This window comes from Tachypleus tridentatus, chromosome 12 (genome assembly GCF_004210375.1).
Source record: "Tachypleus tridentatus isolate NWPU-2018 chromosome 12, ASM421037v1, whole genome shotgun sequence".
NCBI lineage: Eukaryota > Metazoa > Arthropoda > Merostomata > Xiphosura > Limulidae > Tachypleus > Tachypleus tridentatus.
In genome coordinates, this window is record NC_134836.1 from 21,686,658 (window position 1) to 21,758,746 (window position 72,089).

The 72,089-nt window shown below is 32.5% G+C and overlaps 1 protein-coding gene across 8 annotated transcripts; it reads left to right on the forward strand.

Annotated features, from left to right (window-relative positions):
* The first annotated feature begins 8,955 nt into the window (after positions 1-8,955).
* LOC143235136 (macoilin-1-like) lies at positions 8,956-41,649 on the forward strand. Of its 8 annotated transcripts, none has more exons than XM_076472987.1 (6): positions 8,977-9,099; positions 11,761-11,881; positions 20,555-20,741; positions 33,423-34,467; positions 37,727-37,901; positions 38,727-41,649. In XM_076472987.1, exons 5-6 carry the CDS (start codon positions 37,772-37,774, stop codon positions 38,957-38,959), a joined length of 363 nt encoding a protein of 120 aa, XP_076329102.1. In that variant the 5' UTR covers positions 8,977-9,099; positions 11,761-11,881; positions 20,555-20,741; positions 33,423-34,467; positions 37,727-37,771; the 3' UTR covers positions 38,960-41,649. The 8 variants fall into 8 exon arrangements, with proteins under 8 accessions (XP_076329100.1, XP_076329099.1, XP_076329106.1 ...); XM_076472989.1 differs by having other exon boundaries at positions 34,344-34,467; XM_076472990.1 differs by having other exon boundaries at positions 34,381-34,467.
* Positions 41,650-72,089: the final 30,440 nt, after the last annotated feature.

Sequence of the window (72,089 nt, forward strand, 5' to 3'; positions counted from 1 at the left end):
AATTCTTCTGGTTATTTTAGCTTGTCATTTGACTCGACGCTAGATCTATCACATATAGATCAGTTAAGTGTTGTACTTCGATACTTAAAAAATGGGCAGCTTATTGAACGCTTTTTAACCTTTCTGGAACTGAAAAGCCATACCAGTGAGGAATTGACAAAACAGGTATTGCAGTACTTACATGAAGTTTACAAACTTAATTTTTCAAAATGTAGGGATCAGTCTTATGACAATGCTGTTAACATATCTGGGCATTATAAGGGGATGCAGCAAAAGATTTTAGAAGAAAATAAGTTTACCATATATGTGCTCTGTGTAGCCCATTCACTAAATCTGGTAGGCCGAAGTGCTGTTGACTGCTGTCAAGTGGCAGTTAGTTTGTTCTCTGCAATACATTTCTTTCAGCCTCACCCAGCCGGTGGAAAATTCTTAAAGCTTGTCTTGGAATGTGTGTTAAAATCCCTATCTGATACCAGATGGGAGGCACATTTATGGGAATAACAGCAATTTTGAAGCCTTTCTTTAAGATTTTGGAAGCTTTAGAATGTCTAGTTGAAGACCAGTCACAAAAGGGAGACACTAGAAGAGAAGCACACAATATTACAAATAAAATGCAAGAGCTATAATTTGTTTTTGTGTTGATCATGTGGGATGAGATTTTGTAAAAGTTTCATAAAGCAAGTCAAGCTCTGCAAAATGAGGATTTGAACTTAAAAATACGTGCAGATCTGTACGGATCATTAGCTGACCAGCTACGCACTTTAAGGAATGACTTTGAAAGATTTGAAGCAGTTGTAAAGGAAATATTACCATATGTTGATTACAATGCAGCTCAAACTCACAAACACGTCAGAAAGAAGGTACTCAATGACGGAGATGCACAAGAAAGAGATCTGAATGGCAGAGATAAATTTCGTATCACCCCCTTCTACACAATTGTTGACAAACTAGAAACCCAGATGAGAAGGAGAGGAGAGGTGTACAAAGAAATAGCAAACAGATTTTCTTTCCTAAGTGGTGTGCCAAATGATGTCACTTCATCTGCTGACACTGAAAGGTACTCTCAGTATTCCCAAAATCTAATTGATCCTTACCCAGAGGACTTGGACACTAATCTCTTTGCCGAGCTTCAGCAGTTTCACTCATATGTGTGCCATAAGTTCAGTGCAACAAAAACTGTAAATACAAGATTCAGTCATGCTGAACTTTATAAAATAATTTCAGAAGACAAAATTGAGTGTTCGTTTTCAAACGTATACATTGCATTACGTATGTTTTAACATTAATGGTCACAAATTGCACAGCTAAGCATTCATTTTCTCAAGTCAAGCATATTAAAAATCCCAACAGAATAACTATGCGACAAGACAGGCTAAATGCCTCCCTTGTCTCTGCTAAGTATAGAAGCAGATTTGTTAGGCCAAATTAGTTTTAAGAACTTGATCAAAGACTTTGGGATTAAAAAATATAGAAGAAAACTTTTTAAAATTTTAATAAATATTAAGGTATAAGTAGATAATTTGCTTACAAGGTTTTAAGTTCAAAGTGAGAAACTGTTAACTCAGAGTGAAACAAATATACAGTAAAAATAGTGTTTAAAAGCAACATTAATCAGAGAAGTGATTTCCATCATCATTTCTAAATAAAAGGTCTCAGCTATTGCTTGATTTTGACCTAAGTCCAATCTGTTAAATAAATAAACAAGTTTTTATTTAATATAGTCGTGGGTTCTGACTTGGAAGAAAACTGAAGAACGGTTATAAATTTTCAAACTTTTATTTCACTTTCACTACTTATTGAGTCTTAATGTCTTGTCAGTTAAGCAGTGGAGGATCCGAGGGAGCACCATTGTTGGGCTGTGCTTAGGGCATCAGTTGCTCTTAATCCAGCCCTGGTTATGAATGGTGACTTTTGATCTTTAACATAAAGACTTATTGATGCTTGTGTTTCCACTTTTTAGTTTTCGAATTTTCAAAATCACTTAAATAAGATTGAATCCGCCAATTAGAAGAAAGTTACGATAGTTATCAGGTTGCACAGGAAGTTTTGTAAACAACATTAAAAAATGTAGCTGTTGGTTATTAAAATAATATCAAATGTTAGCGCACATAAAAAGGTTACTAAATCACTTTCAAAACAAGTAATTACAAAGGGTATCTATCTATTAATAGCGGGATACTGTCTTATAGAAATTTATCTTTTCACGTTATTTCTGTGACAAGCAACATTTTGTACAACTGTGACACGTACGTGTGTATACATTATCAAATTATGATTGAGTGACTATTTAATGTTTCACATCAGTAATAGTTTGATTGTAACATCGTGCTTATAATTTGATAGTTCTATCAAGATTTGTTTTCGCATGAGGAAAGCCTGACACAGTCAGCTAAAGGACAAATAACGAATGCAGTTGTCTATGGTTATAATTAAGTTTTTGACTGCTGTATTGTTAAGTGTCATAGTTTTGTATAATGTAATACATGTTTTTATGTGTATTTGTGTATCAGTACATATGTTGTTGAAGCCTTTACAAGTCTGTCAAATTTCAAACTTCTCCTCTCATGTATGAACTTTCACAAGACTTCAGGAGAAACAAGTAGAAATGTTAGAAAGGATTTGTGTTTGTGCCTGAAGAGCAGTCTTATCTATTCAACGAGCATTTCTAAAATACTGTATGAATTATTGGTGTCAAGAGCTCGCTGATTCCATGACAAGCGAAAAGCAACTTTATCGATGCCTCACTGAAAGATCTAGCCAGCTATCGTCTATCAACTACAACTCAGCAAAGCCAAGTCTTCGTTATAACCCATCTCCAGCACTGAACGATAATACAGAAGTATACTAAAGTACCAAACAATCCATTAAGAAAGGTGTGGAAGCTTCTCCAATACGGAGGAGAAAAACAGTGTTGGTCTTTACTTTAACTGAGTGTTTGAGCGGAGTAAGTCTTCATTTCACCGTCTGTATCAACACTATTGGTCTTTGGTTTCACTGACTGTTTGAACAGTGTTGTTGTTCAATGTCAATCTATTTCAAGAGTGTAGGTCTTCAATTTCACTCTCCGTTTCACCAGTATGGATCTTAGCATTCAATGACTGTTTCTACAGTGCTTAAATTCATTTTATCTGACTGTTTAAACACTATTAGTCTTCAGTTTCACTGACTGTATCAACACTGTTGACCTTCACTTTCATTGACTGTTTCTACACTGTTGGTCTTCACTTTAACTTCTGGGTAAACACTATCAGACTTCAGTTTGTTTGTTTTCACACTATTGGTCATACCTTTTACTGTCTGTTTCAACACTACTGGTCTTCAGTTCAACTGTCTGATTAAACACTGTTGTTATTCAATTTCGCTGCTTTTTAACACTAATGGACTTAAATTTCACTCTATGTTTCAACAATGTTGGTCCTCACTTTCACTGTTTTAACACTACTGGTCTTCAATTTCACTGACTATTTTAACAGTATTCGTGTTCAGATTTACTGTCTGTTTCAACACTATTGGTCGACAGTTTCACTGTCTGCTTTCACAATATTGGTTTTCACTTTAACTTCCATTTTAACACTATTGGTGTTAACTTCCACTGACTGTTTCAGTAATGTTGGTCTTCCCTTTTACGGTGTGTTTCAACAATATTGTTTTTTAGTTTGTGTGTTTACACATTGTTGGCCTTCAATTCCACTAACTGATCTCAAACTGTTCGTCTTTACTTTCACTGACTGTTCCAACACTGTTGGTCTTCAATCTTCAATTTCCCTGTCAGATTCAACACTATTGGTTTTCATTTTAACTGACTGTTTCAACACTGTTCGTCTTCAACTTAACTGTCTGTTTTAACACTATTGGACTTCAACTTCAGTTTGTTTAAACACCATTGGTGTGCAGTTTCACTGGCTGTTTTGACACTCTTCATCTTCACTTCACTTCTGTTTAAGCACTCTAAGTCTACCGTAACATACAAACTTAAAATAGGTTTTATTTTCCTATTTTTGATGTTCGGTTTTTGTATAGTAAGTGTTCTGCTGGGATGGTTTAGTGTTAACTGTAGGTGTATAATGAACTGACGTGTTCTGAGATGTGGGTGTTAAAAGGTCTTCTGGTTTCTCCTGTAAGTTTCTGTGTAAGTTCCATTGTTAAAAGTTAAAGAAAACTTTTTTCATTTCTCAACCACTTCACACTGATAAAGATTTGAAGTTTTTTTCACATGGTAGAGTGGAAATTTAATTTTTTCATAAATTTCGACTCTTTTGCGTTTTTTCTAAAAAAATTTATCATTATCTCTCCATTCAATTTCTTCTGTCATACAACACATTCTTATTTGTGAAAGATGTAGACCTATGTGTATGAGAGGTAAGCCTTGAATAACAGTGTTTGTTTGTAATTAAACATAAAGCTGTAGATAATTTGTGCTGTTCCTACCACGTGTATCGAAACCAGGTTTCTAGAGATGTAAGTCTGTACAAATGACATTTTCTACCATTCTTTATTTTTCTTTAAGGTTTCTTTCAGTATAACTAAGATGACTTCAAGAATAAAGTAGTAAAGTTAAATTTAGTTGCTATGATCACAGAACTGTTTTAGAAAGATATCTTATTAATGATATGTTTATTTACTTTTTGTGTTAATTGTGTTCTTATGTATCATAAGATATTTGTATTTGAGTAAAGAACTACAAATATGTTTTATAGTTGAATGGTTTAAAAAGGGAGGTGTTGACATTAAGACAAGACTGGAATATGAAAAAGTGATAAGATGAAGTGTCCTCTTAGGTCTTTCACTACTGTTGTGAACAGTCATTACTATATTGGATCCACGGATTGTGTTGTTTTTTGTTTGTTTAGAAATGTATTCTAGCTTGATTAGATACATTATCTGTCAACGTCAGTTATGTAGAATTATAGTGATATGGAAAATCTAACACTAACACTAACAAAAGTAACAATTATCAAATGTTAACTCAATAAAAAGGAAATTTTTTCTGATATTAGTGTACATAGGCTCCGCCTTTAAAGTGGTTCATCCGAATGATTGCATTATAACATATTCATACTTTAATGACATCTATTGGTGTGAATTAGTAATAGCTGTCTCTGAAGGAAACTTTAAGGGAAAACATGAATATTAGTTTGTTTTATGGTTTTAAAGATTCAGTTAAGCTGTACCTGTGGATAATTTCTTTAAAGTTTTTCTTAATTTCTTCTTTTTATATTATTATTGTTAGTATATTATTATTTGTTATGTTCGTCCAAGTTGCAAACTTGATTACATTGGTCCCACCGCCAAACGGCTTCAGCAAAGTTACTGAGAACATAGAAATACAGTACAAATCTAGAATCAATAAACACACAGTTGAGTGCAGTTATACTTACACCCTTGTGCAAATTAATTGAAAGAAATGGTCATTTTACAATATTTTCAGCATGGCTACTGGTGTAGGCTCGCTGGACACGCTGATTTCCTTTAAATAGTCATTTTTTTCACACAGACAGCGTCATTAGCTGTGTTTTGCAGTACGACCGATCTATTTTTGGTATATATGACGAAATTTTGAGGAGCATTACGTCATTCGAAACTGCATTAGAAGGGCAAGGATACCAGTCAAAAAACAGCGTCTTACAAACTCAATGAAAAAAACGGTATCAATGGGATCTGAAATACAACAACTGGACACAATAACAATGGAGAAAGGTGTTATTCAGTGACGAGACTCATTTCTTCGTACAGGGCCAAAGAAGTCTGCATGTTCGCAGATCTCCAGGTGAGAAACTTCGAGAATCTCACATCAATCAGTTCGTAAAACGTCCCTTCAAGAAGATGTTTTGGAACTTTTTCAGTTACTATGGCGTTGGAGGTTTACATATCGTAGAAAGTATGATGCGAGGACCACAGTACATCGAAGTTTTGCAGAGAAGAGTCGTTCCAGAATTGAAAAAGAGATTTCCAGATAAATCTGGCATTTTTCAGCAAGATCTGGCTCCGTACCACTCATCGAAACTTGTGAAGAATTTTATGACTACAACGCGAATAAAGGTGCTGGACTGGCCTGGAAACTCTCCAGACTTAAATCCTATTGAAAATCTTTGGGCGATTTGTGAAGAAAGACTTCGGGGAAAAGACTGTACTACGAAAGATAAGCTAATTGAGGTGTAGTACCGCGATCCAAAAATTAGTAAAGATTGCAGTCAACTCGTGGACTCTATGCCAAAGCGGATTAATGATCTTCTGAAAAATAAAGGCGATCATATGATGTATTAATTTGTGAGCAATTTTTGGATTCTCAGAAATAAAACGCAAAAAATTAAAAAAATCGTAATTTTCCGTCTTGTTTCAATTAATTTGTACAAGGATGCACAAACATTTACGATAAAAAACAATAAAATATTATGCAAACAAATATAAAATCTTGGTGCCCCTGGTGGCATAGCGGAAAGTCTTATAACAACTGAAACCAGGTTTTGGTGGTCTTGTGCAGCTTTATGTTTAAATTAAATCAAACTAAGGTGTCGGTATAGAGAAATGTGGTCCCTTGTTTTTATGAATTTTCAAATACAGGTTACACACTGACGTAAAAAATATTAAAAACATGACTCAGGATTTTCAAATTCTAATCTACCGAAGTCTTCAACACATTAAAATGCGTTTAAATAAACACTAAATATTTTCAATCCATTTACAATGATTATTAATTCCATTATCCATTCAGTACAGAGCTAAAATTAAAGATTTTAACGCACAGACAAGAAACAAAGTCGTCGTTAGGTGCTTAAAAGGTGCGGGGCATTAGACGCGGAAATTTTCTACGTGTCAGGATGATATCGATTACGGTTTTCTGTTTTGATTTTTCAACGCAACAACTGAACATTCGGGTCACAGGCCTGTGTTCTTAAATATTTTTTTCTTTTTTTGTTAATAGGGCCATGCTTAGCCTAGTGGTTAATGGTCCTCCTCCTTGCTGAAACAATTACGCTCCATGCTTGTGAGACAGGAATAGATCATAACAAAATCTATTGCATGACCTGAATCTTTGGGCGATTTGTGAAGAAAGACTTCGGAGAAAAGACTGTACTACGAAAGATAAGCTAATTGAGGCCATAATTGAGGTGTGGTACCGCGATCCAAAAATTACAAAAGATTGCAGTCAACTCGTGGACTCGATGCCAAAGCGGATTAATGATCTTCTGAAAAATAAAGGCGATCATATGATGTATTAATTTGTGAGCAATTTTTGGATTCTCAGAAATAAAACGTAAAAAATTACAAAAATCGTAATTATCCGTCTTGTTTCAATTAATTTGCACAATGTTGTACCAATTCAAGCAAAAACTTAATGTTTTTACAAGATACCAATGAAAGTGACCAACGCGTATTGTCAATCATCACCATTCTACTTGGGCCCGGCATGGCCAATCGTGTTAAGGCGTTGGAGTCGTAATCTGAGGGTCGCGTGTTCGTATCCCTGTCGCGCCAAACATGCTCGCCCTCCCAGCCGTTGGGGCGTTATAATGTACGATCAATCCCACTATCCGTTGGTAAAAGAGTAGCCCAAGAGTTGGCGGTGAGTGGTGATGACTAGCTGCCTTCCCTCTAGTCTTATACTGCTAAATTGGGGACGGCTAGCACAGATAGCCCTCGAGTAGCTTTGTGCGAAATTCAAAAACAAACAAACACCATTTGATTTATAATTCGTATTAGAAAATGTAAATAAATTGTATTTTAGAAAGTTGCAGACACCGACAATACTAGATTATCAACATAAAACACTCTCCCTATCCACTTCAGAAGATTTAAAATTACTTGTTTGTTTTTCTTATAGCAAAGCCCGCCGAGAGGAATTGAACCCCTGATTTTAGCGTTGTAAATCCGGAGACATACCGTTGTACTAGCGGGGGGCTTAAAAATTACTCCCACTGACTTGTCATTACAGCAAGAACTAGAAAAAATAATATATTTTTTTAAAATATTAATACGAAAGCTACAAAAATAGAACAATTAATCACATTAATTAGTTGAATGTTAAACATAGTTACTATTAAAAACTGTTTCATTCTTTCACATGTTATACTTTAAAGCATTCTTCGAAATTAGAACTATGAATTACTTTTATCCTAACAATAACTATACTGTAGAAAATAATTACTTTTATATTAGGAATTACTGTATTCTAACTATTACGTTTTAGTTCAGGAATAGTTGTGTTATAACTAGACTGGAGGGAAGGCTGCTAGTTATCACCACCTACCGCCAACTCTTGGGCTACTCTTTTACCAACGAATAGTGGGATTGACCGAAAATTACAAAGCCCTCACGGCTGAAAGGGCGTGCATGTTTGGTGTAACGGGGAACACAGGTAGGATTGAATGTTTTGAGAAAAATCGTATTCAGTAGAATGTAAAATTCAATCGTTTTTTTGAATCTCAAAACGCACTACGAACGAGCCAGAAATGACGTCATGCACTACACCCTGCGTATTTGTAAACTTCAAGAGAATTTTCCGAGGTTTTTCAATTTTTAGTCGCAAATAACAATTTTGCGCTTGAATACTTGGTAGATGCTGGAAAAACTAGTAATACAGAACTGTTTCTGACGCTATTCATTGCTGTATAACTCTGTAAATGTTGAATATGGGTGTGACTTTTTCACCTTTGTTTAGCTTAACTACGCGCAGCAAATTGAGCTGCCAAATTTTTTCTGTACATTCGAGTGGAGAAACAAAATGCTCTCCGTGACGGTAAACGGAAAAATCGTGACCTCTATTGCAAATTTACGTGCACACAGGATAAAAAATATGACAAACTCGTAATTCACTGTACTCATTTCCAAAATAAATTTAAAAAAAAATCTGTGTTATCTTGAAGTATAAATGGAATTAAAACGAAAACTATTTAATTTCTGATGTTTAATAATAATACTAACTCGTTAAACAATTTGTATCATTTCCCTCTTTCTTTTTTTTTTTTAAGTCAATAGACGCTCAATGGGATAGCGATGAGTTTACAACGCCAAAATCCAGGGTTTGAATACTCGCGGTGGATGCGGTAATCTGTAACGAAATGTGGATTTACTGTGCAACAAACGAACGTAAAACTTGAAGTAAGCAGTTCATATGTCAATAAATTATCCTTTTTTTTCTCCATCAATAATTTATTATACCTATGCTATGTGTACCTTTCAAGCTGCATACTAATATAACTGATGAAACATGATTAACGTACTTTAACAGTTTAATGTTTTTACTTCTTTAAACCATAATGTTTTCAATTTAGGTTTTGTTGAACAGACTTGCCAGTCATGTTTATTACGATATGCTGCATTAAATTATCACCTTAATTTCATAGTAGTATATTATTGTGATATGGAGTGTACTACCATTATTTATACGTTAGTAAATTAATGTAAATGTGGATTTATTAAGTACCACATTTACACTTCCCTACGAACTTATAAATAATGGTTGATCTAGGTTTCGTAAACATCTCTGTTGATATGAAATAAGTTAACAACTAATTTGTTATGGTATGTGATTTTTCCAAAATTCTTTTTTCTGACAAAGTAAATATTTGTTGTTGCTCTGATTTCTGTTGTTAATAATAAGATAGCATGGAAAACAAGAGACCAATAGGTTCTTCAGTTTAGTTCAAGTTTGTTACTGAACACCATTCTTGAGAAAAAACAGATGGTTAAACCTGCTTTAATTGGAGCTTAACATGTCTTTTATAAATTTAGATATGACTCCTCTCAACCTTTTTGTCCCCTACAGGTTTACAATGCTAAAATCAGAGTTTTGATTCCCCTCAGTGTACACAGCAGATAGCCTAATATGGCTTTACTATAAAACATACACACTTACTCTATTGTTATCAGAATACAGATCGAGGAAACTGGGTCTTTATACCAATGATCCATCATATATTTACCTTCATTCAGAATACATCTTCCTTTTTATTTTTCTTAGAAAATTACAGTACCTTGGCTTGTTTGTTAAATTATCACTTTCCTTCCTGGAATCATTCTAGTATCCTCCTTCTGTATTATTTTCAGTAAGTTAATACTACACACAGTAATTTCTAGATAGATATATTTCTTTTGAATTTTAATTGTTATATCTATAAATATATTACCTAAAATTTTGTTAAATTTACTACTAGCATTGTTTCAATGATATGACTGACTTATCCTTTGTAACATCTGGGAAATTATTATTATTTGTTAATTTTGTGACAGATTCATTAATTGACTTGTTCAATTCATTGGTTAGTACACCTCAGAGTTCTCTCTTCAGTACATGCAAAATAAAACAGAAATAGGGGCTTACAGACTTCTAACATGTTTTTTAAGTAATTTTTAAATTACCTCAAGTTTCATTTGATAAACCATTATTGAAATCCATCATTGCACATTTTGCAAAAAACCAACAACACATTTTTTGTCTAAAAATTGTTTTATAAATAATATGGACATTGCTAATGTCAAATAAATACCATTATGTACTTATTGTTATGTTTCTTTTTTAAATATGCAATAAGTTGCCACTGATCTTGTGTAAATTAAATAAACTGATAATAATATAGTGAAAACATGCTGTGTTGTTATCAATACAGGTAACATTGTGTATTTAGAATATATCATGACTGCAGTTAAAAATAAGTAGTCAGTAAGTCAACTCGTTTATGTATGTTGTTTGTAAAAGATAAACAAAAAATAATATTAAATAATGACTGAGTTGTAAGTGTATCTTGCACTCATCTGCCATACTGATTAAAGAGTAAATTTATCTGACTATTAGATATTTGGAACTGTCAAAAATAATAATTTATATTACTCAATTATTTTTAACAACAATTGATTAATTTATTTTTTTAATGTAACACTAATTGATATAGTTAATTTTTATTGGTAATCAATTTTATTGTCCAGCTCTGCACAGGATTCTAATTAAGGAATTATGTTTATAAAGTTCATAGCCATTAATGTTTTTTCATCTATGCATCATAACTCATGTTCATTTGAAATCAACAGAAGTCAAATATATCTTCACATTGAAATACTACTGATATGTATAACATTTATATTCATCATTTAGCTATGCATATATTACTGTTCACTTACCTTGTCAGTCTGTTCAAGGCTGTAATCAGAAACTAATTGTATGGATTTGTTGACATCTGATATAATTGTTTCTGTTAAAATATGACAAGTATTTTTAATATATATTAAATAATCAAAATTACAAAATAATTAGTAGTTATAGTCTTCAGACAATCCATCTTTAAACATATTTTGTATTCAAACAAATGAAGTTTTTCATTGAGACATCATTGTTGCACACAAATGTATATATTAGTACATCCATTATGAATTGTGAAATACAGAAACTGTCAGTTATTTCAAGCCCAAAGTGGTGTAAAGACACAGAGTGTAATGTTTCAGGAGTTCCAGTAATGTCAAGTTTTAGTGTAATCTAAAAACCCACTTTCCGTTCCTTTTTTATGTGTTTAAACTACTTGAAACTTTTTTGTAAAAATTGTTTTGTTTTCTTACCACACATTTTGTTTCAAAGTCAGTTATATTGATAAAGAGGATTTGTAACAATTTTAGTGTAACATGTGAAGATGATGAATCTTATTAACTGATATCAGTTAATAAATAATGTGAATTTTGATATTAGTATTTGTTGGAAATTCTGTAATATTTTTTAAGAATTCAAATATGAATTATTAGCCTTTTTATTTATAAGAATTGATAATATAAAAGGGAATCTTTGATGGAACTATGGAAGTATCAAAGATAAAGGTTGAACCCTTTTCTGAAAAGTTGCAGGACACTTTGTTGGATATCAAATCAGTGAAAAATGAAGATGAAATTACAACAAGTAGTAAGTGTTATCTTTAGAATTTGAATGTTTAGCATTTTTCCCAACAAAAATTTATAATGTGGAGATTACCTCTTTTACTCATTGCTTTCATTTTCTGTCCAAAAAGCATGTATTAGTAAAATAATTTTGCAGTGTCTGATATTAGAAACCTAAAACCAATTACACTGTTGTGATTATATTGTATGCCATCATTTGTGAGTGATGTCAAATCTGAGACCTTTCAACAACCAGTCAAGTGCTCCAATAACTGGGCTAAAGGAGTATCACAATAGTATCTACTCATAAAACACTTTTAATAACATATATCAAAATATTTGTTTCAACTCACAAAAGAGGATCATCCTCGGGCATTATTTCATGGTTCTGTGATAATAAAAGTGTGCATCATTTTCCTTACACTGTACACTGGCTTTGTTTGGTGTAAATAAAATCTTGTAACTAAGCAGTATAATTGCACCAGGAAATCATAATACAAAAACTGTTATCAGATCGAGATTATGAATTAGCTAGAATTAGCAATATCTGGTTAGTTAACTAACTTGAGTGAGTAAAATTGAGAAACTAGCAACCTGAGTTAAACATGAAACAAGTTGAGAGCTTCTGAATTTGTTATTGTGTTAAGCCTGAAAGTATATTATGAAGTAGTTACACTGTTGTATTACTAATGTAATAGTATTGAAGATCTCTGTAATAAAATAGTTTGTATTATAAATTTTTGAGTCTCATTTACTGTTTGTTGGTGTAACTTCTTTGAAAGGCTTCCTGTTAGCTTCCCACTTACTGTATTTTCCATTGTATTTAAAGAAATACTTTATAACATAATAGCATTACAATTTTAACTTTATTAATTTTTTTTTATCATTATAGTCTCATAAAAATGATATTTGAGTTTGACTGTATATGTACAAATATCTTCTAAAAGGTTAATATATTTAAAATTAAAATAATATTGAATTATATAAATTTTTTGTATAAAAAGGCAGATGACAAAGGTATAAGAAAAGCTGTCAGTTTATAGTAAATATGGAACATAACTGCAAAAAGTGTTTTAAAACTTGTAAAATGTTTTATTTTAATGTTTATTAACACTTGTTCCAAACTGTTTATATGTTGTTATCACACACACGTGTATTGCTTAAGGAAAGCACAAGAAAAAGGTAGGTTAGTAAAGTTAGAAATTTTGGCTTTGACCTTTAAATTCTAATTTATACTTTACACAGAAAAATGACACTGATAACTCTGATTCATAGCTTTTTCATTGTATTAGTTTAATTTAGAAAACAATTCATTTTAATTAAAATGTGATAGTCATAGCATGGCCAGGTAGTTAGGGCACTCGACTTACAGTCTGGGAATTTCTGGTTTGAATCCCCATCACACCAAAAATGTACACTCTTTTAGCCTTGGAGGGCATTATAATGTATGGTCAATTCCACTATTTATTGGTAAAAGAGTAACCCAAGAGTTGGCAGTGGATGGTGATGACTAGCTGCTTTTCCTCTAGTTTTATATTGCTAAATTAGAGGGATAGATAGCCTTCATGTAGCTTTGCATGAAATTCAAAACAAACAAATAAACAAACAAACAAAATGTGATTTTAGAACCAGAACACGAAAATTAACACACACACACACACTATCAAACCATAGGTACATGTTATGGTATTAGAAGGGGCAGTGATGTTTATTATTTCAAATAATCAATAGTTTGACGTATTTTAGATATTTTGTTTAGTACAGAACAACAAGTAAATTCAGTTTTGTTATTTTAAGAATAAAGAAAATTAATTTTTAAAAGAAAACCAAGTTGTTAGGAGGGTAAATGGATTTTGCTAGTAAGCTGCCTATAATTATATGATTTCATGAAAAAATTCAGCCGGTGGTTGAACTGGAGAGGAGAAAGCAGGATGCTTTGTAAAAGTTTTGAAGTATATTACTATCTTTCTGTTTTTCATGTATATATTCTTTATACATTATTATTCAAGTAACTAAATTGTAAAACGTAGAAGCTTGTTAGGTTAGTTGACTTCAGGTAATGAAAAATAATAATAAATATTCTTCACAGAACACAGTTACAGCACTAAAATCAGAGGTTTGTTTTCCCTCGTTTGATACAGCAAAGAGCCCATTGTGGCTTTGCAATAAGAAAATGCACACACTCAAGGTATATTCATAAGCAGCTCATGTGCAGTTTAATTCAATATGATAATATGAGCTGCACATCCTCTGAGTGATTTATAACTTGTGTGGTGAAGTTATTAGTTATACATGGTTTTTAAGGGCAATAAAACTTAAGTATAAAAAGTTGTTTACTGTTATAAGTTATAGTGTGAAAATTCTGATGGTTACTTTGTGATTACAAATTTAGTCACACTGGTCAAGCTCATAGCACAAGGGCTCATTCACTTCATCATTGTTCTACTTTGCTTCATTCCTGCCTTGTAACTAGCTGCAAACAGTAAAAGGCAGTAGGTCATACCATTGAATTCATAACTTTGTTTAATCTTCCCTCATGGCAGTCTAGTTTGACATTTGCACTTGGATCATGTCTGATAGTTGGAACATCCACAAAACCTTAGGGGTATTACGAATGCAGACATTTTCTGTTATGAGTTAATAAATAATAACAAGGGTTGACAGTGGACAAATTGTTCTTTTTTTTCAGGTTAAAATCTTAGAATAGACATATTGGTCTTGGTTTACATACTTGTATGTAAAAGTTTAAAAGTACTAGTAAAGTGTGCACATTATTAAAGTGAGTAATTAAGTTGTAAACAAAGTCTGATAAGAAAAAGAATCACTGTAGTAAAACGAAAATTTAATATTTGAATGTTTCAGAATTTACATATTCCTTAGTTAGAATTTAATATCTATGTAACATATATATATTAAAACAATAAAACATTATAAGTTTTAAGATGAAGTGTAAAAAAATGTATAGCAGTTTCAAGTATAACCAGTCATCCACTTCAACTCCATGTGTTTCCCCTACTTTCATAGGCTACTGCTAACTTTAAAACTCTAACGTCAGAATCATCAAACTACAAGCTTCATCTTGGAGAATATATATTTCAGATAACTATTACAATCAAAATAATCACTTCCTCTTAGCTCTTTTTGTTTTGATTATTACACTTGTAACAACTCTTTTTTTTTTTTTTTTGTAACATAGAAATTAAGTCATTCACAATAACCCAATAAAGACCTATTGAGTGATTTTGATAACTGTCTTGCAATGCAATAAGGCAACTTTCAGAGTACAACTTATGAACACTAGACAAGTAAAATTAACGTGCTGAGCAGCAAAAGAAATTTTGGACGCGTGTATGTATAGTAACTTTTTACACATATCAGGCATCAGTTGGTTGAAAGCTACAGGGTAATGTCTATAAATATAATAATAATGAAACCTACTTACTCCGAAATTTCTCTCTTTACTGGGCAATAAAGTATTTATGTACCATAGCTCATCGTACTTCATGTCGTATGCTTAGAACTATTAACATTATACTAGGTCACAAGGCAATAAACAATTAACACCTTGTATAACCAATATCATGAGATTGCTTACATTATACACTGTAGTTTAAGCTTAAACAAAACAATTTCATATAATTTAAAGAGTTAATTTGTAAGCTATTATTAACACAAACTATGTAATAAGTGTGTAATGATATGATAATGTAAGTAATGATTATATCTTAACATGTGCCTGCAGAAGAAACAATAATTTAATTCCTTTAACATTAACTACATTTTGTCCCTAACGTTTGCTAATTTTATTTATTTCTTCCTATCTTGCACTGTTTATTGTTGTGTATATAGTACACATATATACACTGCTGGCCAAAATCTTATGGCCAATGAACATAAAGAAAAAATATGCATTTTGCATTGTTAGACTCAACCACTTATTTGTGTAAAGCTTTGAAAGATAAAAATAACAAAAGGGAAAATAAAAATAAAAAACTTATTTAGCATTTAAATGGGAAAATGTTATGGATGGGTTTTATTTGTAGTTGATATATACAGTCCATTATGCCCTAGCTACTCAACACCTATTGCCATGTCCATTGTTTCACCCACTTTTATACTTTGTGGTATTAAGTTATATATGTATGTACATGGTTAGGATCATTGTTCTGTCACAGTTCTCTTCCAGTTGTATTCTCTTCTCTGTTTTATTTACCGTCCTTTAAATAAGTATGAAATTTAACATAAGTTATTCAGTATAAAAAATTATCATTGCTCAGACAAACCAAAACTTGTATAGCTTTTAGTCTTATTTGGCTGCTGAACCATCAAATAGAAAATTAGGCCCCTCTTGCCACACCTACCAGTCACATCTCTTTCAGGATTTATTAATAGTTTTCTCTTATGTTTAATTCTGTGTTATGTATAACCAGTAGAAAGTTAAGGAAATACTATGAAAGAACGTGATATTGCATGCCTCTTATTAATTTAGTTGTCAATTTCTTCTCTTCTTATTCTCTACTCTTTTATAATTATTTTGTTTTGTGTTTTATTTCAGTTCAATTGTATATTCATTTCTAACTAAAATGTTTACTTCTACATTTTTGTTATGATTTATTATTAATCTTGAAATGTAAATTACAGGATTGCCCTATATTTTAAAAAGAAAATAAGATAATCTTACATGAAATTTGATTGCTCATCAGTCTACAAATTTAACTGAAGTATAATAAATTGCTAATGGTCTAATTGTAATACTTGTAAATTGATAAGAAAAGGCCACATTAAATTACAAACATACAACTTAATAAAAAAACGTACTTCACAGATATCATTAAAGTTCATTAGTACTTTTTTTTGAAATTTACAAATCACACTTTAAGGCATTTTTATAGGTTTTTGGACCTCAAACATTTTTTATTCACATCAAGGGAGCCTCAGACTAAAACAGTTTGAGAACTACTGGCTTAGTCAACTAGGAATGGTTGAGGATGTGTGAAAAAGAAGTTATTTTTCTTTCAAATTCCACAGATTTCATAGCTCCAATGCTGGTTAAATATAGAAAAATACCTACTCAGTGGAGGTGGCCATTAGGAGTACAGATGGGTTTTTTCTAATTTCATTTTTTTCATTACATGGGTTGTATTTTCAATCATTATTAGCATAGTTAAGACAAAAACAGAAACACTTTGTATTCATAACTAGTAAAACATTTGTTAAACAACTGCATTTCATTTATTTATCAAAAGGATTTCCTTTTCACATGCTGTTTGTATATAACTTTAACACACACACACATCTTGATTTTAATGAGACATTTTTAAGTCACATGTTCCTTTTTGACAAAAAAACAACATAAATAAAAATAAAGTGTTATTTAAATAATCAATCTCGGTGAACATGAATAATTTTTTTCTTATGTACTTTTAATATTTATATTTATAGTAATGAGAATGAATTTTAGGATTGTAATAATATTAATAAATATCAGGATGATGTTAACGATGGTGTGATTGAATCTCTGGCTTTGAGTGATGCTGATGGAGCTCACAATGACCTTGGTGTAAGTACTGCTCCTGTTTTTCAGAAATGGCATGGAAGTAGTAAGTGAAAAGCTCTAATTGAAGCCACTGATACTATTGGTATTTGTAATTATTTTGGTTTAGGTTCCAGCTCACCTAATAACCTACCTGGCTGAAAAGTGTGCTAGTAGGTTGGACCTCCCATCATACATTGAAATTTTTCAACATCTTACTATCACAGTAGAGCAGAACAAGAAGTATGGATCAGTTCAAACTGTTCACAGGAGTGTTCAGAATCCATTTAGAAGAACTTTAACAAAATTCAACATCATGCATATAAACAACAAGAAATATGGCATTTTTCCCACTGATACTAAGGTTAAGTCATTCATCACTCAAATGAAAAGTAAGCACAAAAAGCAAAACAGTATAAGTGTACAAAACATCAATCAAGATTAAACTATTGGTTAAATTTTTTAACTTTGTGTACTATCATGTTTTGTACAATCTGGTACTGTTGAGATAGCATATTCAGTTGCTTATAATTTTCTCATTTGTTTTTAAAAATAATAATCAAATACACAGATTTGTTTCTCTTGACTAGTTAAACCCAAAAAATGCCTTTTTGGATATTTTTCCTTTGATACTTTGCAAGCCATCTCCAAACTGGTACTAAAGAACATTACCCTGACTCGTGGGGGACCTGTTAAATATTTGTTTCTGAAATTGATACTGACACAAATATATTAAAATATTTTTAAATTTTATAAAGATGAGTATGGATTGATATATTTGTAATGTAATTAACTATAGTGGTACAGAAAGTTTTAATACTACAAAAAGTATTGAAACAAGATAGTCAAAATGACAAAACTGAGCTGTTTACAATGTAAAACATTTTATCCTGACTTTATCAGATCACTGTAATTATATTAGTCTGAGTGAAATTTGACTTGTATATAGACTGGTGCATTCGCTATGAAAACTTGTTTAGAAATGCATAGGGGGGCAGAATCAAGATTGAGATAGTTTTGTGTGAGTAGAATTATGTACTTCTTGGAAATATATTTTCAGTATAAGAAAATGTTAACACTCCTCACTGTTACTTCATGCTTGTCTTGAAATGTCACTTACTTTCTTAGATGAAAATTTGTTGAAATAATGAAATTTCGATTCACTCTGTAAACAGGTATATGACAATTTAAACAGTTTTATAAGTGCAAAAAGCTTTAGTTTTACTCAGTCAATACTTGGAAATATACATTAATAATATCCAGGCATTTTAAAGGTGGTTTTAAACAGGTGATGTTTATGGTTGCCATTTTGTTTCATCATGATTCCTATTATTAGTACCATTGTACATAATGATAATATCCATGTACTGAGATAGGTGACCCTCACAGAGGTTTTGTAGCCAGTCATACATGACCAGCAGCTCTATCTCTGTTGGTCTGTTAGCTGTTGAAATAGTTTCTGATCATTATTTACTGGTTAATGTGAAAGTTGTAACAGCATTACAGGAAATAGCCAATCTCTGAAAGTGATAATAAACCCAAACGAGCCGTTTTTGCATATAAAAATACAGTGATTTACTATTTGGTTATAAGTCCTTAATGAATGAGAAATTGATATTTACCACTACAAAACTGTTTCCACCATAACTTTGTTTACTTATCTACATTTTAACTTCACCCATGTCTTAACGAAATATCTTATAAGGATACAGGAGAAATTTGTAGAATGGAATATTGATTCATTGTTCTGATTTAAAATTACACTTCTGGCTTGTTGATAATGACAATGTGTGTGAAAGTGTCACTTCAAAAAAGAATATATAACTTGTCTGAAACCAAGTTATTCTGTATGTGAGTGTTTCTTCTCTGACCATGCTTCTCTAAACATAATACACACGTATGTATCCTCAATCGAAATTAGCATTAAATAACCTTGAAATTATTGTCTAAGTTACTGATAAATATCAGTTGTTTAAGATGATACTGATGAAATCAATGTTACAAAAATAAAATAAAATTTCTTATAAACATTTGTGTATGAAAAATTGTCTTGTTACATTTAAAACACTTATTTTCTGAAACTCCACTTGTTTTCTTTTTGATGGAAAAGCAAGAATTGCAATGTCTTTCTTCTTTATTTAAAACAAGCTGAATTATGGAAAACAATTAATATTTGTTTTCAAAATTATATCAAAATAAATATTTTATAAACATGTTTTGAAGAAATTGATTATAATTTAGTAACCAAGTAACCCATATATGGAGAATGACTGTCTTATTTTTGTATCTCAAAAAAACCTTTTTTTTTAGAAATATTTGGTCATCACCTGTAAATATTGCTTGATTTGCATTTTGAGTTTTGTGTATCTTCAAGATATTGAAACATGCAAAAACACTGATTCTTAAAGACTGTATGACCCTGCAAATTATAAAATGTGATGGTTAAGCAGTGAATTTTATCATGAATCCTTTATCATGAATATTATGGAGTCCTTTGACTCTCTTCCTGGTTTTGGCTTTGTTAGCCTACTGAGCTGAAAAAGCAGTATTTAATTTAGGCATTTTAAAAATTGAACTGTGCTGTGTGTTATTATAGAGTTGTACCCAAGGGTAAAATATAGCGAAGTATCAGTGTGTCTACCTGATAACTGAGCAAACATACAATGGGGAATTTCAGCTTGTGATTATGATCTTTTTCACATTAGTAATACTAATCATGAGGCATGCATAGATCCAGCTAGATTTTATTACTTGTTATTATCTCTACAGCTTTCCCTAAAATCTAATTATATGCCCAAAGTAGTGCATCATCCATTTTATTTACATATGGTTGGAAGAATTTAAAAAAAACAAACAAGCTTGCCATGCAAGTTGTGTGTTGATCAGTACCACAGTGGCTGAGATGTTAGTGTGACAGACAGGCAGCTTTTTGTCTTTATGTAGTTGTTTAAATCTTTCTGGATTTGCTTGGGAATAGTTTCTGTCTTAAAATAAAAGTGAAACTGCTTTTCTCTAAATTTTTCCGTGTTAATGTCTTAACTTAAAGAAATGAAAATTTAAAATGTTTAAGGTATTTAAATAGTTTTAATAGTGTTCATTAGAAATTATTAACTTCAAATTGTTAGCAATTTTTATTGAAATTTTAAACATCTTGTTTGATTTTAGAACATGCTTGTCAAAGTTAAAACAGAATGGCCTGATGATGTACCACAAGATGATATTATTTCAAAGTTTAGTGACAGCAGTTATGATCATCTGGATAGTTCCACTTACAGAGTTTTAAATGTAAAAACAGAAACTGTATTTCAAAAAGATTTACAACAGATTGAATCTGGGCTAGAAAGTGCATCTGGTAAGTACAAAATCTAAATATTAAACTCTTTAACATAGGCTGAAAAGAAATTTTGAATTTTTGGTAATCCTTTAAAATGAACTATATGTGATAAGATTAATTTGAGGTATATGAGTCTGCATTTGGTGTGTTTTATATATATATATATATATATGTATTTGGGAATTATTGTGTCAATGGGTTCAAAGTGATAAAATGCTAATGAAAGTGAAGTTAATATTTTTAAGTTTACTTAGAAATGGATGAAGAGAGCAGTCATTGTTTCTATTAAAGAAAATATGAAGAAACTTTCTAACTGGACAGTGTTTGTCTACATGGTTCTTTTTGTATGGATTATGTGATCAATTGCTGCAACTAATTTTTATAGATTAATATTTCAACATGTGTTGTAATTTATTGCTATGACTGATATTCATGGACTCTGGATGTTCCAAATCTCATATCTATGAATTTTTGCATGCCAAATCCAGTATTCACACAAAAAAATGATAAAATAGATATCAATAGAGCTGGGTAGTTTGTTGAATTTGCTAATATGTTGTTCTCATGTGATTAATCTTTCTAGTTTGAATTAGTTTCCTTTCCTTTTCTTTTTTTTAAAGACATTTTCAAAGTACCCTTCATTCAATATGTTAATCATTTTCAATGTTTTCACTGGTGATTGCAATTTGTACATTTTTGGAAAAAAAACAACTTATTTTATTGAAAAGTTTTTGGAACTTTAAAAAATATATATAATCATAATTTCTACTTGGTAAAATGCTAATGATGATATAGTTAAGTGAATGCCATTTTGTATATTTTTAAAATAAATCAGATATTGAAAACGTTTTCCACAAATGATAAGGGTGATATTGTTTTTATTTAAAACTCTTCATGATTCCAATTTGAAATAATAATTAGCCAGCTATTCATTTTGCAAAAGAACTTGTACTTGTGTAAAGTAATATATGTTTGATTGGTCCTCTAAACAAGTAGAGATCCAATCTAAGTATCAGTTATACAACATGACTTAAACTCATTATGAGCAGATCAAAGTACACATGCCACAATTTTTTAAAAGTTACATTTAAAACTTAATTTAACTACTTTATTATCATGATATATGAATAGACTTGGCACAAAAATACATTTAATAAATCAAATTTTAATATTCTGTAAGTTATGCATTTTAATTTTTATAAGGAAATTTTTTTTTTTTAAATTCTCAATCACCCTTGGAGGAAAATTGTGACATTTGCTTTCTCGGAATCTCATATTTTCTAATTTATTTACAACTCTTCTGAGAAGTATGGAATTTAATGTAAATTACTCATTATAATGTTATTATTCAGGCAAAGCATAATCTCCATAGCCTTCAATATTATTTGATTACAGAACCATAAACTGGATTATTGCACCTTTCTCTTGCTATATCCACCTATCACATCGTCTCTTTTACAAATTGCCAATAGTTCTCTTTCATGTTTAATATTATATTATTTATAGCCAATAGAAACCCAAGCTATTATTTATCAAATTATACATTATATTACATTGTTTTCTATACAGAGAAGTTTCTGTTTTATTCCTAGTTCAAACTTTATTCCCATGGGAAACACATCAGTAAGTTTAGCTGAATTTTTACCAGCTCTTTTTCACATTGCTAGAGAGTTGGAAAAATTATGACAGTTATAGGATATTGTCCATTTTTTAGATGTTATTATTCTATATTCTTAAATACAGTACTTAATTAAATAAAAATTTATTTGGTGCAACAGTATCATTAGTATAAAAAAGTTAACTTCCATCAACATTTAACAGCAAAAACAAAAAAAAAGAAGACCCAAGAAAGTATTATATTTCTTGTTTTTCATGTTTATTATTTATTTATTACTATTATATTAGTAACTGATATGTAAAAATTAGAAACTTATTAAATTAGATGAAGTCAGATTAGGAAAGATAAAGAAAAAGAAAAATAATAGAAAATTTTTTCACAGGATATGCTTGTTCACATCTTGTGGGTGGAATAATTTAATAGGGTAACATTATATTTTTGTCGAGTGATTTATAATTTATTTGGTGGGATATTAGTTGGACATGGTTCAATCAGAAAAAAACAAAAACATTTAAAAAGTAACATGTACACTGTTATTAGCTTTAAGATATTTAGGATAAAGAAGACTAATCTAGATTCATTTTTACTTTATATGGTGGTTGTGAGACCAGTCAAATTGACTAACTCTTTATAGAGCTGGGGTAGAGAAAATGACAAACAAAATATAAAGTTTTAGCTTAAAAAATTTGAAGTTTACATAGGAGGTTTTATGGATAATGCAAATGAAATATGACAATTTACAGATGACATATATATGTGAAAATGGCTCGTTTGGGTTGAGAAAATGTATTATGTAGAGAAGCGAACAATGTTTCGACCTTCTTCAGTTATTGTCGGGTTCACAAAGAAAGAAAGAGGTAACTGAACGGAAGCTGACCATGTTTGAAAGGGGTTGTGTAACAGAGTGTCGGAATGTAGAGGGCATGCTTAGATGTTTTAATATATAATTTTATATTATTTTATTATTATTATTTATTATATTATTTTTTAATATGGGTATAAAGGTGTTCCTTTGTATTGGTTTATTTTGGGCTTGAGTTATTGTATAAGTAAGGCTTCTTTAATTTTGCATTTGTTTATGTTTGTTTCTTTATTTAGTATTTGAATGTTTTCTATGGTTATGTTGTGTTTATTTGACTTGCAGTGTTCGAAAATGTGTGAAGGTGACTTTTTATGTTCTTTGAATCTGGTTTCCATTTTTCCACTTGTTTCTCCAATATAGAAGTTGAGGCAGCTATCACATTATATTTTAAACATTTAAGCACGCCCTCTACATTCCGACACTCAGTTACACAACTCCTTTCAAACATGTCGATGATCAAACTGGTTTGATGATCAGCTGGTGTCTTGCTGGACAACTCGTCGAATCCTCCTGCTCAACACCATCAAAATTTTCTTGGGGCAACCACTTGAAATTCTCGTTCCGTATCCCTCAGGGTATTTTAAGAAATTTACAACAGCAGTTTTACTGTGCCCATTCTCACCAGCAATGGCACATTGTGAGAGACCTTGCTTTTGCAGCTCAACAATTCTGCCACGTTCAAACTCTGTCAACTTTGCCATGTTTTTACCCAATGTAACACAGGAGATGTTGACAATGCTAATGCTTGAACACAAATGACTAAATTTCATTACGTGTTTACCGATTAATGCTTCATTTCAGTATGGTCTTAAACTTTTGACCAGCTAGTATTTAGGCTGATTTTATAGTTTTCACATTTTCCCTTTTCTTATTTTCATCTTTCGAAGCTCAACTCAAGTAAGTAGTTGAGTCTAACAACACAAAATGCACATGTTTTCTTTATGTTTATTGGCCTTAAGATTTTGGCCAGCAGTGTATGTCTGATTTTCTAGTTTATGACTCCTTAAAGAAATAAAAGAGAAAGCTAGAGAAATTTGACTTTGTCATAGTAATATCTATCATAATGAGTAATTTACATTAAATTCTGTACTTAAAATATGGGTGATCAATAAATTGATAAAGGAAACACTTATTGAAGAAATTTCATGATATTCGTATTGGAGGAAATTGAGAATTTTTAAAAAATACAATCTTATAAAATAAAGAATGTAATACTTATACAGTAGTAAGTTTATGTTTATTAACTACAATTTAAGACCAAGTGCTTTGATAATAAAGTAATTTGATTAAGTTTTGAATGCAATTTTGTTAAATATTGTGACATGCACACTTTGATCTACCTTGTGAGAGATTTAAATTGAATAATGAACCTTGACACAAGTGTAAGACAAAATTAACAGTCTTTATTAAATATTAAACACAAACACAATGTTTATATTTACAACTGTCATACTATTGTTTGTAATGGCTATTGTCATATCATCTACCTGACTGACTTCAGTGTTGTTCCAGTCAAACTGTCAAATCCAAGATTCCTTAGTGCCAAAGAAATCTTGCATTTACTCAGCTTGATATGCATTACCACCTGACTGGTAATTTTCAGTAAATGTAGGTGTTACTGTAATTTCTGCATTCCTTATGAACTTCAATTATGGTGAACAGAGCACAGATAACTCATTGTGTTGCTTTTTTCTTAAGTTAAACACACAAACAATGTTGAATGTTTCTGCTGTCAACAACCTTATAGAAAATCACTTTAACCAATGCTCTTGATGGGCAGTAGCAGATATTAACTTGAGAGAAACAAAGAAACTAGGGAACTTGAAACAAGATCAGCTAATTAGTTTACTTCATTATGTGTTTTGTGAAACTTTTATACATATACAGGATAAATATTATAACACTACAAAAAGATAAAAACACATGACATGCTCATATACCACAAAACTGTAAAAAAAAAATGTTATTTACTCAAAGCTTTTGCAGGAGTTCTGACTAGTACCTTAACACAGAACCTTAAATTACTGCTTAAAATCACCTTATTTACCACAATATAAATTCTAATTTTTTTCCAGTATTTGAATTTTATTTACAGGTGTTTTCAATGCTCTGTTTTGTTAGTAACTAATCATACTCCTTAATGTGACATCATAAAATTGGTATTAATTAAGGCACTACAAAAAATGAGCAGTAACATACAAAGGTAACACTTGAAAAGCAAGGAATATATGATATGTAATGCATATATAATTTAAAGTAGTGATAGTTTCTGAGTAAAAATAAAGCTATTCTTTGAAAAATGGAAAGAGTGAATCTAAATTCATGTTTCTGCTTATTACTATCTTTAATTATCCTAGCCATCTAAAAAAATCAAAATACTGCCATTATGATTTCTCATGTTGTTTTCAATTAATTCAGTGTTGTTCAGGTCAGTTAATGTCATTACTCACAAAAATAATCAAATATTCAAAATTAGTGTAATTAGTTATTATTGTTTTGTTATTCCAAATGCCCATGTTTTATTGAAGAGTAATCAGTTAGCTGAATGCATTCAGCTAATTAGCCTGTAAGTAATTAGTTATCAAATTCCACAATCATTTTCTCTATATAAAATTAGCTAGTGAGGTTGCTAGCAGGTACAGGACAATACAATTTACATATGCTGAGCTCTTGGGATTGTGTTTGCATTTTATATGCACCCAAATATGCTAAGTCAATGAATATGGTGATGAGTAGAATGCAGTGATCTACATTTAAGCAGTGTAATATATGGATGTGTAGGCATTGATAAACTCTTAAATTGTAGTGAAAGAAAACTTTTTTATTTTAACTGTATATTCAATTACATATTTTTAGTGTCCTAATATTATCCATAAGACAAAATAAACTAAACTTTTGATACAAGCTGTTCATAGGCAACAAATTTTTAATAAGTTAATATAAACTCCCAAGTAAAACAACCTCCAATTTTCCATAAACAATGCATTACTTTTGGGTATTGGAACATCCGTATCACACCATTTTAAAATATTGTAGTTTATCTGTTACGCAGAGTATATTCGTTGAAAGAAAAGGTTTTGCTATTTGCACAAATTTACAAATGAACAAAAGAGGAATGCCTGATCATAATATGTTAGAACATAGGAATAAGAGGCCTATTGATCCTCTCTATGCTGGCATGGTAACTTTGTGTCACTCTTGTTTGGCTTCTAATTACTTTTAAAATATGTAATCTAATTACATGATATTTGGTACACACTTTAATAATATGTTGTTTGAGCTTGAAAAAATGCAGTTAGGTTTAGTTCTTATGTAATATTCTTATGTAATTTTCAGAAATATCATCATACACACTGCTCTTTAAAACCTTAAAGAATGGTTTGTTTTATCTTATAGTGTGACCAAAATCATGTAAATATTTACAATAAGATTAGTTTTCAATAACAGTATAATGTTTCTATTATTGTTCTGATAACTGCATATTCAGTTTCTTGTCTCTTAACACAGGCTCTTAGTACAAAGAAAATTATAACTTAAAATATGAAAGAAGCAAATATTACCAGATTTTATTACATGTTTTATATATATAAGATATATGTATATTTATTTATAGATAAGGAAGTTCTGTTTGAAGTATCAAATGCCTTTTAACTTGTATTATTTTAATCAGTTGTTCATATTTGTTATTTCTCTTTGCTTATTGAAGTAGTTATAAAGTTGTGAAAATAGCATAAAACAACAGATGAATTGTAAAAGCAATCATTATTAGAAACACAACTTAGGTTTTTATCCTAGGCCTACACTGATACAGGTGATATTTTTGTGATTGTTCTTTTGATCAAGCTCAGTTTCTCTCTAATAATTATTGTTTGTTTTTAATAATTAAGAAGTCTTTTACTAAAGTGCACACAAAAAAACTTTTCTGTCATCTGAAAGTTTGTGTTTACAGGTCTCTTACCTCTTTTTTTTTTTTCCATGGGATCCAACTCTTTGGTGAGCATTTCCACATAGAAACCAATTTAACTGTACTTACTATCAGTTGCAACAAGCTATGTAGAAATGAGGTGTACCATCAGACCTGGACTCAGCAGATAGCCCAAGGTGGCTTTGCTATAAGAAAAAACACCATCAGATCATTTAGGAGCTTCCTGAATGGTATTACCAATTTGTGCTTGACCAACACTCCTTGTCAATCATGAGTAAAGCTTAAAAGGATCCTACCCATTTCTACCAGTCATTGGATTGAATAAATCTAGGTTGGTTTGTTTTTAAAATTGTAGGGAAGTTGGTTCACCTATTGCATTGTTTTCATAGCTCTGTTCCTTAGAAGGACACCCCAGTGCACATTACTCTCCCAGATTCTGCTGGTGGAGCTAGGGGAGTCCTTATCACGCCCAGTTTCCAATCACTGAGGTGGTAGACAGAAGCTTTTCCTCCAGAGTGTTTGAGTGAGTTTCCCCCATTCTTGGAGTAGAGAGTAAAGTTGGGCCCTTCTACTTGGGCCCCTGAATGTTTTTCAGATGTTTGTAGGAGTGACACCAGTTTCGGGTGCTTGACCCTTCATTTTAATCAATATCAATTTAATATATAATCTTCTCATTTAATATATACTGTCTTCTCATAATTTCAAATGAAAAGCACCCACATCCTGGGCCCTTGGTTGAGCACAGTGTTCTACATCTTCACCATAATTCTGGAAGCAAATGGAATTCTTGCTCAATTGAATGGGGAGTTAGGATGAATGTTTGTAGTTCCAGACTGGATGAGTACTGTTCCTATGGTTGAGTATGACATACACAGTCCTGTTATTCTGATTGTGGGGTGTTGCCTTTTGAATGTCTTCAGGTTAAGAAGAAAGTTGAGTATGGTATACATGATTCCATCATTCTGAGCATGTTGTATTACCTTTCAGACTTCTTCAGGTCGAGGAGAAGGTTTGTTCTCTTTGTTGTCACTTACCTTCTTCTTATGATTCTGGTGGTTTGGAACACTTCATTCCATGGCTACAAGTTGGGATCTGATAACATGTATATCTATATCTAACATTGCAGTCTAAACGTCCTAGTCACTTATATGGGATATAGGGACCAAGGCCTCTTAATTTCGGTTGTGATTTGTGGAACCTCAACTGTCTGGTTAGAGCTGGTCTGTGTATTATTTCCACCCTTGATGCACAAACTGTGCTCTGGGTGAAGAGCATATCTTTTTTGGATGTAGTGCAGTTTCTCCACTTGTGTACCATTATCTTGCTACACCCTTGATCTATACAGATGCCCTTTTATATGGATAATGCCCTTACTGGCTTCTTCCACCTTCTCAGTGTGGGATTTTAGCTGTAGTGTCAGTAGATGGTAAGTATGTATTGGAAGTTACAGTTTTCCAAATTGAAAATGTATTTCCAATAATACTTACCTCCACTGACACTATCTCACCATTCTTCTCCACTAAGAGTTGGTGTTAGTAACTGGGATGATGTCCATGTGGAAAAAGTGTTAAAATTATCTGAGTGAGGTGCTTACGTACAGTATCAAAATAGGTAGTGCTGTGATGTAGGAAAGAGTATGTCTTCAGAGGCATTTGAATAGGGAATAAAAGACTAGAGCAAGTAAAAAAAAAATCCAATGCTCAGATGGACAAAGGTAAATATCATTAAAAATTTGTTTTGAATTTTGTAAAATATTTAATTTATGGTACTCATTTCTCTTTCTTCATAATTCTTTCAATTCTTGCTGTGTCCCTGACACTAGAAAGGGAGAAACACCATTATTTTCCAGTCTATAGAACTGTTCCATTCATCAATCAAATTTCATTGACTCTTTTGGAAAATTCAGCCTTCTTGCCATGTATCTTTGTGACACAATAAGCTTCTTAACTGATGTTTTTCCCACCAAGCCACTCTCTTTTATAAACCTCAAATGGTTCTTGAATTTGCAGAATCAATTCATTCCTTATGGGCTTTGGCATTGATTTCAGGAGAGGTTTTAGAAGTGATCAGCAGTGGAAGTTCTTTAATAATTTTGACTTCTTTGGACAACCCATCCCTGTAGAAACATTAAACTTGTGTAGCAAAAGTCTATTGTACTGCTCTTTTAAAATTTTAAGTTTTGCTACAATATAATTCTGAAGATCAATAACTATTGCATATTTTCACTTTCCAATTCAAGTTAATTTGGTAGCAAATACATTTTTTTAATGTTAATAATTCTAGATAATTCGAAAAAAATAGAATGTGATAGTCGATCAAATACATTAATGATCAGCATATTAGAGAGAGCCTAAGTTTAGTAACTGAATAGTATTTTGAAATATAAAACTAATATTTATTTTATTTATTTTAAGATAACCAATAAAGAATCTTTAAAGTTTTCTGAGATATTTTTATATTTGTTTCATATATATATATATATGTCTGTATCCATTGTAACTTGTATTAAAGATAAATTTATTGTATTAATATCGAATTTCTGTACTTATACTTTTGAACAGCGTTGTGTGTTAGAATTCTGTTTCAGATATGTATTTGTTGAATTCCCCCAGTAGCTAACATGAGAATATTCATAGTGCGTGTCACAAGAAAATTAGAAATATTTTGTTTTCATGATGTAATGTAGTGTCAATTGTATAAAAGTATTTCCATGATATAAAAATTAATATTTACACAGTTTTATGTGAATAGATACATATTTCAAATTGAATTTTGTAATGGCTTGTGAAATGTAATGCAATCAGATGTAAAACTCTGAAGTTTAATCTTTTCAAAGGTTCTGTATTTAAATATATTTAAATATTTATATACATAAAATCACAAAAGTATGAAAATTGTCACATGTGAATGAAGATTATGTCAGACAAGTTAAAGAACAATCAAATTATGTGTGTGTTGAGGTAAGTATAACAAGGTTCTATATCAAAATATGTATAAAAAAAATTACAAAAAAGACATGATTAAATTGTTACATGTAAATGAAGGTTGTGTCAGACAAATCAAAGAACAATCAAATTATATATGTGTGTTGGGGTAAGTATAACATTAGTATATTTCATTGTGTCTTCAGTTAATAAAAATATTTCAGCTAGTGTACACTATTCCATTTTTAATACACTAGATGGTATTGTACAAGATAAGAGTTCCATGTCAGGTTTTCCTCAATGGTAACAAAATTGCAATGTAAACCTTCTAATAACATTCAGTGGAAAAAATGTTCACACTATGAGCTACATATATTACACTTGATATGTTTGTGGTTCTTTCTTCTCTAAAGTTGTTATCTGCAAAGGTTATGGGGACAACACTTTGGTGGATTTCATTTAGTGATAAATTGTGATCTTATTTACTTTTGTTAGGGGCTTGCACATTCAGCTGTAGGGAAATTATAATATGATGGTCAATCCCACTATTCATTGGTAAAAGAGTTCACAGTGGATGGTGCTGACTTGTTGCCTTCCCTCCAGTCTTAAACTGCTAAATTATGGATGGCTAGTGCAAATAGCACTCATGTAGCTTTGTGCAAAATTCAAAAAACAAACAACAAAGTTAAATTAGTATTGTTTCAGTAACTTAACATTTTGGGACAACATGAGACTATTGGTCCATCTCAGCTGTTCCATCCTTTAAAACTATTTTAAAAAATCTTAAAGCCGATCAGGGAATGTATAATCCAGTGTGGTTGATTTTCCTGTGGATTTCTGTTTTGAATTGTGTATCAGTTCTAGTGATCTTGAGGTTAAGAAATGCTGTTTGGTTAGTTTTTTCCTGTTCACAAGTGAACTTAATGTTGGGGTGTATTGAATTAATGTGATTGAAAAACTAAGTGTGTGTTCTGTAGATGTGAATCATGCAATTGTATCATCAACATACCTGTACCAGTATAGTGGTGGGTGTAAAGCTGAATTGATCTCTTGAGATTCAATATGTGTCATAAAAATGTTGACTAGAACTGGTAATACAGGATTCCTCATACTTAGGCCATTTATTTGTAGGTAGTTTTGGTTGTTGAACATAAAGTTAGTTTTATGATAATTAATTCTATAAGGGTTGCTAATTGGTTACTATGGATGTGTATCAATTGGTTGGGGTCTTGGATATAAAGTTTTAAGGCTATGTTGCAGGCATCAGTTGTGGGGACTTCTGTGAAGAAGGAGAGGAGATTACATTGAAACTGGCCATTAAGGCTTATGATTTAGTTGATTAAGAATATATTTAAAGTTAAAAGAGTCTTTGAAAAAGGAGCCAGCTGATGCAATATATTTAGAAAATGCCCACGCTATATATTTACTAAGGCTGATTCCAATGATTCCTAGTCTGCTAAAATTTATTTTTGAATACAACTGTTCTCATTGTTAAGTATGAAAAACGATAGTGCATCAAATCACTTTATGGTTTTAAACACATAAGGTCCCCAGATTTGTTGGAGAGAAAACAGTTTGAGAGATTTCAACTTCTCATATGACAACCCTTCCATTTCAAGCACCATTCTAGTAACTCTTCTTTGAATCCTTTCAAACAGTTCATTGTAAGGTAAGGAGCTCAAGACTGAACACAATATTCCAAATATGACCTAAACAAAAAAATTATAACTTCTTTAGACTTGTATTCCATATTTTTCTAAATACAACCCAAAATCCTGTTTGCTCCACCTCTAGCAACAGCACATTGCTTGGATGGCTTTTGAAACTTATCAACTACTATACCAAAATTCCTTTCTTTCATGATATTGTTAATGTTATTCCCAACCAAATTATACTCATAATTTAAATTATGAGAACCTACATGCATTATCTTGCATTTATTATAATTTATATGCCTCTCGTGACCCAAGATGTGTCTTTATTTTGCAATTTGTTGAATATTAAAAGTTCAATCCATAAGTTCCCAAAGTTGGTGATTTTGGACATAACTGTTTGAGATAAGGTTTTCTTTGTTAAATAATAAATGTTTAAGTGAAATACGGTTTCCTTAATTCTTCATATTAGCTTGTACAAAGGTCTACCATCTTGGAGTAAATTCAATGTACGTCAATGAAGCCACATTCTCAGCATCATTAATTAATAAGCGGTTGCCAACCTTTCATGCTTCTGTTATCATTGTTTTATGTTTAGCTTTCAGTTGAGATATAAATGATTTCATCTGTGGTTTGGAAGGGAAGATTGAAGCATCACAATAGTCAGCAGTAGGATGAGCAGACCGAAACACTTTGCAAGCAGATACAGACATAATATTTTACTCAACTTACTGCACAATTTACACCAAGGTGGTTTTAAATGATTTCTCTAGTTGTAATTTGGAGAACTGTATGTTTCTTGTGCTTGGCCATTAAGCTCGTGATGCTCTGATGGATTTCAGTCACCTTTACCACTTCAAATCATTTTTTCCAGCCCCAACACTAAAAGAGTGTTAAAATTTCAGTTCAAATTTAGAAAAACCAGATAGGGTAGTTTTTTCTTCAACAAAAATATCCCTCACTGTCTCTTCAGGGGCCTGTTAAATCCTATTTGCCCAACTCATTAACACAGCAACATCCTATTTACAGCTAGCAACACCTATGACCTTAATAAATGTTGCATTTTTGTGCTTTTTCCACCCGGTTCCTCTGCATTTTAGGTATGAAGGATTATTGTTATTATTAATTCTGCACTGTAGTAACAGTAAAAGTTATATGTGTATATTTTGTTTTTACAGTAAGTTACATGTGCATATTTTATAATAACAGTATGTTACGTGTGTATATTTTATAATAACAGTATGTTACGTGTGTATATTTTATAGGAAAAGCAAAAGTTGTGTGTGGTTATTTGATACTAATAGTGACAGTAATGTGTATACTTTATTATAACTGAAAGTTATGTTTGTATTTTACAGTGAAAGTGTGTGAATTTCATAGTAATAAGAGTTGTTAGTATAATTAATGGCAGCAATAAAAGGTGTGCACTTATGTTTTATATTGTCATTATAAAGAAGTAAAAGAGGGTGAAAGTGTTTAAAGATTTGCATTACTTATTTTATAAAAGCTGAAAATAGAGAATTGGTTTGGTATTAATTCAGTTTAAAAGTTGCTTTTTTATATCTAAATAAAAAAATCTTATAGTTAAAGGAATTGGTGTTTGAGCATGTTTTAGACTATTTTAAAATGCATGTTCTAAATTAGTTAATTTTTCTTGTGTTTTTGATGGTTTAAAATGTGAAATTACTTTTTTAATAGAGTTCATAACTTATTAACAGCCAGACAGCATACAAATAACTAATAAGCCAACTGGAGAAACGTTTACAAGAAGAGCGAAAGCTTCGTAATTCTATTGAATCAACTCTTGCCTCAGAAAGCAAGGCTAAAAAAGCTGAAGAAGCAGCAGCAGCTCGTGCTGTATTGATGGCAGCAGCTAAGTGTGTGGTTTTGTTACACGTTGATAGAAATGTTTTGAATTCTGACAAGATCATGTTAAGTTACTCCTGCTGTGTTGGTGGCAGCAGCTAAGTGTGTGGTTTTGTTACACGTTGATAGAAATGTTTTGAATTCTGACAAGATCATGTTAAGTTACTCCTGCTGTGTTGGTGGCAGTAGCAAAGTAAAGTGGTTTTGTGACATGTTGGTAGAAATTATTTGAATTCTGATGCAGTAATGTTAAGTTACTTGTACTGTGTTTGGGGTCATAATGCTCTTGGTAGTAGAATCCTTTACCATTAATACACAAACCAGTATAAACTTGGCATAAGCTTAACTAAAGCTTCTTAAAAATATATTTTTGTGTTTGAATCAATGATATCATATAGGAGTAACTAGCATTTTCTTTACCAGAATTTAACACACAAGAGTTTGATTGTGAGGGTTAAACTGAAGGTGAGGTGAAGGAGACATGTAGTTGTAATTTATCTAATTTGAAATGTTTTCCACATCAAGTTAACAGTAGTGGAAAAATTTACCAAGTCATGTGTGCAAGAGAATATGAATATCTTAGCCAGATGTGTAATTTGTAATGTTAAGCTGACATTTCTTTCAGAATTTGAAAATTTTGTAAAAAAAAGTAAAAACTCGGAAGTGTACACATGTACTGTATCTGAAAGTACATTTTATGGGAAAGTGTAATATTTAAGAACTGACACTTTCCTGGTATGTCAGTGATAAATATAAATGATTTCTATCTACAGTAGAACTGACTGTACAAAATATTGTAAAAATTGACAGAGGGATTTAGAAAATGATGTTAAACAACTACGTTGTGAAGTAAAAGTCAGAGTAGACCAGTTGCGGCAAATAGAAAGAGAGGCACAGGTAAGTTTCTACTTTTTATTTGTCTAAGCTGTCTGTACTATAAGTTGAATACTTTATTTTGTAACCAAGTTTATAACTTAGTGGAACTGAAATTGGTTTTAAAGTATTATTTGGTGATGATTTGATCACACTTTGTTTTCTTATGAGACTTGCATGTGCTAAAGTTAGCATGAATAAAACATTTAAAATTTTTATTTCAAAGCTTGTTTTGTGGACTAAATTTCAGAGAAATAATTGTAGTACATAATGTTTTCTAACCATGCATATTGGTTACACTTTTAACAATACATAAAGTACTGGGAGGAACCTCAACTGAGCTGGTGGTAAGAAATATAAGCAAATGATTAAATATGTGTAACTATTGAGTTAAACTTTTGTATGACAGTATGGAGTAATTTAAAGCTGCTATATAAGCTCTTGAAGTGTTGTTTATCTTTTAGAGTGTAAAAATTTATAACTTTACTTTGGAAATGCATTTTTTTTCTTAATAAAATTTTGGATTTAACTACACACCACTGTCCAGATTGTTTTACTGTTCCTAATTTCAGTTTACAGAAACTTGATAAAGAAAATACTTGGACAACTTGTAAGCTTTGATGAAGAATAAACAAAAAAGTTTGATAATGAAAAATAAGGTTATAGCAGCAACAAGTATTTGATGTGTGTTTGTATGGTCACCTTGGTGTGACCTTGACAATTAGTGTAACTCATGATTAGAAACAGATTCATTCTGCAGTAATTGAAGTTTAATGATGAACAATAGAAGAATGGCAACAAAACACATTTATCTCTTGATCATTTTGGAATGTACATATTTCATCTTCAACAAGCAAATATACACAATATCTTAGCCAGATGTGTAATTTGTAATGTTAAGGTGACATTTCTTTCAGAAATTGAAAATTTTGTAAAAATGAAGACATATTTCATCTTCAAGCAAATATACACATCCCATAATGTTCAAGAGATAAATGTGTTTTGTTGCCATTCTTCTATTGTTCATCATTAAACTTCAATTACTGCAGAATGAATCTGTTTCTAATCATGAGTTACACTAATTGTCAAGGTCACACCAAGGTCGAACTATTAGAGATGAAGACTATATTTATGATAAGCAATCATATCTGCTTGTTGAGTTTGTATGTTCTATGTGTATGCAAGTCTCATCGTATCATGTATCAGGTGGTTGTTTGAGTCTTATGAATCAGGGAAGATTGGGCTATATCCTCTTTCATTGTTTTTTAAACTTAAAACCTGTATGTACACAAACCATGCTGTTTAACTGTGGTATATTTCATTACTCACTCCAATTTATGTGGTGATTCACTTGTTTGATTAGTTAGATCAATTATTCTTTTATAAATGAAAATGAGACATTTTAACGTCCACCATCAAGTTGCACTGTAAAAGATCTTCAAACATGGGATTACCATAGTCTGAAGTAAATATGTTCCGAGTTTTTTATTGCTACACACATGCATTTGGAAAGACAGATTTTCCAAAAAAAAAGTGAGGGAGTGACCACTTTTGTCCTTAATACAAATGAAGCTTCATCTGACCAAGTCTCTGTGTTATTTGACGATAGGCCATCTTGTTTCATTGTTTAACAGTGAACAATTATTTTAACATTTTTTTTCCATTGTTACCAAGCAATAAGTGTGGTTTAGCTGTTCTATTTCAGCAGAGGTCAAAGCTTGTTTTTATTAACATTATGGTTCATTATATTTTGGTAGTTTAAATCCATTATGTCAGATCTACTTTATTCGAGAAGTTCAGTTTTCAAGGACCACAAAATTAGGAGATGTGTGGGTTTGTCATGACAACATTCATTGTTCAACTGAAAATAAAACCAACTAGTGTGAATAAGTGTTATCTAGTCATCCTTAAGTATTTGTTGGATGTCCCTTTCTGAGTATATATTCAAAACCAAAGGGGTGGGTGGCTTTTTTTACTTTTAAACATGAAGAATACAGACTGCCAATTCTATAAATGACCATTTATGGTTCAGATTTTCAAGTAAACTATTTCTGTACCCCTGTAAAACCTTTAAATATTTTGTATCCTTTTTACAAATGTGATAAACATGGTATTTTCTTAATAAAGCTTGTGGGTAGCCTTCTTGAAGGAGTGGTATCAACAAAGATTGTTTCTGTAACTGATTGTTTAAAGTAATCTGTTGTTAGTCTATAAACACTGACAGTTTAAAGTGCATACAAGTACCAGTAACAGAAATTGTGAGTGTAAATCACTGATGACACAGAGGGAAGAGAAGTGATTTAATAGATTTGTAAAGTGAAGGAGACATAAAACTATCCCACTTGACTGACTGACTGGCTTCAAAAATACATAGGAATTGATTAGTATCTATTGAGATGCTTGAAGAGCATTACACAATACAGCAACCAGTAACTAGTCTCAAACTACATATCTTGGGCAGTAAAAGTATGGAGAAATCCTTGTAAGTCCCTGATGCTGTTTGTTTGACTGCAGTAGTACATACTTCTGTAGGATGTGTAGTGGGGTGGGGAATGTTATTGAAGCTGGTTAGGTATTTTAATTTCTATAGATTGGTTAAAAACTTTAGAGTGTACTTGACAGCTGGTGCAGATGCTGTCACTTCCCAATGCTGCATTTCTACCCTAATGGAGATGGATAAAGGATTCTCCAAGATGATAAAATGCAGAAATTCACTAGGCTACTGTTGTTCAAAATTGGTTCACCAAACATAATAGTGGATTGTCATCTTTCTTAGAAAGCTCAATCATATAAACACCAACCTATATGACCATCTTTAGGATGAACTTGAACAACATGTTGGGCATAGCTCTTCTGTGAACATCTTTTCTCTCTTTGTATCCTACAAAACTCGTTTTGAAGCTTCATGAAGTTTATGACATGCTAAGTCTATGCTAAAGGGTGATCTGTTACTAAGCAGAGGTCCTAATAAAGTAGCCAGGCAGTTTATGATTTAAATGTTACAGATTATAACAGAAATGTAAAATCACACTTAAGCAGTAATTGTATTTTTTCCTCCATGCAGAATAAAGCTTTTCATTTTGTTATTATAGATAGATTAATATATTTCTAGCTGTTGATAATACATTATATCAGAATTTTCATATAAACCTGACATCTTAGCCATGATGTTTATAATTAGTGATGCTCTTAGCAAGAACATGTGGAGAAGTATTGACTGAAAACATAGTGAATTAAGTATAGTTTTCTTGTGCAAAAGTAACTTACCATTTCTCTTTTTCAGTCTCTACAACAGTACAAAGACAATCAAAATGATACTGAAGTTTTAATGTCAGCTCTGTCCGTGATGCAGGACAAAAATATACACCTTGAGAACAGTCTGAGTGCAGAGACCTGTATAAAGCTAGATCTTTTTTGTGCATTGGGAGAAGCAAAACGACAGGTGGAGGTCACTCAGTGTAAGTTACCCATGATTGAGCACATTGGTTGATAATTTTGCTGATCCCATAGTGGCAAATATTAATGTGTTTTAGCAAATAACACTGTCTCTTCCTTTATTTTATCACTAATTGCATGTAGTTTTATATTGAAAGAAAAGAACTACAAATAAGTGTGATATACAAACACACATACATGATTAACTATGTGATGTTACACAGTTTTATGTTTTAAGAATGTTAATAACATAAAGAGGGATATAAGTAATAAAATTTGTTTGTTTCAGATGTATTTTGGAATATTTTTAGGTAATAATTTTTCTGGATGATAAAACAAACATAATTTACTCTTGCATAAAATGTTTAATTTAAATTTTTCTTACTGCAATTAAATTCTAGTTGTATGACATGCTCTGATAGTTTTCAAAAATAATTTTTTTGTATGTGATTGAAGTATCATACTAAAGTAATATAAAATTGTATATAATTATCTATATAGATCAGAACTAAAAAACTAACTTCTAACTTCATGAAACCAATCTTGCAGAAGCAATTGACTAGATGTACTTAGTCATAAACCAAAAGGAAACTGAAACCATAAGTTGATCCTTGTAATGTAATATACTGTTTGACAAGATTAGGAGATTTTGGTTTTTTCATAAGCTCATACATTGACAACAATGTCAAATAATCTTCACAGATGTAAAAAATCATTTGAAATTATTTTAAACATTAATACTAATGAAATAGAAGAAAACATCAATACTTCAAAAACACAATAGCAAAATTATGATGGACGGAAGATGTTTAATGTCTTATCTCTGGACATATTATTAACAATTTCAGCATTGCTCATCCAGAAGGAGAAAGAGATAGAAGAGTTAAAGTCCAAAGTGGCTGAGGTGATGGCTGTTATGCCACCAACTTTGACTTATGCAGTAGTTAGTCTGGAATCAGATATGGTGTCCTCCTCCATGCTGTACTCTCCCAAGTTCATGTCAGAGGATAAAGGCACCACATCTTTACTTGACCCTAATGCTTCCATTTATACCCCAAACATTGGTTCCTCGGAAATGTAAACAGTTGGCAGTGCTTTTAGCAAAACTTCTTTTCCTATTTTTTTCTTTTTGAGCCAATATAAGAGGAAGCCAATATTTTCAGATATAATTTTTTTTTTTTGCTTTTGGCTATTTAGCAGTAACAATTTACTTTAAAAAGCAGATTTAATCGTTGCTGAGAAGAAATGGGTTCTAGTGATTGTTACACACAACAAAAGCATTTATATAAAAGAAAAAATTCAGGCCACATACTGTATCATTGACTGTTCTGGTAAGTGTTGTTAAGAAATGTGCACTATCAAAATTTCTTTTTGTTATCCACCAACCTTTTACATAGTTCTTTTTAAAAAAGAAAGCATTATTTATGTTTAAAAAATATTGAGTAATAATAATAACGATTCTTTTAAGGCATTATTTCATTTAAATCTGTAACCTAAAAAGTAGTACATTGGTAACATTACAAACAAAATAGTGTTTCATTATATGTGGAACAAGTTTTTCAGTACTTCGTTTGAATCCTAATATTAATAGCTATTCAAAGAAGAAACTTGTATTGTTGATAGTATTTTAAGTTAATATTTAAATATTTTTGTGATTAATATTACATTAACAAATACATAAAATACTGTAGTAAATTAATATAGATCAGTGTGAGGTTTTTGCAGAAAGAAACATATTAAAATTTGTGGATAATAATACATTAAATCCAATATTGTTTGTTTAGTTTCAATCTTTTTTATTAATTTAAGTTATTTTAGTATCCTGCACAACAATTATAAAGGTTTTCTCATACAATTTATTTTGTATAATGAAACAGGTTTGGGTAACATTATCACTGGCATTAACCTTTTCCTTCTGTTCTTCAGATTAAGAATACTAAAACAGAGCTTGTATAGCTGAACACTGAATAGCTTTTGGTTTTTTTTTTCTGTTCAAATAAGTTATAGCGACTTGTTATGGTTTTCAGTGAATGAAGTCATTACAGTTGCACTTTGCAGATTTTAATCTGTATGTTTCTGGTAGAGAAAGTAATGTTTCATATTAGATATTTTTGAAGGAGTTGAAACAGATTATGGTTTCCTGGAATTTTGTGTATCTGTTTGCTACTGTTTCTTCAATTAGCATTTCCTTTTCAGAATATCAAAGTAAACTTGAAAACAAAAGTGTTTCACAAGTAAATGCTATAAATTATTAACAGAACTGAATCTAACAATCAACATCAAGTTGTACACTCCCTGGCTCTTTTCTAACTTCTCAAGTTTTTTTTTATACAATATTTGAGAGCAGAATGTAAATCACATAAGGAATTATATATCGGGAAAATTATCAATAAAATTAGTTGAAAAGATGTAATAATAGTTTGTGCAGAACAAATAATAAGAGTACCGGTGTCATTAATTAATATACAAGGTTGAGCATGACACAGTTTTATTAGAAAATTCTCTACAACCAGTGAAATCTCCCTTTTTTATCTGGTAAATAAACTTTTTTTTTGTTTTGTAAGGATCGTTTTCTAAGAAATAGTAAAATACCAAACATGCTTTTGATGTTGATTACTTTGTTGTTCAAATAGTTTAGCTACTTCTAAAAGCAATCATCAAGCTTCAAAGCTGTGTTAAATTTGTTAATGATTCTAAAAGAATTATCTTGAATATGGTTTTTGTGTACAGGCTTTCATAAACCAGTAATGTCATGTTTGTGTGCCATACCATATACCAAATTAATTAACATCATTGTTTGATATTTATGAACTTTAGTTTTAAGAATATAGAAGAAACATCCTGGGAGAGAAATTAAAATGCCAGAAAAGCTGTTGGATGTTCAAACAGTACATTGAGATGGTAGATAACACAAAAGAAATATGTTCTGTACAATCTGGTTTTGAACTTGTCAGCATGAAATTAGTTTAAGATGCTAAAAAATAACCTACTTTTGTTGCAATATATATATATAAGGCTGAAATATATTACTTACTGAAACTCAGATTTCTTTCAGTGTCTGGAGTTTCACTTCAGCATGTATACAAGTATTATCAACTTTAAATGCTTAGTTTACTTCATTACAACCATATTGCAATTCATTTTAGCATTTATCAGTTATGTTACATGTTGGCTTTTCATTTGGCTCTTGACATTTTTTGTTTCTTTTTTCCCAGTAAATACATTACTATTTTAGAATTTATATCTGTACTATAGATAATGTTTGTGACCATAAAGAACTAATTAAAATTGTCAACTAAAAGAAATTGTATCACCAAGATAAAACAATTTTCCTATTCATATTAGGTTTTGTCACATTTTGTTACTGGAAGCATTCAGATCTCTCAGTGATGAAAGTTATAAGAGGGTTTTTTCATGATCATTATGTTACCATTCTTATGGTTAAGAAGGGATTAGTGATGGATATTTTTCACTGTGTGCTGGTAAATGTTAAGATAATAACATTCAAATGTTTGCATGATAAAAATGGAATATTATAACTCTTTTCAAGTGAGATGAAAGTCACACCAATCATTGGATATTCTTTGCTGTTTGCCATTAGTATGATGATGGTGGTGTCTTAAAGAAATCCAGTTTCTAGAAGTATACTTGCTGATAGATATTCTGTACTGTTCACTGCTGTACACCTTTTTTTTGTTAATGTTTTATAGGGTGACATTGTCATCCTGTTTTCTGAAGCCAGGAAAATAAAACAATTATATTTCATGGAAATGAAGATCATATTTCATCCAGTTTTTTGTTACCATTCCAACTTAAAATGTTTTGTACACTCTTTGTATCAACTAAACTGGTCATAATTCAAGTTGGTATTAGAAAATTAAGATGAAAATTTAAAGAAGGTACTATAATTTTTAGAGATAATCTCTCTGCAAGATTAGTGTTACAAATTACAAGTTATCAACTATCGATTACACCCAAAAAGGATTTGCATTTTAAAAATAATAATTTAAACTAACTTACAATCAAAACAAGCTGCCTACTCAGAGAAAAACTAAAAACAACAGCGTGGTAATGAGTATAGCTAATTAAACACATTTTTGTTACACTGTAAGATTAAAATGCATTGTTTTATTAATTGGGTGCCTTCTCTGTTAAATGTTATTTACAACTGTAAACCTTAGTTTGGCAAACCTAGAAGGTTTAGGTAAGTCCAAAATATGTGTACAAAGATAATCATAAAAACAACAATATTTATAATAAAAGTATAATAAAATACACATTCTAACCAATACATTTAATGAAAGTAACTCGAAGGAAAGGATAGAATATATATATATATATATATATATGTATCACTTACAGAGCACTATTAGCATTGAGTAAGACTTTCTCTTTTTAATATCAGTTTTGATTCCCTGTGGTTCAACAGCATATCTGTTGACTTAATATGATGAAAATCAGTTTTTGGTTACCTATGGTGAGTAGAGCATAGATAGCTCAAAATGCAGCTTTGTGTTAAGCAACAACAATATTAAAAAGTTTAAAGGAGGTCTAACTCGTATACAAATAAGAAGAAATAACACCAGTTTGATATTTTCATAATTTTCTGACATTTGTACAAACTGAAGGTATAAAAAACATCTTGTTAAATTTAACATGGGTGTCATCAGATTAATGAGATTTCAATTTTTTTCTGAGAAAAACCATCATAGAGGTACAGGTGAGGAAGAGGAAAAAGGTGGTTGTTGTCGGTTATAATTAATAGCTTCTTGTGTAAAACTCGAAAATAAACATATTCACTTGAATTTCATGGATATGGTTAAAACGAAATAGAAATAAAGTTAGAAAACAGGTAGAAATGAGCAACAAACAGTTTTTATGAAACACCAGGTTGCACTGAACATCTGGAATACAGCTAGAGACAGAGAACAAACAAGAATCTTACATCTTTAATAATTCAGAATAAGTGCAGAAGAGGGGAAATATCCTTATACTTTCTCAAGAAGTATCAGAAAAATCAAATTACACTTGGAGAAGAAAAAACATTTGTTTTAGCAATTTTTGATGTATGAATTAATGTAATTGAATTTGTTCTATAGTAAGTCATTCAGTTATAAAACCATTTGACAGTGCATATTAATTAATTTCTTCTTTGTTTTATCAGAACCATAATACTTCAACTGTTACGTTTTTTTTTAATTTGACTTTCTATGAAACGTTAACATTTGAATAAAACTTTCAAATATTTTCAATAATATACACAAAATGTGATTATTATATGGATTAAATCCTTAAACGTATTCAAAAACATTCTTTTATGAGCTTATAAGATATATTTTAACTTTTCTGTAATTGGAGGGTCACGGGTTCGAATCCCCGTCATGCCAAACATGCTCGTCCTTTCAGCCGTGTGGGCGTTATAATATACCGATCAGTCCCACTATTTGTTAGTAAAGAGTTGGCGGTGGGTGGTAATGACTGGTTGCCTTCCCTCTAGTCTCACACTGCTAAATTAGGGATAGCTAACGTAGATAGCTCTCGTGTAGCTGTGCGCGAATTCTAAAAACCAAAACTTTTCTATTCCTTTATCATTTTACTGTAGATTGAAACCATTCCAGTTGTACTCTTTTCTCTTGTTAAAAACATTTGTTTCCATTGTACTTTGTCCCCCGCTAGTACAGCGACTTACAACGCTAAAATCAGGGGTTCGGTTCCCCTCGGTGGGTTCATCAGATAGCCCGATGTGGCTTTGCTATAAAAACACTCCATTGTGTTGAACCATTTAAACACTGTTTGTTCTTTCTGTGATTCCCAGTAATATATATATATATAACTATCAGTGATGTCGAGAAAACCCACTTGAAGATAAATATATATATAAAAACGGTTAGTTTGGGTTGAGAAAGTATTTAACGTAGAGGAGCGAACAACGTTTCAACCTTCTTCAGTCATCGTCAGGTTCACAAAGAAAGAAAGAGGTAACTGACCGGAAGCTGACCACATATTTGAAAGGGGGTTGTGTAACTGAGTATCGGAATGTAGAGGGCTTTAAGCCCAAAATAAACCAATACAAAGGAACACCTTTATACCTATATTAAAAATAATAAAATAATTAATATAACATTATATATTCAAACATCTAACACCGCCCTCTACGTAAAATATTTTCTCAACCCAAACGAGCCATTTTTACATATACATAAATATATATAACTGTTTTGTAATTCTAACTAACCTTACTCAACAATCCCTGGTGGCAAATCTCCTCTCTTGTGACATTGAAAATATAGGTTTAATACCCATAACGAGAAAAGAATAGACAGCCTTAGTATTTGTTTGTTTGTTTTGTTTTTGTTGGTGTTAATAGAGTACATCTATTTAGTAGATGTTGTTTTTAAGCACTTAGAATGCTAAAACAACGGAACCAATTCCCTGAGATAAATAGAGCTATCTGTGCAAATGTACGCTGAAACAATTTAGTGACCGTATGAGGTGATAAAAAAGAACATTTGTTGGATTCCTTGTATGTATTATTAAATGTACTATTATTGGGGGCGATGTATTTGTTGATAAAATCGAAAAAAAAACAAACCAGGCTTGACCTACACCCTTGTGCAAAATAATTGAAACAAATGATCATTTTACAATATTTTCATCATGGCGGCCGCTGTAGGCTCGCTGGACCCGCTGATTTCCTTTAATAGTCATTTTTTTACACAGACAGCGTCATTAGCTGTGTTTTGCAGTACGGTTGATCTATTTTTGGGACATATTACGAAATTCTGAGGAATATCACGTCATTCGAAATTGCGTTAGACTTTTCTCAAAAATGAGGCTATTTATTTTACTGCTAATCAGTCGTCTTTCAGCCGTCATGCACAATGGATGTGACTCCTAGAAAGCGTACAAAGATTGTGACACTGCACAAGCACACCGGCATGACTTACAGGGAAATCGCGGAAGTTGTTGGTGTTAGCCTATCGACTGTCAGTCGTGTGATCAAGGCCAAGATCTATCAGTCCGAAACGTAAAGGAAGATGTGGCTGAAAAAGGAAAGCAAAGTCAAGAGACGACGCGTACGTGGTTAGGGAGAGTGTGAAAGATCCACGGAAGACAAGTGACGCAATAAAAAGAGATTTGGAGGTCAAAGGAATAATAGCTCTTCAACGGTTCGTCGCAGGCTTCTTGACGTAGGCCGAAGGGCAAGGAGACCAGTCAAAAAACAACTTCTTACTAACTCAATGAAAAAAAACGGTATCAATGGGGTCTGATAAATATCAGACACAATAACATTGTTATTGGACACAATAACATTGTTATTGGACACAATAACAATGGAGAAAGGTGTTATTCAGTGACGAGACTCATTTCTTCGTACAGGGCCAAAGAAGTCTGCATGTTCGCAGATCTCCAGGTGAGAAACTTCGAGAATCTCACATCAATCAGTTCGTAAAACGTCTCTTCAAGAAGATGTTTTGGAACTTTTTCAGTTACTATGGCGTTGGAGGTTTACATATCGTAGAAAGTATGATGCGAGGACCACAGTACATCGAAGTTTTGCAGAGAAGAGTCGTTCCAGAATTGAAAAAGAGATTTCCAGATAAATCTGGCATTTTTCAGCAAGATCTGGCTCCGTGCCACTCATCGAAACTTGTGAAGAATTTTATGACTACAACGCGAATAAAGGTGCTGGACTGGCCTGGAAACTCTCCAGACTTAAATCCTATTGAAAATCTTTGGGCAATTTGTGAAGAAAGACTTCGGGGAAAAGACTGTACTACGAAAGATAAGCTAATTGAGGTGTAGTACCGCGATCCAAAAATTAGTAAAGATTGCAGTCAACTCGTGGACTCTATGCCAAAGCGGATTAATGATCTTCTGAAAAATAAAGGCGATCATATGATGTATTAATTTGTGAGCAATTTTTGGATTCTCAGAAATAAAACGCAAAAAATTAAAAAAATCGCAATTTTCCGTCTTGTTTCAATTAATTTGTACAAGGATGCACAAACATTTACGATAAAAAACAATAAAATATTATGCAAACAAATATAAAATCTTGGTGCCCCTGGTGGCATAGCGGAAAGTCTTATAACAACTGAAACCAGGTTTTGGTGGTCTTGTGCAGCTTTATGTTTAAATTAAATCAAACTAAGGTGTCGGTATAGAGAAATGTGGTCCCTTGTTTTTATGAATTTTCAAATACAGGTTACACACTGACGTAAAAAATATTAAAAACATGACTCAGGATTTTCAAATTCTAATCTACCGAAGTCTTCAACACATTAAAATGCGTTTAAATAAACACTAAATATTTTCAATCCATTTACAATGATTATTAATTCCATTATCCATTCAGTACAGAGCTAAAATTAAAGATTTTAACGCACAGACAAGAAACAAAGTCGTCGTTAGGTGCTTAAAAGGTGCGGGGCATTAGACGCGGAAATTTTCTACGTGTCAGGATGATATCGATTACGGTTTTCTGTTTTGATTTTTCAACGCAACAACTGAACATTCGGGTCACAGGCCTGTGTTCTTAAATATTTTTTTCTTTTTTTGTTAATAGGGCCATGCTTAGCCTAGTGGTTAATGGTCCTCCTCCTTGCTGAAACAATTACGCTCCATGCTTGTGAGACAGGAATAGATCATAACAAAATCTATTGCATGACCTGAATTTCATTCATAACGAATCATAGTACATGTAGTAACTACCATAAAAAATATTTAAACATTAACCGCGCAAGTAGATGTGTTTACAATATTATTATACTTATAAATTTCGAGGTTTTCTTTATAAGGTTAAACACTAACAGTACTCTATTTGCAGAAATCATTCCTTACAAAAAATGTATATTGGACATGGATGGAAGAACTGTCGTTCTTCAAACGTTTAAGTTGTAAATATTTGATAAAACAGAATAAAAACTACGAAATCGAGATCGTTAAACTATGTAGAATTGAGAGGTGAAACGATTTGGAAAGGTGAGCTTTCAGTGTTTTTGTGAAAAAAGGAAAATTCATCCATCAGAGCTTTCAGGATACCATGGAGCTCAGAGTTCACTATCAACCCTAATAAAATTCACTGTAAAACCATTATTTGAAGTGAAAGCAATAATTATGAACAAAAATCCCCAGATCAAAAACATCCTTGCAATAAAGCAGACATATTCGCTGTAACCACCAATTAGAAGCTGAACATATCGACAGCTCACAAGCAAGATACCAAACACACTTCGAAATAAACTGGGCTATGCATAAACAGATGACAGAATAAACTGGTACCACAACAATCCCATTTACCACATTTCTCAAGATTACCATACATCGATGCATATTCCGGTTTGCTTAAACGCGGCCTTAAGCCAAAATTCGCGTATAGTGGGAGGTTTGTGAATATTTCGTCCATATGTTACAACAACAATATCATTTGCAGCGCATAATCATGGCCGTTAAAGTAAGTTTGGTCGACGATTGACGAAGCAGTTCCAAGAAAGCCACTGGACCTACAATAATGTTTTAAATAGAGGGATACTCCGTAGGTAGCAACTTTGATCATATTCTGTTCCCACAAAATACGTCTGTGTGTCCATTGTTAAAATAATAGATATCAGCTATTATTTTAGATTTCAGGAATGCAATTTATAGTATAACGTTAGATTAGGTTTAGTACGTGTAACGATACTTTAGGCTTAGTTAAAATTCAACTTGCAGTGAGACTGTATAACAAAATTAAATATATTGTTTTATTTAATGGATACAGTCTAAGACTTAGTTCATTGTCAAACTAAGGCTTAACAGTGTTAACAACAGGATACTGGTATTTAATCACAGCATCGAGTGCTTATTTTAATTCTACAAGTAATACAATGGTTAAGATTAGTTTTGGGGTAAAGCGTTCCCAGTGTTATGTGCGATAAATGCAGTTAATGGGTTTCATTTGGGAACTCTGGACTACCATTCACTTTTAAGGAAACTAGTAGTGAGGATGTTCAATTTATATGTAGGTTTGCAAGTTGGAGGAAAAGGTGCAGGCTATTCTAACAAAATTTGAGGAAATAGAAAAAAAAAGTATAAATTCCGAGAAATTACAGCAGGACTTCAAGAGGAGCCTAAGCTTTTACATGCAAGAGAGGCATCAGCTAAGATTAACAAGAACATTCAGGAAATTAGAAAGGATAGTATTAGGGTTAAACATAATAAACTTGATTGTAAAGATTCTATTCCGTTGAGCAACAGATTTCAGCCCTTGACTTATGTAGCTAGAGAATTATTAGAAGGAGGGAAAGCAAAAGGAATAGAGAAGGATAAGGATTATGGATTTAAAGAGGTTATAGTTGTAAGCTGACTTGACATGGCATGTGCAGAGAATAGCTTGTGGGGTAAATTGGGAGAAAATAATTAGATTATGCTACCTTGGAGCACAGATGGAAAACACAAAAAGAGATATAATGATGGGGACTGGCAACGATGCTGTCTTTGTTGTGCACACGGAGGCTAACGATATAAGGAAGAGTAAGTCACAGGAGCTAATTATTAATAACAAGGGGTTGACAAAAAGCATTTATAGTTAAAGGACAAATTAATTGTGTCAGAGATACTGCCGATAATTAATTGTGTCATAGATACTGCCAGGAATTAATTGTGAAGTTGAAGTTTTGGGTAGGTCACTAGGGCTAAATGCTAGGCTGAAATTAATATGTAAGGATGAGCATATTGGCTGGTTGGACTTGTGAGATCAGTTCGGCTGTAGAGGGGAACGTTTTAGAATGTATAGTTTACACTTAAATTAGAAAGAGTGGCACGTTTGCAAGGGCTATTAACTCAGCTGTAAGGGAAGTTTTAAATTAGGACTAGATAGTGGTAGGTACAAATATAAACTAATTGAAACGAAACTGAGACGTAGAGGATTGTTTGTTTTAGCAGTGTAAGACAAGAAGGAAGGCAGCTAGTAATCACCACCCACCGCCAACTCCAGGGCTACTCTTTTACCAACGCAGAGTGGGATTGCCCGACAATTATAACGCCCCACAGCTGAAAGGGTGGGCATGTTTGGTGTGACAGGATTTGCACCCGCAACCCTAGGATTACGAGTCGAGCGCCTTAACCACCAGGCCATGCCGGGCCGAGACGTAGAGGAAAGTTTAGCATAAGGAAGTCAGTATAAAAGTAGTTTAAAAATAGGCTTCATTGTTCCTATTTAATGATTGTTACATATTATAATTTTATTTTGGGCGAGTCTCTGATTTATTACGTCATGAATGTTACGGATTAGTATCTCAAATAAGCGAAAATTTGAATTTGAGTTAAGTAGTTAATTAAATGTTAATACGTATTAAATTTATGTTATTTGTCAACAAGATTGATACCCACACGTTTCTTTCTTAATACAAATATATTTTAATATACAAACATAAACAATACAATTTATAATGACGGTTATTACTAATAGTTATCACAAATGATGGTTTGTTGGTTTATATACAAGTTTTACAAACTTAAGACAACACAGTCTTATATCCGACTTAGAACTAAATATTTTATCGACGATTAGGGTCCACGATGAACAAATTAATCCTGATTTGATATTGTTGCACCTTGCTTAAGTTAATTATGTGTTGTTTCTCAATTTGCTTCACACTACTTACCGATAAAGTTATTTAATGTTCTCGTGGAAATTCTAACGTCCGAATTAATTCACTGAAGTTCAACGGTTTGTAATATTCGAAATCTATAGAGTTCCTGGTCCAATTATCTAGTTTTCCGATTGATAGACGTTATTCGCAATTACAGCTTTGTATGACTATAGAGAACTGACTGTAGCTGTCAAATAATACATTGTATTACCATTTCCGTCTCTCGGCTGGCTGCTTTTTTAGGCAAATCACGCGAAACTCTAAAGTAGAACCTTCACCGAAGCTCGCTTTCAACAATACTGTCAATCACTAGTATTTATACACACATAATACATTGTTGATCTTTACTCAAATCTCTACATATTTCCAGAACAGGCGGGAGCAGTGCAACACACACATTGCATGCAAAAAAGAAAACTACTGAACGAAGCGTAAGCACTAAAATAAATGTACAACAGTGAATTCATTATATGATAGAAGTACAAGAAATAAAATAAGGACTTTACGGCACTAGTAGTGATAGAAGATATTGATATAATGGGATTAAATGAAACATGGTTAAATGTAGTTAATTTTGATGACAAATTTCTTTGATACACCATGTAGTAGTAAACAGAGTGAGAGGAATGAATTATATGTAAAGTGTGAATATTGTGTTGAAGTTGAGAATATTAAGGATAATGTATGTATGTTTGTTTGTTTTTTAAATTTCGTGCAAAGCTACACGAGGAATATCTGCACTAGCCGTCCCTAATTTAGCAGTTTAAGACTAGAGGGAAGGCAGCTAGTCATCACCACCCACCACCAACTTTTGTGCTACTCTTTTACCAATGAGTAGTGGGATTGACTGTAACATTATAACGCTCCTACGGCTGAAAGGGCGAGCATGTTTGGTGCAACGGGGATTCGAACCCATGACCCTCAGATATCGAGTCGAACACCTTAACCCATTTGGTCATGCTGGGCCTATTAAGGATAACAGTAAGGAGACTGGATCCATTTGGATTTATGTTAGTGGATATTAAGGGAAGAAATTTCTTAGAAGGAACTAGTTACAGACCATCACATGAAATTAGTAAGATTAAAAATTCAGTGTTAATGAAGTCATAATTATGGGTGATTTTAATTTCAGACATACTGATAGGGAAATGCGAGGGTCAGATCATGAGGAAGAAATGTTTATGGAAATTGTTCAATACGGATTTATTCACCAGTTGGTCAAGGAACCTACTAGAAATAATACTGTTTTAGATTTATTGTGAACTTCTAATATAGAAATGGTTGAGAGGGTGGAAATTTAGGAACACCTAGGCACAAGTTACCATTTTTGTATTAGGTTTGATGTTTTGCTTCATATGGAAATCAGGAATAATGATATTTGATTCCAAATTTTAAAAAAAAGCAAATTTTGAAGGGATGCAACAAGAATTACCTGTTGTGAATTGGGCTGATGAGTTAATTGGAAACACTGAACAAATGTGGAAAATTTTAAAGAAAATTTTTCAATATTAAAAAAAAATATATATATATATATATTCATTACAGAAAGAAAAAAGTAGGTGCAAGAAAAAACCAGATTGGCTTACAAAGGGTATAAGAGGTAAAATTTAACAAAAGCATTACACATTTAAGATATTTAAATAGATTGGTATTGTAGAAGATCAAGAAAGGTGATCAAACTTAATATTATATATGTAAAAATGGCTTGAGTTGAGAAAATTTCTCAACACAAACGAGCCATTTTTACATACACATTTTTTCTACAAGTGGGTTTTCTCGACATCACTGAAACCGGATATTAGGGGATCCGAAAGATTGAACGAAACAATTGCCTGAGAAAATAAAAAATGTCAGTAAGGATTTTTAAAACATACATTAGGGGTAAACAAAATATTAAGATGGGAATAAAACTCTTGAGGGATGATAAAAGAAGGAATCTGATCATTATAAAATGACTAGATTATTAAATTCTTCTCTTTCTTCAGTCTTTACTAATGAAGACTTAAGCAGTATTCTTCATCTTTAACAATTGATAGATGAAAGTAAATATGAACAAGCCAACTGCATAAATTATTAGCTTTTTAAAATAAAATTGGGAAATTTAAAGAATGATAATTCTCCTGGGTCAGATAATATTTCTCTGAGGGTTTTTATAAGAGGTCAAGGACTGGATATGTAAGTCCACAATTTTTTGTAAGACCTTAAACGGCAGACAAGTGTCAACACTCCTATCTTCAAGGGAGGTAATAGAAGTTCTCCTAGTAATTATAGGCCAATCTGTCTAACATCATTTGTGGGTAAAGTTTTGAAAACTGACAACAGATACTTTGCAAAGTCATTTACAAAGTTTATAATGTTATCAGACAGTCAACACTTTCACTGAGGGAAAATCTTGTCTTACAAATATTTTGATATGGTTCGAAAATGTTACTGCATATGAAGATGAGGGTAAGTGTGCAGATTTTGTGTATCTGCATTTTCAGAAAGCATTTGACAAAGTGCCATATGAAAGACATGTGAAAAATCATATCTTTACAGATAGAAGCATTGTGAGGGATACATTAACTAACTGGATCGAAGAGTGGCTTGATGAAAGAAAGTAGAGGATTGTTATAAATGCAGTTCAGTCAAACTGGATTAATGTTGCAAATGGCTGAGTCTTAAGACCTTTCCTCTGTTTTGATTTACATCAATGACATACATGAAGGAGTGGTCAATAAATTACTAAATTTGCTGTTGCTGCCTGTGAAGAGGATGCTGATGTTTTACAAGAGTGAGTTGGGCAAATAAATGATGGGTTTTAATTATGATAAATGCACAGTATTGAATCTGGGTTACAATAATTTGAATTATAATTATAATTTGGTTGAGAATAACTAACAGTGTCATGAAAGAAAAGGATCTTGGTGCAATGGTTAATCAGTCTTTAAGCCATTGAAGCAATGTGCTGTTTCTAATGACAGGACAAGTAAACTTTTATATTGTATATATATAAATATATACAAAGTATAAAGGGGTCATACTTTCATTGTTCAGGTAACTATTGAGACCACATTTGGAGTATTGTGTTCAGTCTTAATCTCCTAACCTTAGAAAAAGCATTGAATATTTGGAGAAGGTTCACAGAAAGGTTACTGAATTGTTGCCTGGGGTGGAGGGGTTGTTATATGAAGAGAGATTAAGATCTTTAAAATTGTTTTCTCTTGAATAAAGATGATTTAGAGAGGTTCTGATCGAAGTGTTTAAGATTGTAAAAGGAATTGATAATGCTGATGCATCAGCCTTTTTCATTCTTAATAGCAAGAATTATAGAACTAGGAAACACAAATATAGATTTAGGCAAGGTAGAAGCCATCTTCAGCTAAGACAGTTTTATTTTTCAAATAGGGCGGTTGGGCTATGGGATGGGAGGCAGTAAATTTGAGTGAGTTTAAAAGAAAGCTTGACAGATATATGAATAGTAAGGGTTGGCATTATTTTTTATTTAATAGTTTTTAGTTTGGCTTTGAGGATGGGATAGCCAAGGTGGACCAACAGATCCCTTGTTGTTCCTAAATATTATATTATGTTAAGAGTAATTATGAACTTCTAATATTAAATCAAATAGACCTTAATTTGAAAATGTGTTTTGAAGGTGAAGATTTAGGTCCAATACTTTGTACGTATGTGATATTCATGGTAAATTATCCATTCTTACTCTGTTTCATTGATTTAATCATTGGATTTGGATGTAAGTGAATTAATCAATATCTGTTCTTTACTAAACATATACACAAATATTACTGCTTTATCACTTTATGTATCTTGCCACTAACGGGCCCGACATGGTCATGTGGCTAGGGCGGTTGACTTGTAAGCCAGGGATCATGGGTTCGAAACCCCATAATACCAAACATGCTCTCCCTTTCAGCCATGGATGTGTTATAATGTGATGGTGAATCCACCTATTCATTGGCAAAAAGAGTAGCCCAAAAGTGAGTGGTAATGACTAGGTGCCTTACGCCTAGGTTTACACTACTAAATTAGGGATGGCTAGCGCATATAGTCCTTGTATAACTTTGCAAGAAATTGAACAACAAAAAACCAAAAAAAATTGCCACTAACAATTAAAAATATAAAAGGTATTGAGGCTTATTAAAGTTGCATATTCTTTATATGCAGTTAGACAATGTATTCATGACAAATCAAGGGAGAAAAAGAGAGCCAACTGTCGTACAAATATCTTGAACGTTAGGCTTAAAGGTGACTGTTTTAAAAGCTTTCCTTCTGCAACAGCCTCAGCCTTTTTCATCGAAACCCTTTCATTGGAGATTTGCTATCTCTGTACGGCAGTTGGCACCTACTTTCACCCCTGTTTTGTAAAGTTACCTAAGGAATCAGTGATGAAACATTAGATAGTATTATTATCTTAATAAATGTCTTAACGTGTCTGAGTTTCGTAATTATAGTTCCTATACCTTTTTGTTGTTAAATGTAAGAATGCTTAGAGGGTTCAATTGATAATCTGCGTTGGTTTCTGATTTTTTTCACTATAATGTGTATTGGTTATAGCTTTAAAGATAATTTTAATACTTATATATATTTAAACAAATATTATCATGTATTGTGCCCCTAGTGGCTCAGCGGTATGTCTGCGGACTTACAAGGCTAAAAACAGGCTTTCGATAATCGTGGTGGGCAGAGCACAGATAACCCATTGTGTAGCTTTGTGCTTAATTCAAAACAACAACACACAACAACAATCATCCATTGTTATTATAAGAAGGTTTTAGTACTTTTCTATATCTTCTAGGTTGGCTAAGCCTCATGAAATATTCTGATAATAGCCTAATTTAAGTATCATTAAAAAATTTTCACCTCAGGTTTCAGTGCATTCTAATTCAATGTGTAGTTTTATTGTATATTGATTTATTATAGCAAACATTTCTACTCAGTTGTTGTTATGGATATAGATTTCATTAATTTTTAACTTACCTTTTACTTCATACCTGTGTAGCCGGCTTATTTTCACCGGATTTCTGAATGTTACTAAATTGTAGGCTTAACAATATACTAGCATTACTATTATTGTGAGTTGTCATCTTGGATGGAACATGTTATTTCCTTTATCTTCCTTTAAGTAACAAATAATTTTCAGATAAGTGAGTAAAAATTTACACAATCAGAGATGCCAACCATTAGGGTTTGAGCGTAATCATTACGATTTTGATGTATATATTACGACTATACGCTCATACAGACAAATATTACGACTTGTTGCAACTCCCAAATTATTATATATTATATAGGCCTATACAATAGTGATAAATTGTTCCCCCAAGCTTGAAAGGGGTGAAAAGAAAATTTCTAGTGAGATACAAATAAATTTTGAAAATAAATAAAAAACATAGTCCAAATGGCTACTTGCGATAATCATGTTTGTGCTTGAAATAATAAAAAATATTTGTATCTCCGACGTCTACCAATAGTTTGAGTGCAGTGCTTCTCCATACTGGGTACGTGGGGGAATCCATAGTTACGTCATCAGTGCTTGTCAGCCAATCAGCGCTCGCGTAGATGGGTATTTCTCGTTTCCTAAGCGGCATAGAAACACCAATGCGATCGTTCACAAGATGGAAAAAAAGGGGCCTTATTCACCTGATTGTCTTGTTTCTGGCAAATCTAAAAGGACTAAAACTGTGAATCAAAAATTTAGGAAAGAGTATAGTGCAAAATATCCAGGCATTGCATTAAAAGTCACAAAGGCTTTTTCTGCGTACTGTTTGTGCATGTTCAATGTTATTTTACCAGTATGTTTGTTCATTCATTCATTCATTCACCTCTCGATTCCATCAAGGAACATAGGGCCGCAATCACTTGCGGATTCTTCAACAGGTTTTTTTAAGTGAGTAGGTTGTTAGCCCACTGCATCGAGCCGTCCCTAATTTAGCAGTGTAAGACTAGAGGGAAGGCAGCTAGTCATCACCACCCACCGCCAACTCTTGGGCTACTCTTTTACCAACGAATAGTGGGATTGACCGTCACATAATAACGCCCCCACGAGTATGTTTGTTACTCTGAACTAAATAAAAGACATAATTTCAAAATAATTTTTTTAAAATTTATTTATGAAATACACAAAACACAGACATAAATGAGCAGTCTATATTAGTAATAAATAATAATAGTTATAATAATGATATAATAATAAACAGCTTAGAGACATTGGTCAGGCCTAGTAGCCGCAAATGATATAGGGCTCTGTCTACAATCATTACGCTCAGTCATTTGAAATAGTTGGCATCTCTGCACAATGTTCTCTTCTTTGCCTGAATATTTATATTTAACTAAAAAGAACGATATTGAGCTGCTCAAGATATTCAGTTTTGAGGATTCTAATTATTATAAAAACTGCAATGAATAAAGAAAGCAGTCATTTATCCATTAAAGGATATTTATAGGGTGTAAGTTTTATAACAAATACTTATTACTTAGAACTTGCAAATTCGCATCACTTTAGTATTCTGTCGGGTTACATGATTATCAGTCCTTGGTTTTGGTTTCTTTTCAGGAAAACGTGGTTCATCTTGTCTTGTATCTATATTTTTGTATTATTTCAAAGAAAACTGCATTAATATATCGCGATCAATTTGAACATTTTTATATAGTTATGTATTATAAAACCGAATTTGTAACCATTCACACAAGCGAACTTCATTGTTTACTTGAACAGAATATACGAAACAAATTTCATGTTTGCATAAGAACGTTTACTGGCTGGCTACGCGTGAAAAGCCATAGGAAGCAAGCGCTTTAAACAAACTTAGCATGTTAGTAGTTTGAACGCAGATGGTTCGATTGGTTTTAAAAAAAGTTCATTTTACGTCATCAATCAGAACTCGACTTCAGTTGTTTCAGAGATAAAACGTGTACTGTTACGATTCACAAGAAACTTAAAATTATAAATATTATAACAAATTATTAATACAAAACAGAAACCTGAAGCATAAGTATCCATCTTAAATGTGGATTTTGTGCACAGTTGTTAACACTCAAAATTAAAAATATCTCATGTAAAACATGGCTCCAACCTATAATTTTCGTATAAATGAATGATGTTTCAGAACATAGAGTTTTTATTTTTGTGTGGAATAATGGCAAAGGTAATAATATTTTATAATTTGAATGCGGTTAATAAGCAACGGCTCAGAAATTATCAAAATTGTATTTTATAAAACATTTGTTAATTTACATCTCACGTAATACCGTTGCTAAAAGTTATGATCTCGGCTACCAGCTTAGGGATAAGATTCACAAATCATTCTAAATAAGCTATTTTTCAAAACACTAGAGAATATCTCTAAATCTTCAAACAGTTACAGCTTAATGCTCCACGTCTCTGTTCGAACTTTATTCAAAATGACAACAAAACTTTGAAGTAGAATTATTTTGAGTTGTTTTAGTCAAATTACTCCCCTCCCCAGTAAAACAGGCCCGTCATGGTCAGGTAGTTAAGGCACTCAATTCGTAACCCAAGGGTCGCGGGTTCAAATCCCAGTCACACCAAATATGCTCGCCCTTTCAGCCCTGGGGAGCATTATAATGTGACGGTCAATCCCACTATTCGTTGGTAAAAGAGTAGCCCAAGAGTTGGCTGTAGGTGGTGATGAGGAGGTGCCTTCCCTGCTAAATTAGGGATGACTAGCGCATATAGCTCTCATGTAACTTTGCTCGAAATTTTAAAGCAAAACAAACAAAACCAGTAAAACAGTGATAAATCTGTGAGTTTATATTGCTAAAAACCAGGTTTCAATACCCAATCTATATACAGGGCTCACTTAATATGTGTACAAAATTTCAGGTTTTTAGATTATTTCTTGTTAGAGCTGTTGTGGTCAACAGACTCGGACTGCGCGATCACAAAAACGCATAAGCCGTACGTGATTTCTATTTGTAATATACGGCACCATTTCTTTTCTATGTGGCTTATCACTATCTTGCCCTATTAAAAAAAATTCGCAAAAGCGTGCTCGCTCGCAGATGGATAAGTAATATTATCCAGAATCCTTATATTACAAATTATACATATAAATCACTGACAGACATGCATGTGCGCTCATGTGCATCTTTTTCATAAAGCAAACTAGCGAAAATCCATGTAGAAAAGAAGTAGCTCTCTATATTACGAATTGAATTTAAAACAGTCATACAGACAGATATGGTAAGTGGACCCTGAGGATTTCCACCTGAGTATTATTACTTATACATGTGGATGTGCGCCTGCGCATCTTTTTTATGCAAAAAGCACATAGAATGTATCACCATATTTCAAATAAAAATATTCTATAAACCTGAGGTTTGCAAACGTACTAAGTGGGTCCTGAGGGTGTGCACCTGGGTATTATTTCTTATTTTATCCACGTGCGTGTTTGTATATTTTTAATGAGGCGAGCTAACGGAAAACCACATGGAAAGTAAGTGGTTTCTTATATTATAAAGTATCATTATAAATAACAAACAGACAGGAAACATCATTTTTTTTCAGTTTTCGTAGTTTATAGATTTTATTTTAAAATCTAAAAAGCAATGGACTCTTAAGAACAATATTAGGGTAAACTTTTATTGTTAACAAATGTGATATTAAAGCAATTGACGGAACGCATTGTCATCAAAATTCACTGGCTTTTCTCTATATTAGGAATTTTTATATAAGGAACCACTTCTTTTCTGTGTGTTTTTTTTTCTCGCTAGACTGCCTCTTTAAAAAGATGCACGCACATGTCTGTCTGTGATTTATATATAATTTATAGTATAATCAATTACTTATTTGATTATAATTATTATAGAACGTGCTTGTATTTTGGAAATAACTAATATTATCTAGTGTGAAGCTCTGTAACAGTGAAAAAATCATAACAGATTTCGATAAAATGACAGAAACTTGTTATAGAGGATATCTCTAAAGAGGGGTGAAATATTTAACGCAATGATAAAGTTCTTTGATGATAAATAATTCTTAATTTACTGTACTTTCTTTACGGCTTTTTTATGTTTCTGGAAAATAAAAACAATGTTTAAAGTATTTTTATTGTTCTTCTGTGCTGTAGTAGATTCAGAACACACACTTACTTGTCATCTAGAATATAATAACTTAAGATCTCGATGGAAGCATGGTACTTTCGTTACTTGTAAATGTATATATATTCGTTTGTTTCTTTTTCAATTTCACACAAAGCAATTCGAGGGCTATCTGCGCTAGCCGTCCCTAATTTAGTAGTGTAAGACTAGAGGGAGGGCAGCTAGTCATCACCACCCACCGCCAACTTTTGGGCTACTCTTTTACCAACGAATAGTGGGATTAACCGTCACATTATAACGCCCCCCCCCGGCTGAAAGATGCAATGGGGATTCGAACCCGCGACCCTCTGATTATGAGTCTTACGCCTTAACCTACCTGGCTATGTCGGGCCATATGTATTCGTAATTTTAATTTTCATTTGTAAGTGCCAAATAAATATTTAACTGTTTAGCTTGTAAGGGTGTCACGCTGTCCTGTGGTGGTAGAAATATTAAGAACCTTTCGATTAAATAAAATTTAACATTTTCGAACTTATAAGTCATTTAAAGTAACCCTTATAAATTCAAATAGTCTTAGTTTTACACCCATTGTTATAATTCTACTTCACTTATGTGTAATTAATTAGGAGCAGACAACTTCTCAGAAATGACTGTAGACAGAAAAGGAAGTTTAGTTTAATTTGTAGCAATTGCATTTACCAAACAGTTTTATTCCAAGCATACAGCTCGTAAATAGAAAGTAAATTTTGGTAGACAGTCCTCTTCAGAATTTACTGTCTCCAGAACAACTTTGCCTGTTGACATTCGGTGACATTTAGATTATTTTACAAATATTTTTGTTATTGATTTAGATGTTGGACTTAATAATATGTGTTAAACTAATAGCTTTTAAAATAGTAAGTAAAAACCTTTTATTGGTTCATCTAAAGTAAAAGGAGCGTGATATAAGTGTGTCGAAATATAAATTAGTATATAAATTCATAAACAACGTTGTTAGGTTCTACGCAGGATAATATTAAAATATGTGCTTAATTCTGCACAGTACTAGTTTTTAGAGCTTGTTAAGTCTTCATAACATTCTAAAATTCATTTTTTTACTTTATTTTTAGTTTATGTGCTGATGTTTCTTCTGCTTTAGTTAGATTTTTTATTACCTTATCCTATGTTTCTTGCCTAACTTGAATTCATTTGTCTTTTTAGGCCTAATATAATTTTCATTAATTTTTTCTGAGAAAAAAAAGATTTTATTTCTGTCATTTCTCGGTTACCCCACTGATTCTTTTCTTGTTGGCCCGGCATGGCCAAGCGTGTTAAGGCGTGCAACTCGTAATCTGAGGGTCGCGGGTTCGCATCCCTATCGCGCCAAACATGCTCGCCCTTTCAACCGTGGGGGTGTTATAATGTGACGGTTAATCTCACTATTAGTTGTTAAAAGAGTAGCCCAAGAGTTGGCGGTTGGTGGTGATGACTAGCTGCCTTCCCTCTAGTCTTACACTGCTAAATTAGGGACGGCTAGCGCAGATAGCTCTCAAGTAGCTTTGTGCGAAATTCAAAAAACAAACTTTCCTTGTTGTTCATAAATCGATCTTATGTAATATAAATATTGTACAGTTATGTGTATAGTTCTATTCTATAAATATTGTACAGTAATGTGTATAGTTCTATTCTATAAATATTGTACAGTAATGTGTATAGTTCTATTCTATAAATATTGTACAGTAATGTGTATAGGTCTATTCCACATTTAAAAAAATCTATATTTTTGTTCTTTAGAAGACATCTGTGTGATATTGCGCACTGCACTATTTTGGGATTACCAGTAGTTTTATGACATGGGGAGTTACATTTTGTCACAGCTGGTTTCTTGCTTCCACAAGTTGCGTTTGTGTACATACTTGCCCGAAAGCCATTTCTGTTATAAATATAATAACATAAACAGCTGTAAGTTATAAGATAATACACGATTGGCATGTAAATGAGTATTAATAACGTTTCATAAGATGATGTAACTGTATCATATGATCCAATATGTTTTCGAAGTACAGTTTGCATTTGAACTTGTGACTATTTTTCGATAAAGTAGGATTTTTTTTTGTTTATGTGCACATCACTTCAATAATGTATAAATAATATGCATGATAACAAATACATTAATAAAATTGGACTTGCGTATCGAACTTGTCGATTCTGGTAGCTGAGAAATTAATTACTTTGTGGATAAAATTTACTTGTTCCAAATTTAAGTGATGGGCTGTCAATGGTGCGCCCACGAAATGGATCGATCCCCGTTTTTCAGCATCATAAGCCCTTAAGCTTATCGCTGTAGATATAGTTCAAAGCTCTGTGGAGAGATCCCTGTGTTGCATTTTTGTTTCTCTTTCAAAACGTACAATTATTATTTTTATCTTGCGGATACCTACGATATAACTGTTAAAACTGAAAATATATGTGAGAAAATTTGTAAAATTAAATATGTAATTTTTTGTCATGATACACTTTTTATGTACTGGTATCCAAAATGGTTTAATAATAAACGTTTCACTTGTTTATCTTAGTGTTACATTCCTATTTCATTTTCTAACACTAACTCAGAAATATTCTCTTATTAAAACCAGTAAGAACCTTGTGCAAATATTTTTATTAAACATTTAAAAAAAGAGAGAGAGAAACTTGGTGCACTTTTAAACAACATTTAAGTCGATTGTTTAATAAAGAACCTTTTATTAATTTTTGTTTTAAAGGCGGTTATCTCCAACTCCCTTTAGACACTCATATGCATTTTACCTGATTTCCAATTTCTTGATAATTAGAAGACCTCCAAAGTCTGAGTTCACGTTTTGTTATCAGCTTTCTTCACAGGAAACTCTATGCAGCATCTAGTTTATCAAACGCCCACATCTGTGCTAGCAGTGTATGCATATTTTATATTTATGAGAAAGTTACTTCGGCTGTCTGCAGCTGTCCTCAAACATATGTTCAAGGTGAAGGCAGCAAACTAATATAACCCCACCACACAAAGGGGTGTGTGTGTGTGTATTCTTATAACAAAGCCACATCTGGCTATCTGCTGAGCCCACCGAGGGGAATCGAAATCCTGATGTTAGCTTTGTAAATACGTAGACTTACCGCTGTACTAGCGGGGGGTCCACACAAAGGGATGACTTTCATTCTTAAAATGTTGGATGGGGGGTTGTTTTTTGGAATTTTACACATTTTAACGTGGTTTACTAATGTCGCCACTGCATATTAACACACAAGGAATTTTCTCTCTAGGGGTGTGTGTGTACAGCACGGATTTGAATACGGGTTACCTACACTCGTGAGAATAACAAGCATGTATATATGTTTTGAAATACCGGTATGAGAGTAATGTGGCATATTTTATATTTTTTAAAGATAACGTTAGGGTTAAAATTACTATAAAGGTGTGTAAAAAACACCGTGTGCTTATTTTCTTTGTACTAATTTCTAAATTAAAGCTCTCAATATAAAAACTGTTTTCTCCAACATATTTTCATCAATTGACTTATTAACAAAATACATTACATTAATGTCCTCTTATAATATGATTTTTGAAATGTTTTGTAGCTTGGCATAAAATTACCACCAACGTTACATTTACCAGCTTAGTGTTTTAATGGAAAAATTCAAAATTATATTAGGATTTTTTCTCTAATGATTAGTCAAACGATAATTTAATTAACTTTTTACATTAAATTCAACGTTCATTTTAACATTGTTTGGCAATTTGTAAACAGCTGGATGCCACCGAAGAGTGGTTGTTTTTGTGGTGGTTATGTCAGCCCTTAACGAAGCAAAATATTCATATTCTCAAATCATAAAAATGTGTTTAATTTATGGATTTAGAATCACGGAGATCAGGATATCCATTGTTTTTAAAGATATTGGAAAACAAAGGAATATGGATCAACTTGGAGCGTCAGGACCACCCACAAAATAGCCTGACACAAGTTGTAATGGTTTATTGTAAAACAATGTTAGCTTGTTTAGGGTTTAAAAATAATATTTACCTAAAGCTATCGATTAAGAAGAAGAATTAATAACTTTGAAAAGTTTATAAAATTATTGTGAGGAAAGTTTGTCATTCAATAATAGCTATAAAAAAGCGAAATAAAGGATACAAATGCAGTATGTTTAGATTGATTGTCTGTTTGTAAAAAAGTGAAAAAAGATACAAATGCAGTATGTTTAGATTGATTGTGTTTGTAATTAAATACAAAGTTACACAATAAGCTCTTGATGACGAGAAACCCCCTTGAAATAAAAATGTGTCTCAGAACGGCTGGTATGGATATTAACACTTTTATTGATAAGGAGAGAACAATGTTTCGACCTTCCTTGGTCATCTTTAGGTTAACAAAGAGAGAGTTTGCAACTGACTGTGGCTGGAGACATGATTATGGACGAGAGTATAAACGGGTTCGGAACTGTAGGGGACATTGAAGTTGGATGTTAGGTTATTAATTATTATAGGTATAAAGGTATTCCCTTGTATTGGTTTAATTTTGGTTTTAGTTGCTGTATAAGTAGGGCTTCTTTGATTTTACGTTTATTGTGTTTTACACAATAAGCTTTCTATGGTCTGGCCACGACGAATATGAAAATCCAATTTTTAACATTGTACGTCCACAGACGTACCGCTATTATATTGTGTTGGTATGTTTAGATAAACTCATGAGAAAAATACGTCTTTTAAAAACATTATTTTCAGGACTAGTGATGGCTTTTAGTCTAATTTCTCAGGGGCTAAATAAGTTTATAAATTTAGTAATCACATGTGTGGACACTGTGAGGAAAATAAAGTGAACAACTAACCCTGAAAAAGTTGTTTTACGTGTGAATTAAGACAGGATCCATAAGAAGCCCGACTGTATTGTATTATTCGTAGCTACTTACAAAGCTACACAATGGACTATCTGTTCTCTGCCCACTACCGATATTGAAATTCGGTTTCTACCATTTAAGTCCGTAGACATACTGCTGTTTCACTGTGGAAGAGGGAGCAAGAAGATAGGTAATTGGAGATCTTGATGATAGCTTATATATATATATATGTATGTATAATTAGAAATATCAACATGCGAGTAAAACTGTTGACAAATGAAAAGGTAAAAGTCATCTATTGAAAAAAGTAAGTCAAGAAGATTCTGAAACTATCCCTATGACATTTACATTTAGCATAGTAAATGTGCAAACACTAAACAATGCACATGTCACTTAAGGTTCTCGAAAGGTTCAAGGTTTGAGACCGCGAGATGTAGCAACAAAAATGTTCCGCATTTTCAGCTGTGGATGTGTTTATACAAGTAATAACAAATACAGTCATGTAGATGGTGGGTGCTAGTGATTAGTTGCACCTCTCATTTGTCAGCAGTTCAAAATTAAGAAGTTAATCATGGACCATGCGGGTTCCCAGCTCGGTCGTATAGCTCTTGTTTCGCTTAAGATGCCATTAAATTTGAAAATACTAATTGCCTTTAAGGTTGAACATTTATTCATAACGAGACTTCATTCCGTTGATATATTGAATTTCAAGACGATTACTGAGATGAAGGACAGTGAACAACGAGTTACAAAGCTATAGACGAGCAACAAGCAAACAAACAATCCAAACAGTTGTTGGTGGAAACATTAGCAACTTAAATGACGGCACCTATATTTTCTTAGTATGTGTTTGTTTTTAAAGTTCCGAATATCAGGATAGAATTAATTATTATAACCATTTGTACGATTGAATAGTGAACCTATGATTTACAGAATCAAATCGTTGTACATGAAATTGATGTAGAAGGCTTAAAAAACAACTCAGACGTAAAGGACAGAATTTATGAATACTAAAAATATATATGCAGTCAATCTATAATTGTGTTTACCGTAAGTCACGAAAAGTACTTTCTCTGTTCAGAAACCTTGGACAATTGGAAATCGAAGAAACAAGACAAGGTAGTTGTGGGGTGTGTATTGTACTGTATGAACGGTGTTTTGAGATGTGCTCACAGGGCTGTGAAGAAGCGTAGAATTTGTCAAAAACGTTATAATTCAGTGACAATTGGCGAATTGAATAATAGACGGAAGTTCATACTCATTTTTAATATTTTGAACAGCTTGTTTGCAGAATAATTTATAAAATAAAATAAATTAGTAGTAACAGTGCTACATATTCTTGAAATCTTATATGTATATCTTTGCGATGTGGTGAGTAAAAGAGAATTTACAAGACTTGCAACAAATTTACTGGAATCAGGAAATTTAAAACAAGTTTTAAAATATACGATATGAATAATCATGAAAATAGAAGCTCTCACACAGTTTCATACCAGTCAAATACAACTATCTCTGTTCTTCAAAAGAATATTTCTAATGACCTCAATATATACAATGAAGGATACTTCAAGTTAAAAAATTCAAGACAATGAAAACATCATGCATGTGATTTATGACCAACACGGTAAAACCGTAAAAACAACGAGCGATCATTTTGGCCCGGATATCGAAAACAAGCAGCTTGCCAGCAACCTAAAGTCAATTCGGACATGTCTTGATTTACAGTTGAACTTTACATTATTTCAGTATAATTATGTAATTCTGCATCTGTCCGATTTCCACAGTTCCTTCAAAAGTGAACATAATCCGAAAACAAATATTCCTTTCTTTAACATGATATAAATAGATATAAACATTTGTGTGAACAGCAAATGTGACAGAAGGCGCCTACCCATGTTAAGAAATGTCAGCTGGAAACAATCCAAAAATAGTGACCAACTTTGTCAAAGGTTCACGTAATACACGGCAACAACAACAAAAACTTCAGCATTTGAAACTTAATATATTATAATTTATTTTGAACAGTAAACAAATATTCGTCAATAATAAAAATATTTTGAGAAGTAGGTGTGTTTTTTTTCCTTTTGGTATTTGCCATATTATAACAATGAAACACAACTGAATAATTACTGAAACAGCATATGACTAATAAAAAGGACGTTTGTGGTAAAAACAAAAGTATCATTATTTGTGTTTGTTAAATTTCGTGCGAAACTATATGATGGGTATCTGCGCTAACTCTTTCTAATTTTGAAATGATAAACGGGATGGAAGGAAGCTAATCAACATTACCCTGCACTAACTGTTGGACCACTGTTGTCAGATCGGATAGCAGATTTAACTGTTACTCTTATAAGACCCTAACCACAGGGCTACACTCAGTCCAAATTACTCGTGATCAAATGTTTACATATTCAATAACAGTTTTACTGTAATAAATGGCCCGACATGGCCAGGTGGTTAGGGAGCTTGAGCCGCAATCTGAGGGTCGCGGGTTCAAATCTCCCTCTCATTAAACATGCTCGCCCTTTCAGCCTCTGAGGCGTTATAATGTGATGACTAGTTGCCTTCCCTTTAGTCTTTCACTTCTAAATTAGGGACGGCTAGTGCTAATAGCCCTTGTGTAGCTTTGTGCGAAATCGAAAACAAGCAAAAGTGTAATAAACAATATATAAGTTTAAGAATTCGAATTACATTGTAGTTAAACGTGAAAAATGACATTTGGTTATTTTGTTTTCTATTGAGCCCGGCATGGCCAAGCGTGTTAAGGCGTGCGACTCGTAATCTGAGGGCCGCAGGTTCGCATCCTCGTCGCGCCAAACATGCTCGCCCTTTCAGGTGTGGGGGCGTTATAATGTTAAGGTAAATCCCATTATTCGTTGGTAAAAAAGTAACCCAAGAGGTGGCGGTGGGTGGTGATGACTAGGTGCCTTCCCTCCAGTCTTACACTGCTAAATTAGGGACGGCTAGCACAGATAGCCCTCGAGTAGCTTTGTGCGAAATTCAAAACAAACAAACCTTTGTTTTCTATTTTACTTAAGCAAAGAAACAGGGAGTCTCGAATCATTTGCATTCGTTCTTGCATCTTCAGCTGGAAAATTAAACATAAGAAAGGTGAATTTAGTGTGTATACAGTGATTTAAATGGGTTGTACCCACTACCAACACTTTTCAGTTGGAGTATCGGTACTTTAGTTAATATTCTATTGTAGTATAATGTTTGTAAATGTTTTTAGATCTTTATTAATGCAACACACCTTCATTGTATTCACTAGAAAAGATTAAAATATTGGGGAATATAGATCAAGTAATACCATACACCTTCACTCTCCACCCCTACCAAAATGCGCGGGTACCGAACCTTTTTTTTTTATCCACAAAATAAGTGTTATCCCAAATCTTTTCAGTAGAGCCCTCAGTACCACAGCAGTATGTGTGCGAACTTATACTGCTAGAAATCGGGTTTCGATACTTGTGGCGGACAGCGAACAGACAGCCCTCTGTGAAGCTTTGTGTTTTATAACAAACAAGGTCCAGCATGGCCAGGTGGCTAAGACACTTGACTCGTAATCTGAGGATCGCGGGTTCGAATCATTATCACACCAAACACGCTCAGCCGTGGGGTCGTTAATATGCGACAGTCAACCCCACTATTCGTTAGTATTTTGGTGGGGGTGGAGAGTTTGCGGTGGGTGGTGATAACTATCTGCCTTCCCTCTAGTCTTACACTGCTAAATTAGGAACGGTTAGTGTAGATAACGCTCAAGTAGCTTTGCACGAAATTAAAAACAAAGCATTATAACAAACAAACAAAGTTTTCAGTGAGACTCCAAACCATCTAGCTACCTTTTAGTAGACTATCAGCTTCTTAGACAGAAAAGATTCAATAGAAAATCCAATAAATATTTAGAAGTGACAAAACCTGGGGAGGTAAACTATATATTCTTTCCTTAAAATGTTGTTTACGAGAGAGGCAGGAATGAGACAATGTAGTAGACCGATAGAACAAGTGATGCTCTGTCTGTGGAACCGAGTTCGTAACTACAAAGTAACCATCAGAGCATGGATATCCACAGGTAATATTACAGAGGAGAACAATATGACAAAATTTATCAAAGCTATAACTAAGGAAAAGCAGTTTTGTTTATTTTATTGTCATCCTTGGCATTTTGGTTAGATAATCCGGATTGTGGCGAGTGCTTTCCTTTGCAGACGCCTATACATCAGAGTTTCCATAATATAACTCGAAACAGTATTCTTTTGTTTACACTTAATATTATGTTTCATTGCTCTTCGAATCCTGTTTGATTAATGATATAGGCCTGCGAATTTAAACTTCATAAAAGTCGTTTCGGTTTTAACAACGGATTTTTCAGAGTTTACCTACGCAATTTCGAAAATAATATTCATTTTTTCTATCATGTAAGGATATTTCACAAATTGGGAAGAAAAAAACCTTTATTAATTTCACATTTACAACAAATATGACTTGTTGCCATAGCGATGAATAAATAATATTGAAAAGAAAAAAATTGTCAAAGTGTATACACAAATACTATCGAGAAACGACACGCCATGTGGCCTGTTGACCATTTATATACTAGTGGTGTGTTTCTCGTGGGTTTTAGAACGATCGATAAGGCTTTCAGGTTGCGATTGGTCTAGATAAGTCTATAGCCAGTGGTTGTCAACATGATCATAACAAAATGTAACCCAACTTCAATGAAACTGATTTACTTATGTAAAAGTACATATAACATTTCGTGAAAAATCTGTAGGTGATGGAAAAAAATGGATACTATTTCTTGATTCAACGTACAAGCATTACAGTAGAACATATAAATATTTCGAAACAATAAAACTATCGCAGGCCTGCGTAATACCACCACACATGTAGTAAATTACATGGTAATTTTTTTTTTTTTTTTGGAATTTCGCATAAAGCTACTCAAGGGCTATCTGTGCTAGCCGTCCCTAATTTAGCAGTGTAAGACTAGAGGGAAGGCAGCTAGTCATCAACACCCACCGCCAACTCTTGGGCTACTTTTACCAATGAATAGTGGGATAGACCGAACATTATAACGCCCCCACGGCTGAAAGGGCGAGCATGTTTAGCGCGACGGGGATGCGAACCCGCGACCCTCAGATTACGAGACGCATGTCTTAACACGCTTGGCCATGCCGGGCCCACATGGTAAACATGCAACTTCATATGGAATTACATCAACCCACGAGCTACTCTCAAATATAACTCTTGAAGCGTTTTGATTATAATAATAGTTTTCATTATTTTACCTAAACCAACGTCCATAACCTAATAACTTTTATGTTTTACATTTTAGTTACTTATATAATATTAAAGTTAGGCTTGTTTTGAATTTCGCGCAAAGCTATACAAGGGCTATCTGTGCTAGCCGTCCCTAACTGAGCAGTGCAAGACTAGAGGGAAGGCAGGTAGTCATTACCACCCACCGCCAACTCTTGGGCTACTCTTTTACCAACGAATAGTGGGATTGACCATGCACATTATAACGCCCCCACGGTTGAAAGGGCGAACATGTTTGGTGCGACGAGGAATACGAGCGAGTGCCTTAACCACCTGGCTATGCTGGGCCCCACTAGTTGTTAAGCAGGCATATTTAACTTTCAACAATTGTAATAACAAAAGTATTGTATATGTTATCATATAAGCTTGAAAAATGTGTGAACAAAATAGATATAATTCAGTTACTGTTTATCACATTAGAGAAATCCTTTGGGCTGTGTCTCCTAATTTTTTAAATTATAAATGTCATTGTTATTATGATTATTTTGTTTGTATAATATGTATGTTTCAATACTGAGTTTAATAAATTTACACCGTTTGTACTGTAAGTTATAAAGGCAAAAATAATAAACCTGAAACTTTGTAATATTCATGACAAATTAAAAGAGTAATCTCTTATCTTTTTGTCTTAAGGGTAAAAAAGTAATAACTTAGATTAGATCAAGATAAAATATATTCATGTTATTCGTATGATCAGGGGTTGTGAAATCTTTCTCAACCAGAACATCTACACGTACAGGTAAGAAAGGTTGAAATAATTACGTAATCATTTTCATAACAGAAATTTTGCGCGAAAAAATGTTTTACGGTTAACAAAATATAGAAGTGATGATTCTTTCTGTTTAAGATGTGCAAATAATTAGGTTATGATATGACCGTCATCGTAATTTGTTAATGGTCGTGATTTTGGATAAATGTTATCAAATGTTACATGAGATATGCTAATAACAATTTATATAATTCTCTTTTTTTTTTGTATTACTCTAAACATTTAGCAAAGGCTGAAGTTGTGTTTCTGATAAAACAAAACCTTGTGTTATTGTATGATTTCTAACAAAACTTTCATACAAAGTTCAAGACTACTTTTAAAGAAAAGCCATATAAGACCTGTAACAAATAGTTGGGGGATATCGTCAGTCTTTTTGACAGTGTATAGAGATTTCATCCAGAATCGACACAGAATGTTATTTATGTTTCTTACCAAGTGTGAAACTTATGAATCACATGCTTTTTTTCTATTGTCTCCGCCCATATACCATAGTATTTTTGTGATTCGCTTAGCCTATTGGATGTCGCAGTTTATAACATTTGCTGATTGTGTAGACAGCTAAGATATAAAAGAGGACAATAGAATAAAAATAAGGTTAGCCGCAACGGCTGAGTGGGTTTTTGAACTCGACTACAACATCTCCAGACTAAGCCTAAAGAAGAGTATTTGAATAGTTATCATCAGGCCAAGATCCAGTCCTTCAAATACACACTCGGCAAAATGACCCGTTTTATGGTACTTTGTGTATTTGCTCTTGCTTGGAGTACAATAGAAATTAATGGTATTAGAGTGGGAGATTATTCCCACAGCGTCAATTTTCCATTGCCTTCGAGTAGCACGCAGTTCCCTCGTGTCGTGTTTGATGTATCACTGCCGTCGTTGAATGAATTTACGCTTTGTTGTTGGGTGAAATTGATGAGCTTATCTGACAGAGAATTCGTTTTCTTCTCATACGCAGTCGGCAGTGGCACCGACAGCGATGAAATAATGGCTTCAGTTAACAGGACCACTTCAACAACTGAACTAAAAATTAAAGTTGCCAATAATCTTGCTCGATTGAGCTGCGAAGCATTTACCGTAGGGACATTTCACAAAGTCTGTATCACCTGGACAAGCGCCAGAGGAAGAGTGCAGTTTTATGTTGACGAAAACCTGTGTAGTAGCGAGGTGAACGGTATCGCAACAGGAACACGAGTTAGGAGTGGCGGTACTATTGTCCTTGGTCAAGACCAAGACACTGTAGGTGGTACGTTCAGCAGTAATGAAGCTTTCGTGGGAGGCCTCACACAATTAAATTTCTTCGACGAGGTCTTGGACCAGGACCAAATACGCCGTGCTAGTACCTGTCTTAGTAAGGCTTTCAAGTACAGTCCCTGTTGTTATCAGGAAGACGAAATCTTAGGCAATATTATTGGCTGGAGCAGAACGTTGTTCTCAACGTTTGATACAGTACAAGTATATTCGTCCGTTGTTTGTAAATGATAACAACGCTCTATTGCCCGTTAGTTTGAATGCCTATTTTTCTCTTCAGAGCTTTTCTTGGCAGCACTAAATCTTCTCTTAAACTAAAGTTCTTATGTAATCTATCGTATAACAAAGCTATCAATAAAATTCACCTATAGTAAGCAGCAATTACAGGTTTTTTGTTTAAAGTTCCTGTTTTGCAAGTTTGGTCGTTATTGTTTAATTTTGAAATGTTGACTATTTGATATTTACAGTATAAGATTTCATAAAATGAAGTCATCGCTTATTCTGTTTAAATACATTCGAAACATTATATACAACTAAAGCTAATAACTATATACTTTGTTTCTGATGGTAATTCACTTCATTCGAACAAACCCGCCTGTGTTTATTACACGTCATTCACGATATGTTTCTGATATTTTTACAATAGCAAAGAAGAAAACAACAACAGGAAACTAACCAGTCTTGTATTTGTTAAAATGAACCTAGATATACAATAAAGCAGTACAGACAAACTCGGGATCTTTATATGACGACGTTTTGATGATTTTCGTATTAGTTTCAATGGATTATATTAAACTATTGTACAGGTCGGTCCAATCAGTCTAACGAGCGATAATATACTTCTGTTCGTTTCGCGTTAGGCTAAGAATTGAGTTTAATGATCTTTATATATGAGGTTAAGGTAGCACAATAGATGGAACGTTTTACTCAACGTAAAACTTCACTTTTTATTTCCATTTCGAGTATAAATGATACGTTTACAGCACTCGTGTCAGAACACAAAAACAAGTCATACTTAATGTTATTGTTTTAGTACATGTAACTCATTTCGTTTATTGGCTTGTCATAAAACTTAGTCACAAAAATATAACGTGACAGTAAAAAACTAAAGAAATGATTGAAGAAAAAGTGTCATGATAAATAACTCTAAGTACATATTCTCTGAAAAGTGTATATACAAGTATTTTTTTCATTTCTGACACATGTACGTATTTTTTATTGTCTTTTATAAGTAGTAGTAAGGCCCGGCATAGCCGGGTGGGTTAAGGTGTTCGACTCGTAATCTGAGGGTCGTTAGTTCGAATCCCCGTCGCACCAAACATGCTTGT

Excerpts from the sequence above, each read along its gene's own strand:
- LOC143235136 (XM_076472985.1), top strand. The coding sequence starts at position 11,858 with ATGAAGATGAAATTACAACAAGTA. Across the intron at positions 11,882-37,726 it reads AGATGAAATTACAACAAGTA|TCTCTACAACAGTACAAAGA; the intron begins GTAAGTGTTATC and ends TCTCTTTTTCAG. Across the intron at positions 37,902-38,726 it reads ACAGGTGGAGGTCACTCAGT|CATTGCTCATCCAGAAGGAG; the intron begins GTAAGTTACCCA and ends TAACAATTTCAG.